We start from the raw sequence: 52,079 nt of genomic DNA, 5'->3' as shown, positions 1-52,079 counted from the left end.
ATTTTGCATTAGAAGAGCTCCTTGTGTCTCTTTGTTATCTCTGAGCCACAGAATTGTATGAAAATCATAGCCTGTGTCCCTAGCACCCATCCATGAAGTTGCTTTAACTCAACCTGAGAAGCCTGGGCCACCATCCAAGCTTCTTGCTATGTATTTGAGGACCCTGTACTGGGTCTACCCTTGTGTGTTTGCTCCATGCTGTTGTCTCTGGCCTAAGGAAAACTTCTTGACAATATTTCTTGCCTGAGTTGAACCTGTTCTTCCAGACTCAGGTCCAGTGTATCTCCAGAAAATTCTCCAGACCACATTTGTCCATGGAATGCCCTAGGGCCTGAGCCTGCTCCTGGCTTGTGGCACAAATAACATTGGGCTTTCTTTGCCTGTTCCTCTAGCAGTTGGCTGGGTTAGCATTCCTTCCGGGTGTGGCCTTGAGAACTGGGAACATTGGGTAGTGGACCTCAGGGGTCTCTCTATACAGGCCTCTTCCTGGGGTCATTGCATATCATCCGATGTCCCAGGATAGGCTTGCATGCTAAGCACTTCAAATAGGGGTAATTTACTTGTTATAACATCCTTAAGTGACATGTACATTTTCACTTGTGGTTTTTCAGCAGAAAAAGTCACTTATCTATGTCAGGGACAGAGCTAGGACAAGGCCTCAGGTCCCTCTATTCCTGGAGCCCTGCTCTCTGCTTGGTTACTCAGGACTGAGCTCATTGGGGTCCTCCTCTGGCTGGAAAGTGGTTTCTCTCTCTCCTCATCTGCTCCTCCTGTGGAGTCCATCTTCCCCCAGACCATTGTTATATGAATCCTGGGGCTGCCAAACTCCTTCCCTCCAACCATGTCATCTATCCAGATTCTTCCAGTCCCACTGCCTCAGTCTGTCTCCGGCCATCTGATTCCCACTGTAGGTGGAGTCCGAGGCACGCTTTTTGGTTCCTTGGTTGCATGCCCTACATTCTCTGGCTTTCCTTTGCCCTTCTGAGATTGATGGACAAATAAAACCTGACCCTGGAGCCAGAGCAACCTGGAGTGAGCAATCACTGGGAGGATTTTAAGCACACTTCCGGGGAAAGACACACGGCTGCCGCCACGGTAGCATCAACAATAGTGACACACTCTGTCGGTCCCCAGTGTCCACAGAGGCCACAACTTTGAGCTCCTATTCAAGCTGCTGACTTGTCAACAGCTGGGTTGCAGTCTCTCCTTTGGCCTCAGCTTCCTCATCTCAAGAAGGCTGGAGGAGGCTCAAGAGCATTGTATCATCAACTTCTTGTCGTTACAGTTGTTCCAAACAACTGTACCGCGATACCTCCTCTAATGGGAGCAAAGATGGTGAGAATCACAGAATTCCGGGACCATCATGAGGAAAGCTCTTCTAACGCTCCAGGGAACAACAAATAACTAAGCAAAAGAAAGACCCACGTTATCACTTGTGCATCGTCGGAGAAGCCCTGTGAGGTGGAATTTGTTGTGTGTTAAGCAGATGTGCAGAGAGTGAGTCAGAACAGAAGTAGCTCAGCTAAGGTCATGAGTGGGAAGACTGGAACAAAGGCCAAGGGACCATGGGGCTTTAAACCCAGTGCTTTCCACTCTGCTCATTCATTTGTCCCCTGCCACTAACCTAGAATCGACTACCCTTAGCCCTGATCACCCACAACCACCTGTGATCTCTCACCCTCTGGTCTAGGGACACTATTGTAGAGCCTGGTCCTCCAAGAAAAACAGTCACCATCTTCATGTGATCAGCAGTGCCTGAGTCAAAGGACCATCAGGACTGGGTTTGTTGACTACTGATGTGCCCACAGAGGAGAGACCGGGTGGGAACCATCACCAGAGTCTAGCCGCTCCTGCTAGTCATTTATATGCCATTCTGCCCTACTTACACATGGCCTTGGGGCCTTGGGAGGTTCTAGAGTAGATGAGGGCTGGGGAAAGTTCATTGAAGGGAGCATTGCCTGTGTCCTTGGTGGAAAGCCATCATTCATGTCGGGTGAAGACCTTCCAGTGGGGCTATTTTGGGTCACCCTTGCTCCAGTGGCCAAACTATTACCCATGTTCTGTAAGCCCAATAAACTCATCTGCTCTCCAATGTGAACTTTGGAGGAATCAATACTTGGATCTCTCATTGGGACCTTATAGGAGGGGCTGGACATTTTTTATGTCTCCCCAGGGAAGGGGTTCTTGAAACAGACACCATCCTACCCTCATCTACAGACACCCATCTGAATAAGATCATTCATCTTCTTGTCTACTAGACAACTGCTCAAGGCTGAAAGTCCACCAGTTGCTATTGCAGGGACTCAGGTCTGACTTGGAAAGACACAAAGCCTTGTCCCACAGGGCTCACTTTCTAGTTGTAGGAGACAGACAACTGTCAAATGGTAACACACTGTGCTGAAGGTCTAAGACAGCAGCAAAGAGAAGTGAATCTGGAGAATGGGTCCAGGAGTAATCGAGACAGGCTGGTGGCTTATGGAGCCCCATTTGAAGGTGACTTTTGAGCAAATGTCTAAAGAAAGTGAGGGAGGGACTCCTGTGATAACTTGGGAGGAAGGAAGAGAGAACAGCTGTGCAAGACCCTGAGGTGGGAATGAGGTAGAAAAGCTGTGGATGGAAAAGTGCAAGGAAAGCGAGAAGACACGGAGGTGGGGGAATAAGACCTGGCAATCGCTGGGTTCAGGCACAGGAGTTGGCCCACAGGGTCTTCACAGAGGTGGAATGAGTTCTCATCTGCCAGGAAAGGGGCCATAGCTATCCTGCCATGGGTACTTCCCAGATTTCCTTCCTCAGTGGCACCCAGAGTGGAGACCAGAAGGTTGAGGTCTGTGCATCAGCCTCTGCAGGAGCTGTCTGTCTTTTACCACAAGAGAGGCTCACAGGCACTGACTTTGCTATATCAACCCCATTTATGGAGGAGTAAACTGAACTGTGGGGCAGTTGTGTAGGTCCTGCCAAATTCATCCTTGTTCAAGTTTGGATATTGGATATCCCCAGAATCCCCTTGTGTGAAAAGCCAGGTTATCAGAGGAGGACTATTGACAGGCGAGGGGACCTTCATGGCAGGCCCTTAGGTCTTTGGAGTTGTGGGACCTCAGTCTCTTCCTTTTCCTCATGACCATATGAAACATTTTCTGTGCCTTGTGCTGTTGCCATTTTGTGTAGGCCTGAAGGAGGTGGCCAGCCAGGTAATGGGCTAGAAACAGAAAACCATGAAGCACAGCCTCTAAGTCGATTGCCTCAGGTGTATTGTTATAGTGATGGAAAGCTAACACAGTTCCCTATCTGGTCTTTCAAAACCTCATTTGCCAGAGTGTCTATGAGCTAGCAGACCATGGAGGAGAGGCCCTGGTAGATTCCTTCACAGATGGGTTAGGAGGAGATGTTAACCATCCAGCCCAGCCACCATCCCATGGCTGATCAGAGGGTATGGCCTCCAGACCACAGTTAGAGAATATAAAAACAGGTTTCTAACTGACGTCCTTCAGACAGCTCTTCTTGGAAGGAGAGGGAAACTAGCCATGGCTACCTCTGCTTGATGTTTTAACCTGAAGCTTGGGAACAGATGTGTTCTCTGACCCTTGACTGAAAAGCTAAGCACTTTTCATGGAGCTGTCATTGTGTTTGGGGACTGAAGCCTAAGGCTTCCCTCCCTGTGTCCACCATGGGTCAGTGACTGGCCCCACTGGTCATGGTTTGGGGAGGTGGGGAATGTTTGAATTGATGGAGCTCTCCCTTGACAGTTCTAGTGCTTTCTCTGCTTCCATTGTACAAAGGCTCTGAGGCAGTCTGAGGAGGAAGGAGAAGGAGGAAGCTGGTCATCTGCTCGTTGGGAACAGCAAGGAATGCAAAAAAGAGAAACCCAGCCTCTCCCTGGCTGGGGAAGAAAGCTTGGTATGGAAGTAATTCTGCCACGCCAGCCTCCTCCAAGCACTGCCCAAATGCTTTTCCGATTTCCAAACTTAATTAGGAGCCATTGCTGTAGCGTGAGTCAGCACTTAATAATGAGGGTGTTTATTAAGAAATGGGTAGAAAGAGCACAAGCCAGTCGGACAATTCAAATCCCGGTTGTCTGAGTTGCTGGCTGTGTGGTTTTGGGTGAACTACTTGCCCTCTCTGAACCATTTTCTCGTCTACGAGTTAGAATGTACTTGGTAAGACCTGGGGGAGTGCTAATGGATCAAGGATATAAAATCTATCAGAAGGGCTGGGAAGGTGGATTGGTTGGATCCGGTGCTTGCTGTGCAAGCTTAAGGACCCAAGTTTGGTTTCCTCAAACCCACATCAAAAGCCAGGTCTGCAGCATACCTCTGTAAGCCTAATTTAGGAAAGGCAGAGACAAATTTTTAAGCTCTAGATGCTGTGAGAGATTCTGCCTCAAAAACTAATGTAGAGTGTGAGTGAGGAAGACAGCTGGGGTCAAGCAGGCCTCCATGGCAGGTGTTTAATAAATAGCACCTCACCCCCTCAACTATTCTCTTTCAAACGAGTAGGAGTGTTTTCACTTCCTCTGTCATGAATGCTCACCTCTCAGAAGGTGCCAGGCTTGCCAGCACTGGTGATTCAGGTCTAACCCCACGTACCTTCTACCCTCGCAGGGTCCCGAGTCTCCCAGTAGAGGCAAGCACTGTAGTAAAACATCTTGAGATGAAGTGGGGGAGTCAGAGGAGTGGGGTATCCTGGGTTGGGGTCTCAGAGGAAGGACCCTGAAGGAGAATGCTAGCTAGCATCTGGTGAGGTGAAGGCTAGGGAAAGAGCTAGCAAAAGCAGAGCAGGTGGATGAGTACCAGAGCCACTGAGAGTGCAGAAGGGAAGAGGGGAGAGGGAAGAGGGGAGAGGGAAGAAGAGGGGAGAGGGAATAAGAGGGAAGAGGGGAGAGGGGAGAGGGGAGAGGGAAGAGGGAGAGGGAAGAGGGAAGAAGAGGGAAGAGGGGAGAGGGGAGAGGGGAGAAGAGGGAAGAGGGAAGAGGGGAGAGGGGAAAAGAGGGGAGAGGGGAGAGGGAAGGAGAGGGGAGAGGGAAGAGGGAAGAGGGAAGAGGGAAGAGGGAAGAGGGAAGAGGGAAGAGGGAAGAGGGAAGAGGGAAGAGGGAAGAGGGAAGAGGGAAGAGGGAAGAGGGAAGAGGGAAGAGGGAAGAGGGAAGAGGGAAGAGGGAAGAGGGAAGAGGGGCATTTCTATTAGAGGAGGGTCAAAGCCACTGTGCTGAGCTGCATCTGAGACAAGCACAGCTTCCGAGTCCTCTGCTTCCTGGGGTAACAAACCTCTGTCACTCAGCACACTCGCCATTACATGGCCCTTTTCTAGTTTTTAAGGAGCCCCGCCCTGACTCCCATTACTCTTCCCTACAAGGGGAGGGGCTTTCCATGTGGAGCCATTGAGGAAAGTCTCCCTCTTCAAACTGTCAGGAGGTTTCTGCTATTCATGCCTCCGCTGAAGGAAGCTGCTGTAGCAGGAGAGGAAGACACCCATGGTCAACCTCTGGTTTACGCTCGCGCACGCACACACACACACACGCGCACACACACGAATACACACAAGCACATGCAAATTTGATTTAAGAATATGTGTTTAAAATAGGCACAGATGAGTGAGCAAATCAAAAAGGCTTGCAGACTGTCAACACCCCATATGGAGCACTTAGATGAGAAAGAAATATTGGTCATGTCCCGGTCCCCAGGTCCCCATCCCACTTGCCACCCTCTATGGCAGCAGTTCTCAACCTGTAGGTTGTAGCCCTTTTGGAGTTAAATGACCCTTTTATGGGGATTTCATATCATATATCATGCATATCAGATATTACCTTATAATTCATAGCAGTGGTGAGATCACAGTTATGAACCTAGCAACAAAATCGTTTTATGGTTGGGGTCACCACAACAAGAGGAACTGCATTAAAGAAACCCAGCACTGGGAAATTGACAATCACTGCTCTAGGGGGTGGTCATCTCTACCCTCTGATGCCCGCTGGCCTCTTAGACTAATTTCACCTGTCTTTAAGCTTGAGGTGCAGGCAAAGCAGCGGTCAGTGTGTATCTCCCTTCTTCTGCACCTTGTTTTGCCGTGGCTTCTACAAAGGTGTGGGTAACTTTGTGCCAATAATTTTATACAGCACAAAGTGCATGCTCTAAACTTTTATTTGGGTGGCAGGTCTTGGACACCACTCTCATTACGTTGAGAGATTTACTCGTTCTTTTCAACAGCCCCGTGGATGCCACAGCTCAGCTGCTCCACTCCTGGATCAACTGAATTAATGGGGCCCCCTTTGATGGGCAGTTAGGTTGCTCCCTGCCTTGACCTATCTTCACACACAACCCATTTTCATAGATACTGTGAAAGTGTGCAGAACTGACTTTTGAGAGATGGAATCATGGAGCAGAGGGGACATCTGCTCTACTCTCACCAGGCAGATATATCCAAGTGGCCTCATCCTCCAACCGTGGGACAGGTGGTTGCCCTACACCTGGATTCTCAGTGCTCTGTTCTCATCTGCACCTGCATCCAGGTGCACCTGCATCCTGGTGCACCTGCATCCCGGTGCACATGCATCCCGGCACTTCCCAAGTCATGTCCTTTGGGGAATTTCTTTTTCTTTTGCAGGATGCCATCCAGGACCACATATCACCTTCAGTCGCTGTGTTTCTTTTGGTCTTTCTCTGTCCTTACGTCACTGACAGTTCTTGGGGAAATGTAGGAAACTTTGTTTCATGGAGTGTGTGTGTGTCCCTGAATTTGGAGTTTGTGTGTATTACCTCGAGTTTAGATTTAAGGGCTAGTGAGATGATTCAGTGGGTAAGAGCACCCACTGCATGAACATGGAGATCCGAGTTTAGATCCTCAGAAAGGGCTCGGTATGTTACCCACAAACCTGCAAACCCAGTCAGTGGGAGGAGTGGGCAAAGAAGGAAGGTTGGCTGGGGCTTGCCTGCCTCGCTTTAGATTCAGTGAGAGACTGTCGCAAAAGAATCAGAGAGTGATAAGGCAGGACACTTGATGTCTTCTTGTGGTGTCTGGGCATTCATGGTGCCTTGGCATGCATGGGCATGCACAGACGCAGGTGTGCATGGTATACACACACACACACACACACACACACACACACGCGCATATGCACCACACACACTGCATACACACATATACAAAGAGAAAGACTACACTCAAGATATGCATGTGGGACTGGAGTAGCTTAGAGAGGAGGCTGAGTAACACGAGGAGCTGTGAGGTCCCTTTGTCCCTCCTTGGAGATAACTTTGAAGATCTGGCTGAACAATGTTCACTTTTTCTCTGCCACATTGCTGCTTTCCCCTTTGTAATTAATAAGTGACTTTTAAGGAAATGTCTTCAATTATTTCTTTATGCCTTGTGAAGGTGCCGGGACTTTTAGGAAGGTCACTTGTCATGAGCACTATCATGAGCTGCCCCAGCAAAGGTCAGAGCCATGGGCTAACTGACCACTGACCGGACTGTCCACATCTAGGGGGCCAGAGCAGACCCTTTCTCTTTGTAAGATGACTGTTTTTCTTGACTACTTTGCTGATGCCATCTGGCAATGTTACATCACTCCAGTAACCTCAAGAGACCCAGGGCATCCTCTCCTGGACCCTTGAGGAGAAAGGCAGCATAGGAAATGAAGATGGCCTTAGGGAAACTTGGTAGTCAAATGACCTTGGCCACTGGTGCCTCCTCCTTGGACCCAGTTCTTTCTACACAATCTGGATAACCATGTAAATTATCATGTGAGCACCCATCGGAGGCTCGAGGAGTGAGTGTCAGGGAGTTCTGTATGGGGATAGAGGCCAGTCCCATGAAGGGAATGGGAATCCCACTAAGGGAAGAGTAAAATTCCCATGCGCATGTGTAGTAGCATGAAAAGACTAGAGGGCACAGTGCCCATGACTGGCATACCCTGACAGGTCACATTTTGTCTGGACTGGGGCCTCTTCTATCACTAAACTCAGTCATGCTCCCAGAGTCTCTGTCGACAGGATCTGTGTCTGCTCCTCCCAGAATCTTCAGCCCTCTTCACAGAGCCTAGTGCATAGGAGGCTCTTGGAAACATCTTGGAGTGGTTGTTGGAACAGAGCTATAGCCACAGCAGCAGGCTGTAAAGGGAAATACCTGGGGAAGGGGGAAGCAGGCAGACTCCCCTCTTCCCTGGGTCCTTTTCAGAATGCTCTTCATCCAGGCAGATGACAGGATCTGGCCCACCCTTGACTTCAAGCAGATTATTGGCTGCCTTGGCCTACCTGAACATGGACCACTTCCAGATTCTAAAGTCCATCTTTCAGGTAGGCAGAGACAACAGCAGCGATAGCACAGATGCCTATCTCCATGGGAGCCATTGAAATTCCTCACCTGTCAGACAACACCCAAGGTGTAATGATCAGATCAGAGTAATTAGCCTTTCTCCTTGCTTAAACTCATAGCAATGCTGTTGATACAGAACAGCTGTACTTGGTAATGAACTATGATGTACTACTTCCATTCACATATACAGTGTGCATAAACAAAGCCAGGGTAACCAACATTTCCATCTTCTGATTCCCCGCTACTTCATGAGGGCCACGGTGGGCTTTTGAGAGCTATGGAAACTGCACCCTGAGTAGGGTTCTACAATCGGATTCTGCAACGTCTTTTCAGCTTTCATCATGAAAGTGGTAAGGTATTTTAACCACCTTGGTTATCATGAGATATCTGACCCAAAACGCAAAATCACAGCCATGAAAGAGAAGACTGATGAATATTGTCTTTATCCATGGTCTGCAATCTACAATGGCAGTTAGGGTGGGGGGGGGGCAGCAGGAAGGAGGGCATGAAAGAGCCAAACAGCATGCACAGAAAGTTCTAGATCTTGATCTAGTCAAGAAGTACACTTGCAAACCATTCCTTGAGATGTACGCCCGAAGGCCTGTGCGCTCTATGCATACAATACCAAGCTATCAACTCAGCTAAGTTCCTCTTTAATTGTTTGTTTTCGACAGGCTGGCCTTGAACTCTCTAAGTTGTTGAGGATGTCATCAACCTTCTGATCCTCCTGCTTCCACCTCCTGAATGGTGAGATTCCAGAAGTGAGTCATCATACCTAGGTCTGCAAGGTGTTGTGGATCAAACCCAGGGCTTTATGAATACTAACTAGGTAAGGACATGACCAACTGACACATACCCTAGTCCTCTGTTTAGCTTTTACTTTAAATTTATTTTATTTACTAGTAGGGTGTGTGTGTGTGTGTGTGTGTGTGTGTGTGTGTGTGTGTGTGTGTGTTATGAGCAGAGGGAGGTATGCACGTCACTGCATGGATCATGCATGTAGAGGTCAGAGGACAACTTTGTGGAGTTGGTTCTCTCCTCCAACTTTATTTGGGCTCCAGATACTGAACTTAGGTTGCTACTTTCGCGTAAAGGTGGCAAGTGCCTTTATCCTCATAGCCACCTCAACAGCCCCTCTATTTAGTTTTACTAGCCACAAGTTTTCTGAAGCGATCCTGCATACTTCTTACATCCTCTATGGTAACATACAAAGTTAGCAATAATAGTAACTACCTCCTTACCAGGTACTCCTTCCTTCAGCCAAGAAGAGTCTAGTGAAACATTGCTTAGCTCGCCTCGGAGGCATGGTAGGCTAACTGATTCAAAACTGATGGGAAAGGACAGCAGTGGCCAAACCATTCATTGTCATGGGAACAGAGCACTTTCTACAGTGAGCAGAGCATGGCCATCTTGTCCCTTCACCTCAGCTCTCCCAGGAAACAGTTTTCTAGTTTCATGAAACAGATGAAGAAACAAAGACTTGAGCATCACACTGAGCTATCCCGAGTCTTGCAGAGAAAGAAATGAGGAAATTGATCTGCATAGTTGATTTACTCTCCTTAACATGTCCATTTTGTGTAGGATGGAAACCTGTAAATGTTTTTACTCTGTAAATCCACAAATCCACACGCTGAAAGGCGTATTCGCTGACAGGGAGACCAGAGACCAGGCAGTCTGACTTCATGATCCAGCATGTGCTGTCCACTGGTATAGATGAGGAAATTGGGTCTCAGACATCTCAGGGATGCAACCGAATAGGCTGTTGAGCAATTGCCTCCATCACTGGCCTGTGAGCAAGTGTTTGGAACATTTTCTTAACTGATGACTGATGTGAGCGAGGTCCATCTTACTGTGGATGCAGATAGCCCTGGGCAGGTAGTCCTGGGATAGATAAGAAAGAAAACTGAGCAGTTCATGGAGAGCAAGGCAGTAATCAGTTTCCCTCTGTGATTCCCACCTCTGCTCCTGCTTGAGTCCCTTCTTTGGTTTTCCTCAGTGACTGGGCTGAGTAGCCTAACAGCCCTTTCTTTCCCACGTTCTTTAGGACCCTGTGTTTATCACAGAAACAGAAAAGCAAATGCAACGGGAGCCTAGGCTGATTCTCGGCCTGGCTGTCATGAAGAGTGCCACAGTGAACATGGGTTATAGGCAGCTCTGTGGGCTTCTTCAGGTTTGTACATGGCAGTGGTGTGGCTAGGTTATGCAGTACCTTTGGTTTGGTTCTTGAGGAACCCCCATACTGATTTTCATTAATGGCTGCACTAGCTTACAACCCCACCATCAGAGAATAAGGGGGTCCACCTGACACGCTCAACAGCTTTTGTTATTATTGTCCTTTTCCATAAACAGTATGTATGTGCGTGCATGTGAGTGTATGTGTGCATGCATGTATGCGTGTATGTACTGATTGTATGTACGTGTCTGTGCACATTCCACACCTCACATGTGGAGGTCAGAGGGCAACTAGTCGGGTCTGTTCTCTCCCTCCATCATATGGGTTCTGGGAACTGAAATCAGAGCCATCAGGCTGGGAAAGAGCCTTTGCCCATGGAGACATCTCTCTGGCCTTTATTTGTTTTCTTAACGACAGAAACCTGACTGAGGTGACATGGAATCTCAACGTAGTTTTAATTTCCATCTCCCTGATAGCAAAAAATGTTGGACATCTTTCACCTTCCTCATGGCTAAGGATGTTGGACATCCGTCACGGTTATTGGCCATTTGTACTTCTTCGAGAACCTTCCATTCGATTAACTCCCCATATATGGATTTGATTTGGTTTTCTGACTTTTAAGTTTTTGAGTTCTTTATGATATGATATGATATGATGTGTGTGTGTGTGTGTGTGTGTGTGTGTGTGTAGCTACAATGAGCTCCTGCTATACATTAGCTGTCTCTTCACTATGCTGTTTCCTTTGCTGAATGGAAGTTTTTAAATTTTACATAAACACCAATCAATCATTGTTGCTATTGCCTGGGTCCTTTTCCAAAAGTCCTCACCCAAGCCATGATCTTAAGGAGATTCCTAACAACTCCAGAGACTCGGGACTTACACTGAGGCACTTGACACAGTTTGAATTGACTTTTTTTTTAACAGAGTGAGATATATGGGTCTAGTCTCATCCTTCTCCATGAGGGAAACCCAGTATTCTGCACAGCACTTGTTAAAGGGGTAGTCCCCTCTGCTGAAAAGCAGGTGTTGAAGCTTTGTGGGTTTCCATGTCATTCCATGGGTCTAATGTCTGATCTTTCTCTCTTTGGGGTAGTATGTTCTTTGTTACCCTGATGTTTTTCCTTTATAAAGTCACATAAGGCAGCTTCTGTTCCTCCCCTCACTCCAGTGTATGTCTGGAGACATTCTCATTTCAGATGCCACATGCAGGCTTCCTCTGTAATCAGGACGGGATTTTAGCTTAGTTATAGCCTCTTTCCATCTCTGGCTTCCTCAGGTGACGGACAGCGATTGTTTTCCCTGGTGCTTACTTTTGTTAGTTTTGTCTTCAGTGTTTTGCTGTCGTGACTGTCGATGCTGATTCCTGCCGTGTCTACTCGATCTTAGCAATGGCCCCTCTCAAACTCTCGGCCTTCCCCTCCCCCCATTACAATAGCCACTTAAACATAGTTGTTTTCTTTGAGCACTTGGCACAGTCTCTATTCACCCTGAAAAGAGTCCTATGATGTGGCTCCCTGAGTGATCTCTTCAAAGGCCAACATGTCTGATAGTTAATGAGGTTGCTATTTTTCACCAGGCTCTGGGCAGAGTGTCAAGAAATCCGTTTCCTATTGTGTTACACACACTGTCACCTGCATTTCAGGTTGCCCTAGAAAAGCCACGAAACAAAGATCAGGAGATTCTTGACTTCTACTCAAGCCCTAGTCTTCTACCCCAGTCATAATAGACTTTGACCAATGAGATAACAGCAAACACGTCACAGGGGGAAGCTGGGGAACGACTTCTATCTTTGGGTCTTTGTTTCCTTCAGCTCAGGGAAGCCCAAGGCTGGCAATAACCCAGGCTGGCTTCCTGGAGGACAATGGATGTGTGACGAGATCATTTCTATTACCTCAGCCGATGTCAGCTGAGTGGGCTGTAGGGCACTAGGCATCTGAAGGAGACATTTAAGGGAGGCCAGACAGAGCCACATGAAGCTAAGCTATACTATGAAGCAATCCACTGTGGCTGTTTGGGTCACTAAGTTTTAAGACAATCCCCCTCCCTAGAAATGCTAAATTTTTGGAAGGGACTCTTTCCCCTCTCCCCCTTTGTCTACCTCCTTTCTTTGCTTCCTGTCCATATTATAACAGTGTGGCCATTTATAAACAGTCCCACAGTTACTTAGACAACCATCGTACTAGGAAGTGGAACTTATGACCATGAGTGAAATCTACCTTTCCTCCCTTAGATTGGTTCTGTCAGGTATTGTGGTTACGGAAGCTAGGGACTCGATATGATTCTTAGTGAGTTCTTCACACAGGATAGGACAAGGTAGTCCTAACGTTCTCGGCAAAAGGGTTGAGGTCCTCCTCTGTCTGGCCTGGAGCACCTCCCTTGGGGGCCTCTTTGGTTCCTCTTTCCAGTGAGTTTCCCTTGCTGGTTGGCTTTGAGCGGAGCCCTGGATGGACTGGACAAGGGCTTGGAAATCTAGGGCTCCCAAGTCCAGCCTTCCTCCACCACAGCCTCGCTAGCACCTCTGCTGGCGTCTGGCTCCTCTAGTCCTTGCGTCTTTCTGAGAAACCATTCAGTTGTCTGCAGCCCCAGAGCATCTGCTCAGTACTTCTCCGGTCCATTGATGGATCTGCTGTAGTTCAGAGCTTCAAACATCTCGGCTCCTGAGTCTGTATTCCTGTTTGTTCTTATTTGGGGGGAACTTGAATTCATTCCGTTTTTATTTTGAGGCAGGGCCTCACTGTGGAGCTCTGACTGTCCTGGAACTCATTATGTGAATCAGGCTGTCCTCATACTCACAGAGATCACCTGCTTCTGCCTCCAGAGTGCTGGGACTGAAGATGGGCATCAGGGGCGGTTGTTTTATTTTATTTTATGCTAACAAGAAGAACAGGGATGTCTTTAGTTGGCTACTATCCCAGTCCCTTCCATCAGAGATCCAAGTGGAAAAACACTCCGGTACTGGGCAGAGCCTCAGCAAACCAGTTCATTAGTATTTTAAATGGAAAAACACTGCTTCGAGGGGCAGACGTTTACCAATAACAAGGGTTCTGAGCTCGTCACTGGACAGTCCGTGTCTCCCATGGAAGGGCTTGGCAGTCTGGTTTTACAGATGTGCTGGGTACAGTTCAAAAAGCGACAAGTGATTTGTTGAAGGAAGCGCAGATAAGACACTGCAGGCTGGGCAGGCAGCAGGAGGGACAGCACTGGACCCTGGCCAGGAAACCTAGAAGTAGGAAAGCGGGTGGGCGTTGGGAGCTCAGTCTGATTCTTTTAAGGCTGTTAAGGTAGAAGTCACACTGCCAAAAACTTGCCACCTTCCCCCCTCCACCATAGGTCTCTGCTCAGAGTCACTTTCTTTTTTTTTTTTTTTTTTTAAGTTTTTTTTTTTTCTGGAGCTGGGGACTGAACCCAGAGCCTTGCACTTGCTAGGCAAGTGCTCTACCACTGAGCTAAATCCCCAACCCCTCAGAGTCACTTTCTTGTAGGGTCCTCTGCCTTCCTATGACTGACTAGCTATAATCTGCCTTACCTGTGCTTGTCTGTCATCAGCCTAGCAAGGAATGACAGACACTCTGGTTGACACATCTAGTTGGAGTACCTGCTGACCCCTGTATTCTACTGGCTCCTGGATAGGATGAGGATACCTGTCTTCTCACTCTCTTGCCTAGAACAGTACTTGGCACACAGCAAAAGTGGTAATGTAAACAAATATGTACATGGGTTACTGTGTGTGTCCACAGTTTTCCATGACTAACACAGATGAGAGCTGGGGTGCTGATGGGGTCCCACTGCTCACAGAGTAAATACCCTACAGACACCTTCCATGGTGGCCCTTTCTCTTCAGGAACTATTTCAGTATCCACAATAGTAACTCCCTCCTGGGATGCCAGGGGGCTATAGAAATGGGAGAGATATACAGTCCTCTTCAGGGGAGTGAATTTTTACCTTCAAGGCCTGCCCACAATATCCCTATGGTCTGCCCACAGGCCTAGCCTGTCCAGAAAGTGCCCTGGAAGCTAGTCTTCCCTTTAATTAATAAGGAGCAGGCTAGGGAGTGGGGTGGGGTCAGGCTCATAAAGTCCCTGAAGGATCTCAGCCTCCTGTTTATTTTCCCCAACAATGTTCCCCTTTCCCCAGAACAGGGTGGGGGCCCAGCCGGCCGCAGGCAGGGAAAAAAGCCTTAACCTCCACTGCCTGCTTCGCTCAGGACGTCGCAAATGACTTGCACTTTTCAATAATTACAAACTTAATGAAAAAATAATCTAACCCCCAAATAGGCCAGGGGCTCATGGCTGGCCCTGGCGGGAGCCCCAGACAGCTTCTAGGGTGAGATGCAAGGAACAGAGGCGCTCCTGGGAGGTGATGGGCAAGTTTTGCCTGGAGACTCCTTCCCAGAACTAGCCTTCACTCCCCACTGCCTTTTGGACTGGGCTTAAATGCCTCAGCCTGTCTCTTAGAGCTAGTTTTGTTCTGCCCTCTATGAAACATCTCCTCCCAACCCCCAAAATAGAGGGAAAAGGGAATAGGTCTGTTGTATGCCGCAGCAAACCAGGAGGTGAGACTCAGGCACAGCTGGGGAAGACAGCATGCGTCCTCAGCCTCTTTTGAGTCTGTCTGAGAATAGTCAACATACCCTGCAGCCCACCCAGGGAAGCAGGTACATGTGCACCCATCCTCCTACCAGAGCTGGATCCCAGCCCCGCCTGTCTCCAACTCCCATGGAGGGCTCTAAAGGGATCTGGTGGTAGGAAAGATGGACCTCTACCTCCCTGACAGAACCGATGTGCACTGCACACCTGTTGCATGCAGGCTGTGTAAGGGCTCCCCATTTCCACGTCTTTTCCTCTCCACCCCAGCCCTGAGTGGTAGGTGGTGGTACTGGTCCGCTTGCAAACGAGAGAAGAGTCCAACATTATGGAGGCTGTAAACTTAAGGCCTAGGATGAAGGCTGGGCAGTGAGAGAGGGTTGAAATGAGCTTTGTGAGTGCCCAAGGGACGCAGTCTTCCATATTTACTTTTGTGTCCTCAGAGCCCAGATGGAACTTGACAGCTGGTTAATAAAATAGTTTGGGTGTAGGTAAGAGTGCACAAAGGTATGTAGTCCTAGAAGAGTTTCCTAGGCATCATCTTGACTTCCCTTCCCTGTTCATAAGCTCTCAGCTTTAAAGTGGATGAGAGCTAACCGGGTTTCAGTAGCCGGGCTGAGAGATAGGACTTGTTTGGAAAACAAGTAGGGAGCCACAGTAGGTCCTCGGTAAAAGGAGTTCCAAGCTAGGAGAGGGATGGCCTTTGTTTGTCTTCATTGATTATAAGAGTTAGCTACCGAAGGTCAGTGAAGAAGGTCAAGCCATCTCTGGATGTTTCTTAGGCTTATTGTGTTTATTTGGCTGGTGGCTGAGAGTACCAGGCTTGGGCTAGCCAGACAGGCTCCCAGCTTGCATGAGGCAAATCCACAAAGTTATGGATCAAGGATCCCAGAACACGGCATCTCCACTAGCCGCTTACAGATTTGGAATGTCACGGAATCCCTGAACAATAGATTCTTTGAAACTTGCAACTCCAGAGTCTCGGAGAAAGTAGGAACTTTATCTTCGACTAGAGGTGAGCATGAAGCATTTATTGAGTGGTTGCTATTCTCCAGGCACTATATACAAACATCAGCTCATTTACTTCCCACCCCGCCAGGACACTCTGAGTTAGCAGCCAGTTAGCAGTTTCCCATGGATGGGAAACTGAGGCATCACAAGGGCATGCAACTACCAAGGTCTCCCTAGCTAGTGGGGTAGGGCTCACAGTGGGCAAGGAGTGGTTTCTGTTTCCTTTTTCGTCATTGTCTTTGAGACAATAGCTTATGTAGTCCAAGCAGGCTTCCAGCTAGCTATGTAACCAGTGATGACTTTGAACTGCTGATCCTTCTGCCTCCACCTCCCCATTTCCAGGATTATAGGCATGATAATACCATACCATGTTTTCTGTTGTGTTGTTCATCAAACCCTGGGCCAATCATAACACTAGGTGCTCTAGTTTGCTTCCTGTTGCTATGATAAAAAAAAACGACTGAAAGTAAGTTGGAGAGGAACGGGTTTATTTGGCTTATACTTCCACAGCACAGTCTATCATTGACGGAGGGCAAGGCAAGAACTCAAGGCAGGAAGCTGGAAGCAGGACCTATGGATGATTACTGCTCACTGGCTTGTTCTTTTGGCTTGCTTACTCGCTCAGCTAGCCTTCTTATATAGCTCAGACCCACCTGCCTAGGAAGGGTGACACCCACAGTGGGCTGGACCCTCTTACATCAATCATTAATCAAGAAAATACATCTCTCTTAGACACAGCCACTGGCCAGTCTGAGAAGCAATACTTCCATCAAAATTCCCTCCTTCTAGGCAGGCATCATGCCAATGAAGCTAACCTCCAGCTTGCTAGGGACTTGAAGCCCACGGTGTCTAGATCCTTGGACTCACCCCAAAGGCAGCAATCCTGAGCCCAGTCTTCTACATGGTGGATGTTGGAACTGAGGTCCGTGGAGGTGAAAGGAGATTTCCCCAAAAGACAGACCGTCAGTGTTCGGAGAGAGAAATTAGAGTGGACAAAGAAAGGGTCAGGTTGGCAGGGGTCTGTTTGTGATCTGTGGCAGAGAACATGTCCATGGTCAGCGGTTCCACCACCTCCATCACTGTTGCTTCTTCCTTCCCCGTCTTGAACCCTCCTCTCAAGCTGTCCTCATCAGGCCGGGGGTCCTATCTATACTGAACACAGATTTTTAGAAGTTGGCACATAGAGCTAGCTTTGTGTAAGCAGGCTTTCCTCAGAGATGCATATTCCATGGGGGCTCAGAGTAACTCCTCTGCTCATCTTAGGCCAAGGAAGATGTCAGATTGGAACTCTGAAGAGATATGTTCACAGAGTTCCGTGCCTGGAGATGGATGACTGATAAGGGATTCTCAGTCCCTCAGCTCCATCCATCACATGGCCTATGCATGATCTCTACAGTTTTTCTTCGTGTGTGTGTGTGTGTGTGTGTGTGTGTGTGTGTGTGTGTTATGTATGTATATATATAATGATATTTTATGTATTTACATTTCAAATGTTATCCCCTTACCCCCCCTTTCCATTTCTCCTCCTCCTTCCCCCTCCCCCTGCTTCTATGAGGATGCTCCCACTCCCATCTGCCCACTCCTACCTCAACACCCTAGCATTCTCCTACACTGGAGAAACGAGCCTTCACAGGACCAAGGGCTTCTCCTCCTCTTGATGCCAGACAATGCCATCTTCTGCTGCACACGCAGCTGAAACCATGAGTCCCTCCATGTGTACTCTTTGGTTGGTGGTTTAGTCCCCTGGAACTCTGGGAGGTCTGGTTGGTTGATACTGTTGTTCTTCCTATAGGGTTGCCATCCCCTTCAGCTCCTTCAGTCCTTTCTCTAACTTTTCCATTGGGATCTCCATGCTCAGTCCAAGGGTTAGCTGCAAGCATCCTCATCTGTATCAGTAAGGCTCTGGCACAGCCTCTCAGGAGACATCCATATCAGGCTCCTGCCAGCAAGCACTTCCTGGCATCAGCAATAGTGACTGGGTTTGGTGGCTGCATATGGGATGGGTCCTCAGGTGGGGCAGTCTCAGGATGACCTTTCCTTCAGTCCCTGCTCCACTCTTTGTCCCTGCATTTCCTCTTGTATTTTGTTCCCCCTTCTTTTTTTTTTTTTTTTTTTTGTTCTTTTTTTTCGGAGCTGGGGACCGAACACAGGGCCTTGCGCTTCCTAGGCAAGCGCTCTACCACTGAGCTAAATCCCCAACCCCTTTGTTCCCCCTTCTAAGAAGGACTGAAGAATCCACATTTTAGTCTTCCTTCTTCTTGAGTTTCATATGGTCTGTGAATTGTTCCTTCGGTATTCCAAGCTTTTGGGCTAATATCCACTTATCAGTGAAGTGAGTGCATACCATGTATGTTCTCTTGTAACTGGGTTACTTCACTCAGGATGATATTTTCTAGTTCCATTCATTTGCCTAAGAATTTCATGTAGTCATTGTTTTTAATAGCTGAGTAGTACTCCATTGTGTAGATGTACCACATTTTCTCTATCCATTCCTCTGTTGAAGGACATCTGGGTTCTTTCCAGCGTCTGGCTATTATAAATAAGGCTGCCATGAACATAGTGGAGCATGTGTCTTTGTTTTATGTTGGAGCATCTTTTGGGTATATGCCCAGGAGCGGTATAGTTAATCCCTGAGCACAACAGCCAGTGGTAGATGGAGCCCTAAGGGGCTAGCCCCAGACTGAAAGCAGAAACATGTGGAAAAGACACCAATCTGTACAAAGTGATGGTTCTCAACAGAGTCCAGAGCTGTGCTTTCTAGATCATTCTAGAGTGTTCCCAAGGTCTAACTCTTATGAATGCTGGAATATCATCTGTCCTGCTCACTCCAAGGGTTTCCCCAATTCCACACAGCAGGTAATGCACTGTTGCACTGAGAGGAGTACAAAATATTAATGCCAAAAACTCATTCACAAATAAAAATACCCAAATTTCAGTTAATTATGAATTCAACCCACATTATGCACTTTCCCTTTTGTCTTGGGTTTTAATGTGGATTATATTTTTAAGTATTGAAATATTTATCTTAATGACTGAAAACCTTTAAAGATTTATTTTTGATTATGTCTCCACCTGTCCTGTGTGTGTGTGTGTGTGTGTTGAGTGTGTTGAGTGTGAGTGTATGTGAGAGTGTGTATAAGTATGTACACGTATCTCTGTGTGTGTGTGTGTGTGTGTGTGTGTGTGTGTGTGTGTGTGTGTGTTGTGTCCAAGAAGGCTGGAGGTGTTGGATGTCCTGGGGTTTGGGTTACAGGTGGTTATAAGCTACTTGACACTGGTGCTGGAAATTGAACTCCAGTTCTCTGCAAGATCAGTACATGCTTTTACTGCTCAGCCATCCCTCCAGCTCATGATGGAGATTTCTGATGCACTTAAATTTTACACTCAAATGCCTCATTGTCATTAGCACTGCCCTACTCCTGTATCAGGCTATACTGCAGATAAATAGAAGTCCCCAGGGGTCCTACATGACTGAAGGGAATAAAGGGGGTTCCCAGATCAAAAGGACAAGACGACTGAGGCTAACAAAGGCAGTGGAAGGGCCTAGATTCCAAGGTTACCACCCTATCTCAAGGCATATGGATAGGTTAGAGACTGTCCTGGGGGTAGGGCTAGGTACCCAGACCTTCTGTCCCCAGCATCTGAGGCATTGTCTTATTATCCAGTGTGAAATTTTCCATCATTTTTCTGCACACTCCAAGTAAAAGCCAAGCCTTCTCCATGGCCCATGCCCTGGGAGGCCTGATCTGCCTGCTATACCCTTGACCAGCTGGCATCGCTCTTGCCACAATGGCCTCTTCCCATTTCCTCAAAGTGCCCATCTCTTTCCACCCCAGGGCTCTTGCACACGCAGATCCCTGTGCCTGGAACTTCTTCCATCTTGTTTTTAAATCTCTCTCTCTCTCTCTCTCTCTCTCTCTCTCTCTCTCTCTCTCTCTCTCTCCTGAATGCTCTCCCCTTCCTGGTCCTCTCTCAAAGAGTTCCTGCTCCTATCCCTCCTCCCCTTTTCCTTTGAGAGGGCACTACCCCCCCCCCCCCCCGGTATCCCTCCTCCCTGGTGCATCAAGTTTCTGCAGGATTAGGCACATCCTCTCACATTCAGGCTAAACATGGCAGCCCTCTGCTACATATGAGCTGGGGTCCTCAGACAAGCCAGTGTATACCTTTGGTTGGTGACTCAGTCTCTGGGAGCTCCCAGAGGTCCAGGTTAGTTGACATTGTTGGTCTCCCTGCGGGGTTGCCATCTCCTTGAGGGCCTTCAATCCTTTCCCTAACTTCCACAGGGGTCTGGCTCAGCTGTCAAAGGCTAAGCTCACAACCTGTTCTGCACTCCACCATCATGCTGCCCTCCACACACAAGAGATCAACTTTTTCATGACCTTTGAGAGGGAGGAAGGGAACCCTGTCCGGGCAGCCAGGTCAGCTTCGTTAGCCTTAGGCACCTGCAGGGTGACAGGTGTCACAGTCAGATGGCCCTCACAGTGAGAAGATCCCTACATACCCCAGTCACCAGCACGGATCACCCTTGGGGGGTAACACATCCTTCAGCAGTTCTAGGGCAATTCCCAGGCAGGAACCACCTACAACCATAGTTCCATAGTTGGCGTGGGTTTCAGGGGAGGGGATCCTGAAGATCCCAGCACCCCCTCCAACTCTACCATCATTCATGCAGCCGCATCTCCTGGTGGGCACTGCCCTCTTCTTAGACATCTAACTGCATATAGTATCCAGGTTGCCTCTCGTCATTCCAATACCGAGGCTCGGTGCACTGGGGAGTATGCTGAAGAACTCTATAGCTGGGTGCTAACCTCAACATGGGATCTCAGGTTCCTACTTTGGACTCTTCTAAGAGCACTTTCCTTAGCCCACCTTAGCTCAGAGTCCCAGAAGCCACTCTTTCTGCTGTTATGGAACCTATAGACCAGTGAGATCTAGATACCTAGAAAGATGTACAGAGAATGTGGCTCTGAGAAGTGACTTGAAGCAGGGGAAGGCCACCTGGGAAGACACAGACGTTGAGTTCAGCCTCAGTGGATGACAGATAATGAGAATGTTCCAGAAGGTAGAGCAGGGGTGATTCTAAATGGTGAAAACACAGATTTAAAGACAGCCTGAAAGAGCGAGACACATTAGGAATGGGCGTGGTCTGCTAGGACAGGATGAGGTGGGGAGGATAGAAGTGCCCAGCTCCATTTCTCTCTCCCCTTAGCATATTCTGAATGAATGAATAAATGAATGAATTTCTACAAATGAGGGCAGGTAGGGAAACCAGAGGAAGGCCAGGGTGACTGGCCAGGTGAGAAAGGACGAGCCTAACCACAGAGGAGCCATGGAGATGGAGGAAGAGGAGGAAGGAGTAGGGGGGGAGGAGAAAAAGAATATACCCCAGAGGGTTCAAGACCCAGAGCTTCCCTGGTACATCTCAAAATCTAAGTTGAACCATGCATGGTACCACATCCCTTGCCCTGCAGCTTTTTTCCCTTGTCATCCCTTGTCCTGCTTAAACTGTGTCACTGGGAAGCTTGTCTGGCCACTGCTCCTTTCCCTTTCCCACTGACAGCGGCCTCTTCCCTCTTGTCTCCCTTGAGCTGGTGATTTCCCTTCAGAGTCCGTGTTCAAACCCAGCACACTACAACTCTTGAGTGTGTGTCTGGGGAAGACCCCTCCCCCCCCGTGCACTGGAGCTGGCTATGACAGGCTGAGCACAGGGCCACATCCTCAACACAGGTAGAGGCTCTCCCCAGCTGCCCACTCCCTCGCCCTCTCAAGGCAGCATGTGGTTGGAACTGGGGCTTAAAGTCTGGGTAATTGGAAACAGAGCAGCATCACTGAGGACAGTTCCTAAATGCTCAGAGAAGACAGCACAGTTCTTCATCGTGGGGCTTGAAAGCCCTTCATTAAAGTTGCCATCTGAACAAAGGCTCTGATGTAAGAGTTTGGACCCCACTGGAGCAGAGGATCCAGGGAACCAAGCTGCCCCAGTGTGCAACACAGAAGTCCTCAAGCCCTTGGGGAAGAAATCTTTCAGGCCCTCAGGAGGGAAGTCAAATGCCCTGCAGGCAGCATTCATTAGCCTTGTACCAGCTGACTCTCCTGTTTGCAGAGAGAGCTGGCCTTCATACAGGAGACCCACTGGATGGGAAGGTTCCTACTAGAGCTCCAGGGACACCAGGCTCCATGAGGATCCCATGTGTTGTTGGGGTGGACTTTGTCTCTATTTCTCTGCTCAGCACCCTTCAGAATAGGCTTCATTCTGAGTCTCTAAGGAAGACAGATTGGCTTCACGAGGATGCAGCCACCACAATGAAGCAGTATTACACCCTGAGGAATTGCCCTCAGGTTATACTGTCCATGAGCAGGGAGGGATGCCACAATCAGAATCCAGTCTCTGAGGCGGGGCTGGATTGGAGGGCAGGATGCCATCAAGCCTCCCATGAAGGCACATCTGCTTGTCAGCCCTTGTGTTAGCCATTACAGACAAGGCTTGAGCCCCAGAAATACAAAGCCACTCTTACCATAAGGAAGAGGCGAAGGCAAGCATCCAGCCCAAGCCTGCCTGGCATTACAGCTCAGTCTATAAGGGCTCTGCCATCCTGCCTGCCAGGCCACATCTGTTTGAACTTGGGGCATGGCACTGGGTAATTAGAAGGATGACATTGCCAAGGGGCCTTCCCTGACACCCTCTCTGACAGCCGGACACTCAGTGGCATTGGCTTGAATTAAAGACGCACTCAGAGCAGACACATTTTGGGGCTATCTGAGGAGACAGTTAACTGGGGGTTGAGGGGAGCAGCCAACTTGGCTATGGAGGACTTCCAAGCAAACAGAGCCTGGAGAAGGAAAACACTCCATCCTCCCCAGGCTTTGTACGGCTACTCTGAAACCGTAAGTAATTTTCTTCATTATGCACAATGGCAGGGGCCTTTCTATGTCTTCCGTGTGCTTTAACCTTAGTCTTTTCAACAACCCCAGGAAGCTGGTGCCACTATTGATCCCCATGACTGGGTTCACGTAGCCTCTACTTTGTTCAGAGTTCAGTAAACTCTGTGTCAGTCAACTTTCCAATGCTGTGACAAAATGCCAGAAACAATCAACTTGAAATGCAGAAATGCTTATTCTGACTTATAGTTTCAGCCCTTGTTAGTTTGTGCTTATGGTTGATAGTGTCGTGTATGGATGCATAAAGAGAAGGGCGAATATAGAAGTAGAAAGATGGATGTGTAGGCGCAAGGATGGATGCATAGGTGGAAGGTGGATGAATAGGTAGGATATTTGCTGGACACAGTTTGCCTACATGGTTAACTGGATGGTTGGATGGTAACTTGGTAGATGGTTAGGAGGAAGGATGGATATGTGGATAGGTGGGAGATAGGTTTGGGAGTTGGTAGGTGAACAGCCAAGTGGGTGGAGAGGCAGGAGGGCGAGTTGGTAGCAAGCTTGAGGGTGGGTAGAATGGTACTCGGAGAAACACAGATGATTGCCTTTGGCCTCTTGGCCACCTCTTCCCAGCTGCTTTCTCCAGTGGAAAAATTGAAAATCATGGGCCCTGGGAAGACATTCCCCTGTGTGGTCTGTTAATAGAGGCCCAGAAAGGCCAGCCGAGGTTGTCAGCTCACCCCATACCAAGACCCTGTCATTAGCCACATTCCCCCCTACCCTACCCTAGAGTGGAAGAATGAGCTGGTGGCCAGTGAGGGGCTGGGCCCAGCCAGGCCCCTCATTAAGCCTTATTAAGACCACAGAGGGAGAGAAGATCAGGAGGGGAGCTTTCTCCAAAGGTCAGCAGTTGGAAAAAGAAGGTTCAACCATGCTCCGGGGAGGTCACATGCCCTTGGCACTCTTTCAGGGAATGTGGATGTTGCCTGGCCCATTCTGAGCCACCCTCGCCTTGCAAGCTGGGAAACTAAAGCTGGCAGAAGAGAGAAGAGGGGTCCACACAGAAGCCAGAACAGAGACAACCCTGTCTCTAGTCTCCTTGACTCAAACATTAGTCTTATCTTTCTGAGATTTACAGCAACGGGGAGAAGGGGAGGGAAAGGAATCTACATGGGTGGACTTCATGAAGCCATTGGGTCTCCTGTGTGCTATTGTAGTCTGGGTTCGGGGGGGTCAGCATCATACCAGAAGATGAACTGGAATGTATTTTTCTCCTCTTCTCGTTTCTGGGTGACATCATTTAAAGAAACACCCATTAAGCAGCTGTCTCTGGCAGAAACCTAATCTGGGTGCTAGGAATATGGCATAGAGTGGCCAAAGTCCCCAGCCTCACAGGGTTTACCTTTCAGAAGAGTTACAACAGATGCAGACATAAATGAGAGATAGTGAATAAAAGAAATAATGGCAGTGACAGAGGGTCATTTTTTTAAAGAGATGGCCCAAGAAAGGCATCTCTGAGAAGGCGATCACTAAATGCTCTCCCTTTTACTAGAACTTGCTCATGGCCTCTCTCCATCCATGTCTGATCCCATGACCTGTTCTTGCTACCTAGATGGGAGCAGATCTGGGTTCTGCAGACCTGGACAAGCCTCCTCCCTGGTCTTTTGCCTTCCTCTTGACTGCTGAATGCAAAGATATGGCCCCGGGATAGAATAGCCACAGTGGAGGGGAGCCTGGGTCCCTGCGTTATCAACAGGAGGAGGACCACTCCTGACCAGCTCATCTACTACACACTGAGAAATGCACTCCATGACTGCTTGAGCCTGTAAACATCTCGGGGACTTTTGTCATTTACATTCTCTTGTGGTGCTTGAAAGACATGTGACAAACTGAGTCAGGACAGAGCTGAACTCAGCATGTTGGAGAGATGTAAAGGTTGGGATCACGGTCAACAAAGAATAGAGCAAACGACAACAAAACGCAATGGTGTAAGAGGCAGAGAAGGTGAGATGGAGGAGGTCACAGTCAACCATCTTGATTTTGGAGAAAGGTCAGTGGAGGGGGAGGGGACACAGGCAGGGTAAAAAGGGAGGAATACTACTTGATTCCTACTTTAGAAAGACCCTTCTCTGCTGGGGGTCTGAACTGGAGAGATGCAAGTGTGTCAAGAAGCATGGCTGACACAGCATGCAGCACCACAGTGGGGAGCAACAGGGAGAGGGAAAGAATGCATTCTGGGTCAGCATCAGGAGCTGGGCTGGTGAGCAGCTTGCAGAGGGCAAGGGGAACTACATATCTCATAGGCCACAAGACACACTAGCACCTAAGCCAGTGTATACTAACGGAAACTTCTGAGGTATCCTTCTAGCTCCTAGCCTCTCTTCCCAAAGGCACCGTCCCCACCCACCAAACACACTGTGGTTGTCTGGCAATGTAAGCTTATCTGAGGACCTTGCCTCACTAGCTGACTGGGCCAGACTTGGGCTCTTGACGGATCAAATCATTCTAGCTGGCAGAAGACAGAGCTTGCTTCATTCCCATGGGAAGAGAGCTAAGCCTCAGAGCTCTTTCTTATCAATGAAAACCCAAGAAGGATGGGAAGAATGTGTTCTTCAGTGGATCTATTATTCATTTACCCCATAGGAACACACAGATGGAGTCAACCTCCTTTATCCATAGCAAGAATTCATTAAATACAAGTCTACTGCCCCACTCCCCTATCACACCTCTGTGTCCTACAAGCTCCAGAAACCCTTCCACACTTTACAAGATCTTCTGAGTGTCTCAGCCACCCCAGCCTAAATTTCTGCTTACTGTGTCACTTTTCCTGGGGACATGTAAACACAGCTCTTCTCCCCAGATAGGACACTGACAGTGAACTGAACAAGCAATTCCCCTCAATCCTAGCTTACCAAATCATTGAGTTTATTGGGCTACTTATAGAGTGAGGATGAAAGGTATTTATAGAAGTATGGTGACTTACAGACTGCTGTCACTGAAAAGTTCACCCATGACAACTGCATTCCTGGAACCCCACCAGGCCATTCACTGGTCAGACTCTCTCCTCTCCCCAGCAACAATTGCAGTCTTTATAAACTTAGGGAAGTCTTGTGGGAATCTTGTAAATTTCAGGAGCTTCCTGAGACTTATGAGCTCATGGACTTCCTGAGACTTGTAAGTTCGCTGACTGAGTCTTAGCATCCTTTCGTGGAGGAGTATTTCAACTAGAATGAATGGTTAGGCAGCACCAGAAAGTCACTATGTAAGAAACCACAGCCCCTTACCCACCTCCTTCTCACTGTCCTTTCTGTGAAGCAAGGCTCACTTTGCACTGAGTGTCCGTCCTGAGAAGGGCCTTGCTTCAGCTTAGAAAGAAGAACCAGTCCAGAGAGGAACCCCTACCTCTGTGCCCACCATGCCAGATGCACATTTGTCTCTAGGCTACAGAAGTTTCCCAGTTGCCAGGGTCCTTCTGTAGATGCCAGGAGATGCTCCCCCAACCGCAAAGGGGCCAGAGCCTGCCTTCCTTCGTGATTCCAACATCTGTAACGCTTTCCCTGCATCCCAGAGCCCTCCCCTCCAAACTCCTCCTGCTTCATTGCTAGAGTCCACACAACATGAAAAAATTCAGCTGTCTCCATCATTTTCCATATTTGCTGACAGCCGCCTTCCACATGCCTGAGGGACACCATACGTCCTGTGTACCCCTTCCATTCCAAAGCAACTACCTCAAATGAGGTCCAGTTGTTGAAAAGCTTTGGTACTGGGGCCTCCACAGCCCTGTCCCCTGGATGTCCTGCCTGAATGGTTGGAGGTTGACTCATGCCTCAGCAGACACAGGGCTCAGGGTAGGACCTTACTAAGCCTGGATCCAATCTTAGTACTATCCCTCATGAGTGGGAGGCCTCTGTGTTTTCCCTGTGCCATCCAGAAAAGGCAAGGACATCCATCCCAGAGCACATGGATTTGGATCCACACGCCAGCTCTGCTGCTGTGACTCCCTTAAGCTCTCTGGGCCTCAGTTTCTCGTTTGCGAAGTGGCAGAAACGATAAAAGCAACAGCAGCACTGTGACCAGGAGTCAAGAACACTGTGACAATGAGAGCACTTGGCTCCCATCAAGTCCTGTTGTGTGCCAAGCACTGAGCCAGGTCCCTCCCTGCAGCCCTTTAAAGGTAGGGAATGACAAAGGCCAAGAGGTCAGGGATCTCCCCCAAGGACAAGAAAGGGGCAGTGTGGGAGCAGAACCAAGTGCAAATATCCCAAGTCCAGTGCTTAGAGTGCGTCTGCTTGCCCTGGTCATTTCACATCCTCTCTTGGTCCTGAATGCAGGTATCAGAGACTTGCAGCCTTGCAGTGCCGCAGTCCCACTGTTCAGGTGATGGACATCAGGAGGGGAGGAGGGCATCACCAGTCACAGCTAAGATGAATCCTGAATAAGAAGTCCCAGGGTGTAAGGAGATGAGCTGTCTCCCTGAGCGCCAGTCTTGAAGGCTAGTTTGTTTGTTTCTTCATTCATCTGCACCAAACTGACTTTCTGCTAAAAGGGAGAACAAAGTAAGTCGGTTTCTAAGAGAAAATTCCAATGCATGTCCTACAAATTAAATTAGCCCACATGGAGCTCGATCCAAGTAGCCGTATCATCTGAGAATAGTTATGTTCGTAGTGATAAAGAGCGCTAATATTTGCATCACCCTTGATCCATTGAAGTCCTATTTCTGGGCCTTGCACCCTGAGCGGTAAAACTTTGTCCTTTGCATGGGCATTTGTGGGAGGTATGATTTATTCCCATCTTACAGCTGAGGAGGTTGACACAAGAGGTTAAATGTTCTGTAAGAATAGAAAGTGCGGTCTGGACCCAGACCCCGGATCGTTGGGTCTGTAGATGGGCCTTCATGTGACTCCCCGGGAAGCTGCTGACCTTCAGAGGAACAGCCATGACCCTCCAGAGTGTCTTTCGTCCTAGGAGTGCTGCAACAGGCTGCTGCTTAGCACAGGTCGCAGCCGAGCCACTCAGTCACCGTGACAACTCTGGGAAGTCGTTTGCCTCCTCTATGTTAAGATAGAGTACACAGTACTCTCTGGGATTCTGCCTGGGCAAGGAAGCAGTGAGGAGCCTGCAAAAGTCACATCCGCTGAATTAGTTTACTTCTCTGACCGCGACCCCAGCGCCGTGGGAAGTGAAGCGTGATGGCGGGTGCTCAACAGATTTCTCACTGGTGGCAAAGGGAAGCCTAAACAAAATGGAAGGGGATGGAAAATGACTCTTACAACACACGATGATGGGTTTCTATGGGAATGGGAAAGTGGGTAAAATCTGTGCTGTCAGTTTCCTGACTGTACAAAGCTCTGATCTGGGAGTAGAACTACCAAAGCTTATCTGGGGGAGAGACAAGCCTGCCCACCCTATGTTTCAGAACACATCTTGCTTTTAGAAAGTTGAGGCATGTGTGAGCAGAGAAAGGAGGGTGCTTACAACGGAGGAGCCAGGCCCCCAGTCGCACCGTCAAGATCACGGTCTGGAAAGCTGTGATGGTGCATGAGTGTTACCCCAGCACCCAGGGGACTTTGGAGACAGAGGCATGAGTTCAAGATCACCCTCAGCTACCTAATGAGGATTATGACTAGCCTGGGCTACATTGGTCTCAAATAAAACAAGAGAAATAGTGAATAGGAGAATGAGAAGGGAGGAACAAGGAGAAAGGGAAGGAACATCAAAAGAGAAAATGAGATAATGGCCTGGTAGAGAAAAGGTTCGTGACATTTTCGTGTGTTTGTTTGAAGTGCTGGGGAATGAACCAGGCAGGGCCTTGTGCGTCCTGGGTAAATGCTCCACCACTGAGCCACACCACCAGCATCCAATGGCACTTGTCGAGAGGACGGGGATATGAACACCCTTCACTGTTCTCAGAATCCTGACGTCATCTGAACCCTGCCTGTTCACCTGTCCCATCTGGAGGACTTTCCATTGCAGGTCCAGGACGGTGTGTGAAGTCTGTATCTCTGGCTTGGGACGCGGTAGTCTGCTGAAGGTAGACATCCTGAGAACTGGGTTCGAGGTAGCCTCCCATTCTGATCCCTGCCCCTGTACACTTCCTGGCACTCTGTTCCTATTTTACAGATGAGAAGTGTGAGGGGCCAAACGGTGAGGAAATCAGGACCTTCCTGCTTCCCGTGAGAAGCCCATCTCCTTCTCCACTCTGCAGTCTCCTTCTCAGCCCCTGCCCGCATCACCCCAGCCCTCTCCTCCCTGCCGGGGAGATTCCTTCCTATGCTTTCTCCCTAAGTTCCAAGTGCCCTCCCTGTTCCTCATTAACAAGACTTTGGGTATTTTTGTCTCTCTGAGTACTGTATTCTAGTGCCAGCAAATAACTTTAAATAGAAAAAATATGCCCAAAATTAGACTGGAAAACAGGAAATAAGTAGAAAGGGATTGAGCTGAACGTCAGCCTGCTCCCTGGGCAGAGAGGCGAATACAATTAACCACCTCTGAGCACCTGGCTTTCAATCAGGAGCGATGGGGAGTGGACACACCATCCAGGGACCGTGGGATAGGCCCGTGTGGCTGACGGACTAGAGGAAAGGCAGAGGAAGATGGAGTTCGGAAGGCTTCTTGGAGCCTGTCCTGGAGGGCCTTTAGCCAAGGGCATTAAGGCTGGGGAGTTGAGAAGGTCACACTTCAGCTGTGGAGATCACTGTTGTGTCTACCTCCTGGAGTACCACGTGATGCTGTAGAAACGGTGTGTGCCCTGCTTAGATCATCTAAGTGTCCACTGCTGTGTGGAGTTACGAGTTCACTCATTGCTCGGACTTGGAGACACTGTGGAGAGTTAAGGGACGCTCACTCCCGATTGACCGTTCCCAATCAAGACCTACTTCAAAGCATGCCCTTAGGTGGCATTTTCCTGTAAATACAACTATAAGAGAATCTCTTTACCTTTTCCCCACTCCCAGTTTGGCTGTTCACAGCAGCGGTGTGACTTTCTAAAGGCCTAACTCAGACCACAGGATTTCCAACTCCAAAGCCTTCCCTCACTCCCCAGTCTCAGCACTAGGCTAAGCCCCCCATACAGCCTTCATGGGGGCTTCCAAATTCCATCTTCCTGTGATGTTTCTTCTTGGTTCTCAGTTTGACCAGGTCTGGAATCAACTAAGAAACGTGCCTCTGGGTGACTCTGTAAGGGTGTTTCCCAGGATGGTTAATTAACTAAGGATGAAGACCCTTTCCTGAATGGGCATCACCTTCCACCTCTAGCTCGTATTCTAAAAGGTCCCATGGAGAAGCTGTTGCATTTGCCTGCCTGCTTCTGCTTCCTGCTGGGGAGTGCATATACACTGTCGCTGCCTCTGACACTGCTGTCCTTTGTTGACATCGGAATACAGCTCTGTCTGCTTTTCAGCATGATGGAAGACCAGTGGCTCTCCAAGAATCCTTCTGGCCTTTAGCACCGGATGGGGACTGCTGAGGCTTGCAGCCTTGTAGACTGAGTAGCTGCCAGGCTTTCAGCTTTTCCCATGGGGAGAACCATTGTTGGCTTTCCCAAGCTGCATAACTTGACTTTTGATACTTTATGGGTTCTTTATTCTATCTCCCTTCCCCACCCCTATTCTAACCTCCACCGCCTAACACTAGGTAGGAGAGAAAGAAGATTAAAGAGGAAAGGGGGCGTCAGTATAATTAGACTGCTTCCTGCTGGTTATGGGTTTGAGCCCCTTGGGCAAGTTTGATCTTCGCAGTCAGGATTTCTTCTTCTCATCTCTTTGCACACAACCACTTGACAGACTGAAACAATGGCAACCAGCAAGAGCAGCAATAGCCACAGCCCCTCTGGGGCTGTAGCCTTTATACGTCCTCTCAGGAGTCCCCCAGCACTCCAAATGGCATACACTTGCAGGACCTATGTGCAGCTGGCAAAATCACGATCGTGCTGGAACACGAGGCAAATCACAGGCAGCTGCTGAGGACAATCTAAAGCAGCCCCACATCCATCCCACACCTGGGACCAGAACGAAAACATATCCCTCTAACATTTATGTGTTTTAAAAAAAAAACAAAGTTCTCACTACAACACCACACTGTAAAAATCAACCGAATACCCCCCCTTTAATACAGATTGCATTTTTTCCTATATAGAGGACTCGTCAACTTCTCTTCAACCTTGTTTGCATTATGTACTTCTACTTCCGTGGTCATCATCCTCTTCCAGATTCCCCTTCACTGGCAGCCAGGTGAGGGGAGGTGGTTAGTCTTATTGTTCTATAATAATTTGCCTATTATATGTCCCTATACATCATCCCTTTCATGCCCACGGCTACCTCCTTCCTGCCCAACCCCAGCACTCCCACGACACATGGGGGCTATGTCTCGAAACATGCACAGCTTCTTGGAGAAAATGCACAGGTGTTTTCTATGTGTGTAATTTGCATTTGCAGATATGCTTGGTGGTAAAGGACCTAGACTCCACCCAGCCCTGTTCAGCTGATAAAAGGGAGCGGGTGTTTGTTTTCTGACTGAAAAATCCAAAACGAGGTTCAAGGGATTCATTTCATCCACACCAGAGAAGGCAGACTGGTGAGACTTCTGTTGAATGTGAAACAGACAATGAAATCAAATTAGTCTTGGAAAAAGACAGAGAGGAACTATGGGGCACAGATAATGTTGAAGTATTCATGTCAAACAACATTGAAATGGATTAGGTGTTGAAGCATACAGGTCCAAATAGTCATGGTCAATGATCCTTTGTACAGCTTAGAGGATTCTTCTACAGATATAACAAGGAAGAAATTGTTCAGGGTTGGAAATTGTGCCAAGCAGAATAACACTGCTGGCAGACTTCCAGCAGATGAACACAGAGGACCCTTCCTGATACTTGGTTCACTGAAAGGGCTCTAAAAGCACAGGGAAAGAATATGGCATTGGTACATTGAAATATTTAAGAGCAGTAGAGCTGAAGTTAGAACTCACTGTTGCCACCACAAAAACGTATGGCCCTGCAGCAGCCAGGTCCCTATGACAGACCTGGGGATGGCAGAGATCTAGCAACAGAATTGGCAGAGCAGAGTTGCCGGCTTTAAGAGATGAGGTGTGGTGTTTGTGGTGAAGTTACAGAGGCTATGTACATTATAGCTACCATGATAGCTATGGATTTGGTTCAGACAGATTGCGTGATGGTTTGCATATGCTTGGCCCAGGGAGTGGCACTATTAGAAGGTGTGGCCTTGTTGGAGGAAGTGTGTCACTGTGGGGGTGGGCTTGGAGACCCTCTTCCTAGCTGCCTGAGGATGCTCAGTCTGTTCGTGGCTGCCTTCAATGGAAGACGTAGAACTTGGCTCCTCCTGCACCATGCCTGCCTGGATGCTGCCATGCTCCCGCCTTGATGATAATGGACTGCACCTCTGAACCTGTGAGCCAGCCCCAATTAAATGCTGTCCTTTATAAGACTTGCATTGGTCATGGTGTCTATTCACAGCAGCAAGACTCTAACTGAGACAGAAGTGAAAGAGACATCATCAGTTATTGTTTTTCAGGAATGTCTGACCACAAATACAAGGTGGAGGCTCAACTTTCCAGAGCACAGCACTGCACACTATGCACACACTGCCTTACAGAGCTACTGAGAAGGACATATATTTTCACCACCCAACCCTGTGACAGTACGCACATCCTGAGTTTAGACCTGACGGCAGGGTCACTGGTGGAGCTCCCGTTGAGTCTGCAAACTGAAGATGCTGTTGCGGCTATGTTAAAAGGCAGAGAAAACACACAGCACAGGTATGTAGAACTCTCCTTGAATTCTACAGCAGGAGTAAGTGGTGGTCCTTAGAGTAGCCGGATGCTAGGTCACATGGGTTTGCCAAAGGAGTCCCATTCTGGTGGTCCAGCCAGCCAGCAGCTGGATGGTGGTTATGGAGGTTGCTAAGGGGCAAGAGGGACATCGGTAAATATGACCAAGTTTTATAGAGAGACTCCAGTGATTTTCATTTAAACATTACATAAGTAGCCAAGGAGCAATGGATCGCAACTACTACAGTAGGAATGGAAGGGTGCCTAGCATGGCCGTGTGAGTGATGGGTGGGGAACACATTCGATTTTGATTGTTGACTCTTGGTTAATTTTTTTAAAGAAATGAAACCCTTCACTTACTTTTAACAGTTTTTGCAATCCAGTCCTGACTCATGTCTACTCTCTTGCGTGAACGTCGGTGTTGCTCGAAGGAGCAAGGTTCAGTATTTTTGAACATAGCGGTCACCTAGGATGACGTTATAATGAAGTTATTGGACTGTAACTGTTAGGCAATTCCCAGCTTTCCTCTAGCCACTGCAGGATATGTGCAGGCAGTACAGTGTGCTTAGATTAAAGCACCTGAATTATATTAAGTGTTGCTCTTGCACTGCCTCACACTGAACACGCTGAAGCATGTTGAAAAGAAAAGCTTAAAGAACGCCATATAGAAGATGTATCTATAATTAAAAGTGAACGATTTGGGCATGTTTGTTAGTTTTGATATCATTTGATAACCTTAAGGCCCATGATTTTGAAGCCCTTTATTCTAAGCTAATAGGGAAACTTTGAGTTACAACAGCGATACCTTAGAGTTTCTTTCCTAAGTTCTAGCACATGTCCTAAGATAAATCAGCATTAGGAGGCCTGGATGGGCCAAGAACCCACCCACAAATCAACCCAGTGACTCTAATACTTTATCCACTTACGATTATAACAGAGACTTTTTCTCAGTGTAACACCAGGAAGGTCCTGCCTGGGGGTTCATGAATGCTGGGAGGGTCTAAATGACAGTCAGGTTTCATGCATACATTGCTCCTTCTGCATGAAGTACCTACCCTCCATCCCTCCATCCTCTCTGTAGGGCATCTCAGCAGCTTCCTCCTTGGAATGTCTCCAAAGCCACGTCCAATTCGGGCTCCTTCCAGGTGAGCATCCAGTGGGTCATTTGTAGTCACCTTGGTCAGTCTTCATGACATGCTCCGAGGCACCCATCTCCCACCCGGCCCTAACGAATAAGTACCCACTCCAGCATCCGCAGGCCCTGTGGACCCATGGGACTGAAGCAAGTGCTCCATCAAGGATCTCACAGCGCATGGGGGGAGGTGAGACACAGGACCACACCCAGCACCCCTTCATTATCTCCCTCTCTATGAAGGTGAATAAAGCATGTCTAACCCCCAAAGACTAGGAAAGTTCGAGGCAAATGGGGCAATTACCAAATAGTGAAAAGCCTAACAGGTGACAGGAGCCACTAGGCACAGTGCCTGATGGGAACAATGAAGTAGCAGGTGCCTCCTTGATCAGGGAAGGGCATGCTAGCTAGGCCGATGCTGTGAAAGCTGTCTCTGTTTACCAGGGACAGGCAGCAGTGGAGTCTGCTGTGACATAACGAGCTGGGGGTGGGGGGTGAGTTTCACACTCAAAGAAATCCGGATCCCGTGGGAAGAAGATTCAGAAAAAACAGTGGCCAACTGCAGGAAGAAGATGAGCATTGTGAGTCTGACCTGATGCAGACAAGGTTGTGTAGGAGGTGTTTCTGAAGGGTCAGGGTTTGGGAAGAGAGAGCAGAAGGAGCAGGTGAGGAGTGGGGCAAAACGTAGCCGTACCGTGGTGGCCAACCTAAGTAGAGAGTAGGAGTCCCCCAGAGAGTAAGTGTGTCCCAACAGAGGCCAAGATGTCTGGACCCCGCCTGCACCTCTTGCTCACTTCTAGCTGCAGGCTGCCCAGGGAGGGAGACTGGGGACAGAACTGTGCTTCAGAGCTGGGGCAGCCTGAGGACTCTCCTCAACTCTAGTTCCTGGTCCTTCAGTCTCACCTCACTTAAGAGTGGTATTTTATTTCAGCCACTTGCTTTTAAATTTTATTTATTTATTTATTTTTTGGTTCATTTTTTCGGAGCTGGGGACTGAACCCAGGGCCTTGCGCTTCCTAGGTAAGCGCTCTACCACTGAGCTAAATCCCCAGCCCCAATTTTATTTATTTTTAAATTGTGTGTGTGTGTGTGTGTGTGTGTGTGTGCACGTGCGTGCGTGCGTGCATGTGCGTGCCTACATGTGTGGATGTATGTGCTTGTCTGTAGATGAACCACTGCATCTAGGTGTCCATCAGAAGGTATCTGATGTTTTGGAACTGGAGTTCCCACAGCTATAAGCTGCCAGGTGGGCATTAAGAACGGGACCTGGATCCTCTACGAGAACAGCCAGTGCTCTTTTTTTTTTTTTTTTTTTTTTTTTGGTTCTTTTTTTCGGAGCTGGGGACCGAACCCAGGGCCTTGCACTTCCTAGGTAAGCGCTCTACCACTGAGCTAAATCCCCAGCCCCTCACAGCCAGTGCTCTTAACAGCTGAGCCATCTCTCCAGTCACTTCTTTAAAAAGGACTCCAGGAACTGTGGGTGTGACTTAGTGGTACAGGTCCTAGGCTTCCTCCCAGCACCAAACAAGGGGAAGGGTGGGCAACTCATTATAGTGTCACACAGGATTATGAAGATCTGCTGAACCAGGTTGACTCTAGCTAAGGTATTAAGGAAAGAAGTTCCTTGAAGAAGAAAATCTGAATGGCTGTGCCCTTCCCATCATGCTTTTGGGTAAAGGTAAAGCTATTGACTCTCAGAAGGAGTCAGGGATGGGCACATTTGGACTTGGGGCTGAGGCTGAAAGGTCCTTTGAAACAACCACCCCTATCTAGCCAGTATTAGGAAGCCTGTGTCCAACAGTGGGTGTGCCAGCCACCATTCCAAGTACCCTCCCCCCTCCCCATATCAGCCGTTGACTTCTCACACAACACCTTCAGGGGTGTTGACCAAGGCTGAATTTATAGTCAGAAGAGGCAAGACCCTAGTACACAAGCCCAGGGTACCAGTGAGGACTAAGCCGAGCATTCAGGAGAACTCAGCCATCCATCTGCAAAGCCATTATGAGGCTTTGGGGTCAGGGGTGGGGGTGATGGCTGCAGACCTGGCAGCCATCTTTCCACATAGTTCCTGACCCAAGCTACCCAGGCGCCTATGAACAGGACAGGGAATTGTGATGAGAGCCTCGGTCAAAACACACCAAAATCTCTTCATCACACCCAAGGGTGGAGACCTATGCAGCTCACTAGAGAGATATAAGGAATATGCTCCAAGTTGGACCTTTGGCTTTGACATTTCCATGAGACATTTACCCAGAGCACAGCAGAAGCAGGTTATTCATCCTGAGCCAAAGAAGTGGGGGATTGTGGGAGATCAGACCCTGGTCCCATTGGCCACTGGTACCCTTCCCTCATTCTGCCACGCCCACCAACAGTGGCACATGCTGTTCCTGACTGTTAAATACCCATCACTTAGCCACTGTGCTCATTAAGATGCTGCTGCTGCTTCCTGCAGGTCCTCTTGTGTCTCTTGGGAAGGACACAGGCCTAGAGGTCCCGGGAGTGAGGAGTGGAGAGAGTATGTGTAGCAGACCTGTATTGATCTTGGAGTCTGGCCTGATCAACTGAGCCCTGGCTTACTGAGTCTCAGGAGGGGCTGTGGGAGAATGAATGAAGTAGATGTGTGTTGGTGACATGAGGACAGCCATGTTGAGGACTTCAATGCCTCTGACTTATGAGAATGGCAAGGCCTTTCCCTGGTCTGATGGCTTCTTCCCAGCTGATCCCATTCTGCCATCTATCAATCAATTTGCCTTTTATCTGCAAGTGTGTGCTGCTTCATGGTTACAAGATGACTGCCACAGCTCCAAACATTACAATGCATCCTCAAAGATATAAAGAAGGAGGGAGCTAATGCCAGCTTGAGAAAACGTAGAATGGCTGGGTCTGTACTGTGGCATTTTTAATAAACTCCAGATGTTGGTCATGCTCTAGACCTGGGGGCCAAGCAAGTCCTGAGACATCGGCTGGCCTGTCCCAAGCAGTGTTCAGAGTCAGGCTACATGTTGGGCTCATAATCCATCCTCTGGAGCCCACTGTAAGTGTTCTATTTCAGGCACCCGGAATAAAAACTTACTTCGTGATCTTAATGTGTTACCACAGCAAGGACTCCTGGTTAGGAGTCAGCGTACACACTGCTGGGTTTTCATTTACTTCCCTTCCCCACAGTTGCCCTCTGAGTTTAACTCAGGCTACAGTCAGTCATCCAGCATCTTCACCTGACTGGTCACGATTCGTGCAGGGCGTAAGTCTGGCTTTTGTTTTCGTTTTCCTTTTCCTGTGGTGTACATAGTATTCCTGTGGATATGTGCAAAACGGTATGTGCTAGAACGTGTGTGTGTAGGTGTGTACAAGCGCGTTTGCATGTTTCCATGTGCATGATACATATGTGGAGGTCAAAGGCAATATCGGGTGTCCTCCTCCTTTGCTTCCCACCTTATTTTTAATCATTATTTTATGTGTATGGATATTTTGCATGTGTGTCTGTGCACCACATGTGTGCGTGTTGCTCACAGAGGCCAGAGGAGGGCACTGCGTTTCCCGGAACTGGAGGTATGGAGACTTGTGAGCTCGTGCTGGGACTCAAACCTCTAGGAGAGTGGTTAATGTTCTTAACCCCTGAGCCGTCTCTAGCCCCTTCTACCTTATTTTTTGAGAGAGGGTCTGTCAATAAATGTGGGGCTCACTGAATGATCTCTACAGATCTGCTTGTCCCTGGGTCACAGTCACCAACATCTGTCTGGCTCTTATATAAGTGCTGGGGATTAAACTTGGGTTTCATTCCTAGGCAGCGAGCATTTATAGACTGTGCTGCCCCCTCAGCTCCACGTCTGACTCTTTATTTCCAAACACAGCACTTCTCTGTCTTCCTCATCTCAGAAAACAGCAGCTTGGTCCCCCGGTCTCTGGGACTCCATCTTTGCATTTAGCCTTGGTTCCTCCTCCCCTCAGGTGCTCCAGAAAATCCTTAGGTGCATTCTGTCCACACTGCCTCCAGCGTATCCTCCCTCCCATCCCCTCTTTTTCCCATGGTCACTGCTATACCTGGGTCACACGCTATCAGCAACTACCTGGCACTCAAAGAGTTCTGGCTTGCTCCTTCCCTGACTCCCCGTCTCTTACCGAGGCAGCCTTCACACAGCAGCCAGAACCAGACCTCAGGACACCTGTATAAAGTCTCGAGAACCCTTCTCCATATCCAGGATGCAGGTCCCAGCTGCATCCCTTCTCAGCCATCTCTAGTTCCCTCTCCCCCTGCCTCGGGTGCTCCATCATGCTGCCTTGCCCTCTCCCTACACAACGCTGGCTACTTCCCCTGCCAGCTGTCCCAACCACCTGGTTCTTGTTTTCCAGGCTCTGCCTGGCAAGTTGCCACTTCCAGCAAACACGTCGACGGGCCACCTGTTCCTCCATGACGTGTGTTTGTGCCCTTTTAGTCCCCCCCAGGGCCTGCCATCTTCTGCCTTTCTCTCTAGACTGGGAGCTTCATGTGTCAAGGTAGATGCTCCTAAAATACTAAAGTAAGGAGTGGGGGAGAAGGAAGAGGTCAGAAGGGAGTGCAAGAGGGAAAGAACCAAATGAGGGAGGAGGGGAGAGAAGGAGGGAGGGAGGAAGAGGGAGAATAAGGGAAGAAGAAGAGAAAGAGGAAGAGAAGGAGAGAGGGAGGGAGGAGGGAAATCCAGCAAGGCTCAGACGCATCCTTGACACAGGACCCTGATTCTTCTCTATCCAAGTTATAAGTTGATTTTCAAGGATCCAGACTGGGTGCTCTGAACTGCTGATTAACGACAGAGCATTTGGGCAATAATGCTCCAACGGGAACAGCCTCTAAGTCCCCTGAGCTTAGCAGTCACAGTTCTTTGGCTCTTTAGCCTGGGCATTTGCACAACTCCTGGCTTCAAGCGAGGGTTCAGCCTGCGCTTCATGAGTTATTTAAACAGCCCGAAATTCAAACGACAATTCCTTTTGCCTTAAGGACATCTAAGAAAACCTTGCTTCAGTTTCTGCGTAAAGGGGGTGAGAAGTTCTGGTCTCCCTTTCCACACATCTATCATCATCCTGGGAGAAGGGCTGGCACCCAAGCACCCCTGCAGAGAGTCCCCTGGAAGCCCCGTCCTCAGCACATCAGAGCCCTGACCTCCCCAGGACCCCAGTGTCCCAGCCTACCCCTCTTTGCTCTGCAGGAGGATGTCTAGTCACCCTGGCCAGCTCACAGCTAGCGGCACAGGGGGCTTCCTCTAATCAAAAGCCAAACGGCAATTATAGCTGGGCTGAGGCTAGGCACACGGTGCCACTTAAAGGGACAGATTTATAGGACATTAACAACTCTAGAGGCAGAGCACCAGGTGCTACAAATCATCAAAATTAGAACCAAATGGGTCCCTGAGGCTCCAGATACAATATCCAGCAGGGCCTGACTCTTACAAGGATCACCCGAAAGTCGCCAGCAGTGCTTCTGTCTCGGGGCCTTGGCGTATTGCAGGCACCGCTTGATGGTTCTACATGGGCTCTGATTCAGTGGAGAATAGAATCACCATGCAATCTTTGCTTTCTTTACATATGGCTTCCTGGACCAGCTGGCCAGCACCCTGGTTTATTTCTTATCATAGCATTTATTGTTTTTTATTGAGACAGGGTCTCCTGTATCCCATGGTACCCTTGGGCTCACTATGTAGCCGTTGATGTCATAGACATTCTGGCCCTCCTGCTTCTGTCCACTGAAGGCTGGGGTTACAGACACACATCACTGCGCCCAGTTTATGTGTTATTGGACATCAAACCCAAAACTTCCTGAACGGTAGGAAAACTCTCTATGAACTGAGCTACATCCACAGCCCCAAGCATTTATCTCCATCTGATAGTGTGTGCTCGTATTGAGATTGACATCCCCACTTGCACAAAAGTAAAACACATATCCAAACTTAGAAGAATAATACTGTTCAGATACATTTCCCCATGCTGCGTGTTTTTTCCAGCCCCAGGCCGCCTGTGACATTGTCTTGTTCTCAGGGTCAAGCTGCACTTCAACGCACTTGGCAACCAGCTCACCCCTGCTGTAGCTTCCTGGAAGCTCTCATCTCTTTCCTCTCAACGTTCCTCTGAGCAGACGAAAGTCAATGTGATAACAGATGTCCCACGCCCATTCTCCCATCGATACTTTGCCTCCTTCTCCCTCTCTCCCATCCTCATGTGCCCTGGGCCCTGCCATCTTGCACCCTTACAATCAACCCCAGGCATTGTTATAACTGTCTGGCTAATCGTTCCCGTTGGGAAGTAAATACACCACTAAGTGCCATCTTAAAACAAAGCAAACTCTCTTCATTCAACGTTCTCTGTCTTCATGTCCTTTCCTTCAACACCAGTCAAGTCTTCTTCCTCTGGTCCACCAAAGCCACTCCCATCATGGTTCCCAACAGCTTCGCTGTTGCCACATCTGGGGTCACTTTGCAGTCCTTGTCCTGCTGGCTCAAGAGCATTGGATAAGATTCTCTTTGTAATTCCTTCCCCTCCTGACTTCCAGGTCTTGGTGGCCTGAGAGTTCAGCCCTAAGAGCCTTTCACTTCTTTCTTTCTACTTCCTCTTGATGACTTTGTCTAGACCAGTGGTCCTCAACCTTTCTAACGGTGCAACCCTTTAATACAGTTCCTCACGTCTTGATGACCCACAACCATAAAATTATTTCTGTTGCTACTCCGTAACTGTGATTTTGCTTCTGTTTTGAATATCCGTATTTTCCAATGGTCTGAGGCAGCCCCTGTGAAAAGGTTGCTCCACACCCTGTCACCCTGTGGTCATGCCCCACAGGTTGAGAACATCTGGCCTAACCCATGACTCTAAGTAACATGTCCATGTTGGTAGCTCTCTAATACTTCTAGCTAGAAGCTCTCGGGAACTCGAGGCTTTCTTTAGAAACCCCATTGCTCTTGCTCTCTGCTTCCAGTCACCATACCCCAGTCACCACACAGCAAATGAAAATGACCATGAACATGCATTTGATTAGCTTCAGCCAGCAAAGGGAAATGATTCATTCTGGTGATACAGGCTCCAAAACCTCAGCCAAGATGGTGTGAGGAGTACGAAGTGGGCTCCAGAGAGAAGCCTGTCCTTCCTTTCAGCAAGGAAGGTGCCTTACTTCCAGGATGCTGGGATCTCCCAAATTCCTCTCCAACCTCTTAGAATTGCTTGAAAATTCTGTCGTTGCCGGGCCATTGCGGATGCACCCTTCATTTGCCTATGCTAAGCCAAACTGTTTCCATTTACGACTCCTCCTCTCCGCACTCCTAGACAGGGGCTCTTGCTGTCTTGTCTCCAACACTCAGCATTACCAGCCTCCTAATGTTTGTCAGATTAATAGACGGAGAGCAGTGACTCACTGGGGACTTATTTACTCAGGTGTTAATGAACTTGAGCATCTCCCATTCGTTCCCTTGCTTCTTCCTTCACAAATCATTAATTATTTGTCTTTGCCGTGTGTGTGTGTGTGTGTGTGTGTGTGTGTGTGTGTGTGTGTGTGTGCATACAAGCATGCATATTTGAGTGTGCAGGTCCCACAGAGGCCAGAAGAGGGTGCAGGATTCTCTGGAGCTGGAATTACAGGCGGTTGTGAGCTGTTCGATGTGGCTACTGGGACCCCTACTCTGGTCCTCTGGAAGAGCAGGTACACATTCAACTGCCCACCCATCTCTCCAGCCCCATGATTATGCATCTTCAGTGCCAATTAAAGGACTCTTTTGAAGTGACTCGTCCTTTGTCAGATTTCAAAATTACAAACCTGCTGACACCCAATTATCTTTGTTTGCACATCATTTAAGAAAAACCCTCAATTTGTAAGTTTTTAAATCTTTTTTATCGGAAAGTGAAACATGGAGGGAAATCACACATATTAGTAACAGGTCAGCATGTATAACTTTAAAAAAATTGAATGTTTTAGATTAGCATGTATTTGCTCTCCCCCCGCAACTGCCTGCCCCCACACCCCCAACCAGTCCCGCCCTTCCCTCTGTCACCCCACTGCCTCCTTATCCTGTGTATTACATCATTCTCTCAATTTCCCAGCTTCCTCTGCTTTCATGACTCCCTTTTTACTTTCATGACGTACACATAACTTTTAGTCTAGGTTCTTCATAAGGAAGAAGACCTGGAGAATTTGTATTTCAAATCTGGCCATTTTCCTCGATACAATGATTTCCTGTTTTATCCATTTTCCTGGAAATGTGATTCTGTTTTATTTAAGGCTACATAGAATCCCATTGAGTATATGTTCCAATGGATTAATCCCTTCATCAGTCGACAGGCCTCCAGGTTGCCTCCGTTTCCTATTTTCGAGTAATCAGCAATGCGCATGAATTTGTGAGCGCCTCCATGGTAAGACAAGTGTATAAATACAGGGCTGATATAGATGGGTCTATGACAGCTCTACTCAATTTTTAAAGAAACCTCTGCAGTGATGTTCACAGCGATTGTATATGTTTGCATTCTCACCAACAGCAAATAAAGACTTTTCGTTTCCCACATCTAAAACATGGCGTTGGCTACCATTTCTCTTGGGCCATTTATTCTGACTGGAGGTGATTTGTCAATACCCTTTGTTTGCATTTCCCTGATGACTCAGGATGATATGACTAGAACAATTTTCTAAGAAACTGTATGCTTTCTTTTGGGAACTGTCTACCCAGTTCGCTTGCCTAGTTAGTGATTGGAAGACTTCTTTTCCTTTTTTTGGTATTTAATTTTTGCACTTCTTTATATATTCTCTGTCTTAGCTCCTGTCTGAGGTATGGCTGGCAAGGATTTTCTCCCATTCAGTAGCCTGACTGTTAACTCTGCAGATGGTTTCCCTCAGCAGGCAGAAGTGTTTTACTGTCATGTAATTCCATTCGTTCACTCTTGGGGTGATTTCCCACGCCATTGGAGCCCTTTCAGAAAGCCTTTGCCTGTGCCTACATCTCTAAGGGTCTTACCTATGTTTCCCTCTCCCCTTTCCAAAGCTTCAGGTCTTACATTAAGGTCTTTGATTCATTTAGAACTATGCAGGGTGAGAGACATGAATCTTCCAGTCCTCCACACATGGAAATACAGTTTGCCCAGCACCATTTGCTTAACGTGTTAAGGGTGTTCTGAGAGAGCCTGTGTGGTCTGTTAAGTTAGCAATAATTTGACGTCTTCCTTTCCTAATCACAGCCCTTTAATTAATTTCCTTTGTTTTATTGTCTGGCAAAGATTTGCATACAATATTGGATAAGAATAAAGAAAGTGGGCACCCCGTCTCATTTCAGAATTTATCAAAATGCTCTTGGCTTTCCCCCATTGAGGCGAATGTTGGCTATAGGTTTGCTATACGTAGGCCTGCCATATGTAGGTCTTCCATATGTAGCCTTTATTTTCCCACCATATGGCTCTTCTATTACTCGTTTCTTTGGAGGACTTTATCATGGAGGAATGTTGAATTTTTCAAAGGCCCTTTTCTGCATTGCTTAAGATGACCATGTGATTCTATTATGCCTACTTATATGCTGTTTTGCGCTCATTGATTTTCATATCCTACATCAGCTGCACACTCCTAGAATAAAGCCAACTCGGTAATGGTTTGTCATCTTCTTCATGTGGTTTTGTTTTTTGCATCTGTCTGCATGACTTTTTTTTTCTTTTCTTTTTTTTTTCAGAGCTGGGGACCAAACCCAGGGCCTCGCGCTTGCTAGGCAAGCGCTCTACCACTGAGCTAAATCCCCAACCCCTGTCTGTATGACTTTTATCGAAAAATTTTACATTTATGCCCATCAGGGAAATTACTCTAGAGTTTTCTTATCTTCTTTTGGTATCAGGACAATGCTGGCTTCATAGAATGAGTTTGATAACGTTCCTTCTGTTCTATTTTATGGAGCAGTTTGAGAGGCATTGGTGGTAGCATTTCCTTAAAGGACTGACAGAATCCATGACTAAGTTCATCTAGTCCTGGGCTTTTCTGTGTTAGGAGACTTTTTATAACTGCCTCAGCCTTGTTGATTGTTCTAAATTTAAATTTTATAATTTTATATATCTAGGAAGTTATTATTTTACAGACTTCTCCATTTTTAGAGTATAGAGTTTCAAAATACCTTAGATTTATTAGACTCTGGTAATCTCCTATTTACCGCCCTGATAGGTAGCATGAACCTGAGAGAGCAGGAGCCTAAAAATGAGGCTGACCAAAGTCTCATGCAATAGCTAACTTTAGTCAGAGCATCAGACAATTTATACTCTGAGGGTTAAGAAGAATGACATGAGTAAGATGTTCAATCACAAGGACCAGTCACACGTGGAAACAAACAGATATGTTTTTCCACAGAGGCACATGAATAACAGCAGCTGAAGCAAACTCACTCCTATCCGCTCCAGTTGTGAGGAGTACAAGAACAGATTGCAAGAACCAGTCTGGGTTTTGAGGAAAACTGGGGTCACAAGCCTCTTGAGTTCTTGGATTTTTCTCATAAGCACTCAGAGTTCTCACATGATTCCATTCTTGGACCGTGTTTTGACAACCTCCCCCCTTTTGCTCTCTACCTTCATTAAGACTTTCTTTCTCATTCTTTCGGTTTACATAGCTAGGAGTTTGTCAATCATGTTTACTTTGTCAAAGACTCAACTCCTTGGCCGATGTAGGCGTTGTTCTTTTCAGCCTCCAGTTTAACGGTTTCTGCCCTGATTGTCATGATTCCTCCTGCCTTCCTCTTTGGAGTGCTCCTGTCGTTTTCTTGGAGTTGCAGGTGCATCATTGGGTTATTCCCCTGAGGTCCTTTTGGCTTTTTACCATTAGCACCCAGAGTAAATTGTATTTGCATTTGCATTCGATTCTAGGAACCTTACACTTGAACCCTGCTTTTTCAGTGTCCTACTAGGTATAGTTTGTATACTGTTTGTGTCTCATTCATTCTACTGTGTTCCGATAAAGAGATCAATTTTATTCTTTTGTACTTGAAAGACTTGATCTGTGACTTAGGAAATGGTCTATGTTAAAGGAAGTTCCATGGGCTGCTGAGAATATATATATATGTATATATGTATATATGTATATATGTGTATATATATATATATATATATATATATATATATATATATATATTAGAATCTCAGTTCATCTGGGCAGACCACACCAGGCCAGTATAGTTCCACAGGAGAGAGGTTTAGTGTGGGAGAAAAGGGCAAAGGAGGAAAGAAAAAGGGGTGAATGTCAGGATGTAACCACGCACAAGTAAGGATGGTCATCGCTGGATTCAGAGGTCACCTAAAGTCGGTTCCTGATGCCAACAACATGTATCTGTTGGGTGGAAGATTATATGTGTGTGTGTGTGTGTGTGTGTGTGTGTGTGTATACACATATAATATATAATATATATATAGCGTATATATATTCATTCTACAATGTGGCAAACACTGAAGCTTCTCTCTTTTTTTCAGAATCATTTTTCTTTTTAATTCTCCACGTATGTGCACACAAGTGTAGTTGCTCACAGAGGCCAGGAGCATCTGATCCCCCTGAAGCCTGAGTTACCTGACATAGGTGCTGAGAACCAAATCCAGGTCCTTTTCAAGAGCAGTACATGTTCTTAAGCATTGAACCGTCTTGCCAACTCCGATGCTGATGTCTTTGTTGGAATTTCCAGCTTAGATGACATATTTAGAGATGAGAGTGAGGGCATCGGGACTATTTAATCTTTTGTGTCTATCACCTTTTTTTTTTTTAAAGAAATGAAGTTTGTAGTCACAGCATTTGGCGTGCGTGCACACACACACACACACACACACACACACACACATACACACTCTCATTACTTGTGCTCATAAGTTTCTCAGTGTTCTGCTTTGTTTTTGGTCAGCTTGTCACAAGCTAGGGTCATTTGGGAAGAGGGAACATCAACTGAGAAAATTCTTCTATCAGACCAGCCTGTAGACAAGTCTGTGAAGCTTTGACTTGAATGTTTAATGTGAGAGGACCCAGTGAACCAGGAGGAGCAAGCTAGTAAACAGTATTCTACCATGGCCTCTGCTTCAGTTCCTGCCTGCATTACCGGAAGTCCTAACCTTTCTTCCCTCAGGGATAGACTACAATTGGGGACATGAAGCCAAACAAACCCTCCCCAACCCAAGTTGGCTTTTGGTCACACATTTATCACAACAGTAAAGGGGCAATGAGGACACAATTATTAAATCTACTTGGATACTATGTCAGATATTGAAATAGCTACACCAGCTTAATTTTTGTTACTCTTTACTTGATAGGCTGTTTCCTATCAGTCTATATGTTTCCTGGAGATGGAAAATAGTTGTATCTAGTTTTTCAAGCCATTCAACTAGTCTGCATCTCTTTATTAGTCAATTTAAGTCATTTATAACTAAAACTATCACTTAGGATGTTTATTAGTAACTATAGTTTCATTGGTTGTTTTTCGGAATGGTTAGCTTATACTTTGTTCTTGATTTTTTCTTTGTATTAAACCTTTAGGAGATTTTTTTCCCTAGGAGAATAGAACCGATGGAACCTGACTGAATTTATCTACTTGTTAATATCCTCTTTCAGGCCTTTGATCATTTTTACCAGAAATGTTTTGAAATCTTCTCCTGGCATTTCATCTGTTTCAAAGCATAACATTGACAGCTGGGGAGTCAGCCTCCTTTGGGGGACTTGTGTTGCTCTGCCTTGTCTTGTCTGTTGCATTTCTGCCTGGTGATTTGCATGGTATCTCTTTAGATTGTTTTGTGGGGATTTTGTTACTGACCATCCTACCCTTAATTGCTCAGTAATGGAAAGAGATTCAGGGAGAAAAGGAAAAATGAAGATTTCTCAGTAATTAAAAACAAAATTAGGTAAATATAAGAAAGGGAATAAAAAGCAAAAACATGAGGATTTGAAAACCCTAAAATAAAATCAAAATACTACTAAATATATGCTGGGAAGCAAAACCACAAAGGATAAAAAAAAAAACGCAAGAGAAACTAGGAAAAGAAAAAATATCCTATAAAGATAACAATGCATAAATGATGTAAATGTATAAAGGAGAAGAATAGCAAATCTAGTTTTTATGCATAGCTTTCATTATGTCATTATGTTGAGGTAGGTCCACTGTGTTCTCAATTGCATATATATATATGTATATATATATATATGTATATATATATATATCTTTATCCCCTTGTGTCTTCCCTCCAATTCTCCCATATCCCCTTGAACAGTCCCCTCTTCCAATTTCATGTCTAAAAAAAGAAGCTGTTGCTAGATTATGTGGTGTGCACCTCTAATCCCAGCACTTGAGAGGCAGAGGCAGGTGGATCTCAAAGTTCAAGGCCAACCTGGGGTCCAGAATGAGTTCAGGAGATCCAGAAACGCTGGATTGAAAAACTAAAATGATGGTGGTGGTGGTGGTGGTGGTTGTGGTGGTGGTGGTGGTGGTGATGGTGATGGTGATGGTGATGGTGATGGTGATGGTGATGGTGATAGGCTGTTAAGTCTAAGTGGTGCTGCCCATGTATGTGTACATGAGTGTGAGGCCTTCCAGTAGAACATAAGAATCCTAGCAATGGCCGCATCCTCAATGAGGGATGAAACTATCAACTGCCAAGATCCCCTCAGTAAGGGGCAGGGCCAGAATGTTTTCTGTCCCACCTTTGCAAGAACTGTTTCCAGCTTGATCGTGTGCCGATCCACCAGTGCTATGAGTTTATGGTGTCATGCTCAGATATTTGGTGGGAATTAAACCTCTGTTCTCATGCTTTCCTGGCAAGCATTTTACAGCATTTCTCTCCATCCTCAGGCCCTCGCATCCATGATAATGTCCCTCTTGGGTCTCGGAGCAGGGAGTTGGTGTAGGTGTCCCATTTGATACAGTGAGGTAAAAATCCTGCTGAAGATGTGGCAAGAGAAGAGCAGGGCTCACAAGAAGATAAACATGATAAAAGGAACATGATAAAAGGAACATGATAAAAGGGGGGGACAAAACACTCACAGGAGGTAGAGGGTGGGAGGGGCTTGGGAGGAAGAGAGGAGGGGGAGGGGAAAAGGGGGCAGGATCAGGTATGGGAGGAGGGGGATGATATACAGAGGGTCAGGAAATTGAACTGAGGTGGGTAGCAATGGGGGGATGGGGAACTAGGGATAGCCACCAGCAAGTCCCAGATGCCAGAAAAGCAATGGGGATGACATTAGTTGAACTATCCAACAAAGGGAGGGAGAATCTGTAGAGACCATATCCAGAGGATAGGCAAGGCCCCCAGTTGAGGGATGGGGCCAAATTTTAACCCAGAATTGCTCCTGTTTAAAGGAAATGAGGGCAAACTGTGAAGCAGAGACTGAAGGAAAGGCCATCCAGAGACTGCCCCACCTGGGAATCCATCCCATATGCAGCCACCAAACCCGGTCACTATTGCTGATGCCAAGAAGTGCTTGCTGGCAGGAGCCTGATATAGCTGTCTCCTGAGAGGCTCTGCTAGAGCCTGACAAATACAGAAGCAGATGCTCGCAGTAAACCATTGGACTGAGCACAGGGACCCCAATGGAGGAGTTAGAGAAAGGACTGAAGGAGCTGAAGGGGTTTGTAACAGCATAGGAAGAACAACAATATCAACCAACCAGACACGACACCACCCCCGCCGCCCAGAGCTCCCAGGGACTAAACCACCAATCAAAGACTACACATGGAGAGACCCATGGCTCCAGCTGCACATGTAGCAGAGGATGGCCTTATCTGGCATCAAAGGGAGGGAAGTCCTGTGAAGGCTTGATCCCCTAGGAATGCCAGAGCAGTGTGGTAGGAATGAGTGGGTGAATGGGGGAGCACCCTCATAGAAGCAGGAGGAGGGAGGATGAGATAAGGGGTTTGCAGAGGGGAAACCGGGAAAGGGGATAGCACTTGAAATATAAATAAATAAAATATCCAATAAAAAATGAAGTTGAAAAGTAGCTTTTTTCTGGGTCCTCAAAATTGGAGACTGCCAGTCATGCACAGAGAGTGGGTGGGACCAGCTGAGTTTGTGGGGTCTTGTGTTTCTCATGGTTTATGCTGCTGCTCCATAAGGGTCCGATGTGCACCGGAGCTCTCTTCACCATGGTTGCTTTTCTTTTTTTTTTTTTTTAAACAAAGCTGGGGCCTCTGCTGGTCACACTGAGTTCTTCAGAAACTCCCTGAGGTGGCTAAGGTATTTTATCCTAGGGTGTCTCTGAAGTGTTGGGGTGGGAAGTAGCCACAGCACTAAGGTCAGTCCAGGAAGAGGACGCTCCTGTCTCTGCCTTCTCAGAGCTTAATTACTGGTGCATAGTGTTGCTGCATGGGCTGCTGTAGTGGGGATTAAACTGAGGTCCTCACACTTTCATGGGAAGTACTGAGGCCTGTCTTCAGCGTGAACACTCCTCTCTTACGGCATAACATGTGCTTGGCCTTCTCTCTTTGAGAACCCACTAATGCTCAATACTCACAGGAACGAGCTCATCGGAAACTGGAAAATGAAGGTGTTCGGTCTTTTCTTTTTCACTTCTTTACTAGAATAATCTGTGAAGAGATTTTTCCCCCATTGTCTTTGGTTACTCCTACTGTTTGAATGTAAAATGTCCCTACAGGCTCATGTGTCAAACACTTGATCACAAATGACATTATCATCTGGAGAGGTGGTGGACACTTGAGAAGGAGGGGCAGATGCTTGAAGTGTTATGGGGACATGCCTTTGCAGAATATCTCCTTGTCCTCTGCTTTCTTTTTGACTCCTTTCTTCCATGAGGTGGACCGCCTTCTCCTCTTCCTGAGGCTGCCTCACTGTGGACTCAGACCAACAGAACAGAGGACCGTGGACTGAATTCTCTGAAACCCTGAGTTAAAACGAAGCCTTCTTTTCCTAGGCTGTTTTTGTCAGGTACTTTGTTGAAGTAACTAGGGCTGTTACTGTTGCAATCTGAATTATGCCCCCTCTTTAACTCTACTGTGAATTGTTGTTTTGGGCAACAGGGAGACAATTAAGATAAAATGAAGCCAAACGGGCTGATCCAATAGCAATGGATGCCTTATCAAGTGAAGATGCTCCAGGAAATTTCTTTCTGTCCGCATCCACGCAGAGGCCAAGTTAGAAGGTAGAAAGCCCATGAGAGATTTCACAGACACCTAATTCTGGACACCATGGCCTTGTATTTCCAGGATCCTAAGTTATAAGGAATGTATTTCTGTCATTTAAGCCACCAGCCTGTGGTATTTTGTTATGGCAGCCAGAGAAAACTAAGTCACCAGCGGTAGACTTTGTACACAGAGGGATGAAGTTGCTGTTTGATCCTTTCTCTTTATTTACCAGATTCCGAGACAATTAATTTGTTTCTATCGTCCTCCAAGGGTCACCCCATGGTGTAGATGCTTTTGTCATTACTGAATCACGGATTTAAGAATAGTTTATAAATTTCAATTCATCACATTCCTACTCTAACACTCTAACTGTTTCATCTTCAGCCAATAAGGAGCCATTTCATACTGGCACCAGAGTTCTTTGGCCAGATCTGTCTTTGAAGCTTCTGTATGGGATATGGCTGAACATTCCAGGTTTTTCTGGTCCTCATGTTTTGCCTCAGACTGAAGATAATCTACATCTGCAAGAAGTGTAGGTTCCTGGTAATGAGGATGGGTATTTCAGGGAAACAAGCCAAAGTCTAGAAACATTGTTGCTTACTCTTGGGATGTCTGTTGTTTCTAGACCAGGGCCCAAGAACACTTGCCTAGCAAGTGTAAGACCCTGGGTTCAATCCCTAGTCCTGGAAAAACAAAAACTCTAGATACTTCTATCTCTCTTGATGTGTGTGTGTGTGTGTGTGTGTGTGTGTGTGTGTGTGTGTGTGTGTTTATGTGTGTTACATTGACAATTTTGGATTCTGATGTCATAGAGATGAGAGAACTAAAATAGACCATAATTAGGCATCTGCTTTATCGTTATGGTACACAGCAATCTCATAATATTATTAATATTCCCAGTTTTATCCATAATCACTAAGAATCATTCTTGTATGAGTATACTGTAGCTACCTTCAGACACACCAGAAGAGGGCATCAGATCCCATGACAGATAGTTGTGATTCACCATGTGGTTGCTGGGAATTGAACTCAGGACCTCTGGAAGAGCAGTCAGTACCCTTAACCGCTGAGCCATCTCTCCAGCTACTAAGAATCATTCTTAAGGCTTATACATGGGCTCAGGAGATGATTCCGAGGATAACAGTGCATGTTGTGAAAGCATGAGAATTTGAGTTTGAATCTCTAGAATGTTCATTAAAAGGACAGGTAATACACACACACACACACACACACACACACACACACACACACACACACACCCATATACCTCCATACATCCATGCCCACGCACCTACCTACATACACCCATACATGCACAACCACACAAACATACTCAAATACATGTACACATACACACACCTAAACACATACACACACAAGTTTGCATGTGCAAGTCCATTCCTGGTCCCAGTCAATATTGTACTATTTTTTCCTCCCCTTGTTGTGTGGCATTTTTCCTAAGGAGATGGGACACAAATATTTCACCCCAAATAAAGAAGCAATGAGAGGCCAAAGAAATAATACCATCGAAGTCCAACTTGGAGAACCAGTGAGTTTTCAGGGCTTACTCACAAGAGTATAAGTGAAAGGTTATCTACAGAGGAATCACTCAAAGACAGTTGGATCCCTGAAAGCTCACCTAGTGTGGCGGTCAGCCCAGGAAAGCTGGAAGGCTAAAATGTCACTAAACTCCTGGAGGCACCCAGGCAAAGGTCAGAGGGTCTTTTAGCTACCTGGCCTTTTTTTTCCTCAGGTCCTTACTGCTTATAGAACTTCAGGGAGAGAGGGGCCTTGTGCATCTAGTTCATTTTAGAACCTTCCTGAGACTTCTGAATTGTTTACTTCCTGAGTCTTTTTTTTTTTTTGGTTCTTTTTTTCGGAGCTGGGGACCGAACCCAGGGCCTTGCGCTTCCTAGGTAAGCGCATTACCACTGAGCTAAATCCCCAGCCCCTACTTCCTGAGTCTTAAGGGACTTCCCTCCCTGATGGAATGTTTTTGGAAAGTTGCTATACAAACCCCTCAGCCAGTCTTGCTCTATATTAGTGCTCACTTTCAATCCCATTCTGGATGGAGAGAAACTAAAGTATTTCTACTTAACTCCAGGACAGAACAAGGGTGTTCATTCTCTCCATTCCTGTTCCATACAGAACTT

The 52,079-nt window shown here is 47.3% G+C and overlaps 1 pseudogene; it reads left to right on the top strand.

Annotated features, from left to right (window-relative positions):
- Positions 1–31,113: 31,113 nt before the first annotated feature.
- On the top strand, positions 31,114–32,940 carry Hnrnph1-ps2 (heterogeneous nuclear ribonucleoprotein H1, pseudogene 2; annotated as a pseudogene).
- Positions 32,941–52,079: the final 19,139 nt, after the last annotated feature.

This window comes from Rattus norvegicus, chromosome 3, assembly GCF_021556685.1.
Source record: "Rattus norvegicus strain SHRSP/BbbUtx chromosome 3, alternate assembly SHRSP_T2T, whole genome shotgun sequence".
NCBI classification, from domain to species: Eukaryota; Metazoa; Chordata; class Mammalia; order Rodentia; family Muridae; genus Rattus; species Rattus norvegicus.
This window is presented reverse-complemented; position numbering and strand designations above follow the sequence as displayed.